The following is a 72,089-nucleotide window of genomic DNA, read 5'->3' on the forward strand; positions in this document are numbered from 1 at the left end:
GCCGACAACAGTAGTTTAGGTGCACATACTGTCGTCACAAGCAGAAGATGAGGGAATAGAGAAAGTGTATGAGTATATTGGATGGGTGGCTCAGAACGAAAATGCAGACGAAAGTTTAATAGTCATTGGGGATTGGAATCTAGTTACGAGGGTTGCAATTTAAATAGTGGCAACTGTTTATTCACAAGCGATGCAAAAGAGTTACATGTTTTCACCTGTTGTTGTCCTTCAAAGTAGTCACCAGCGTTGTGTAGAACCCGTTGCCAGCGATGTGGAAGGCGTAGTGTACCGTTAGCAGAGCCTGTTCTGTTGATGGTGCGAATGGAGCGATGTACTGCCTGCCGAATATCTGGATCAGTTCTGAAACGAATGCCACGAAGTGGTTCCTTCATCTTCGGAATCAAATCAAAGACTTGTAATGGGGATTCCACTGCTAAAAGCAGAGAACGGCTACGTGGAAAGAGTCCTCAATAAGGAGGAGGACCTGTCTGATGACGTGTTGGAGGAAGAAAGAGGGATCGACAGGGAAGAGACAGTTGACCTAATATTAGGATTAGATTTTAACAGAGCTTTGGACGACTTAACATCAAATAACGCTGACAGGATTCATAATATCGCATCGGAAATTCTAAAATCATTGGGGGAAGTAGCAACGAAATCACTCTTACTTTGGTGTGTAGAATGTGTGAGACTGGGGATGCACCATCAGAGTTTCGGAAAAGCATTATCTACACAATCCGAAGATTGCAAGAGCCATAAGTACGAGAATTACCGCACAATCAATTTAACAGCTCACGCATCCAAGTTGCTGACAAGAATTATACACAGGAGAATGGAAAAGAAAACTGAGGATCTGTAAGATACGATCAGTTTTGCTTTAGGAGGCAGTTGTGACACTGGGGTTGGTAATGGAAGCAAGACTGAAGAAAAAATAACGGCAAATTTTTACGATTTATCGACGTGGGAAAACCGTTTGACGATATAAAATGGCAAAATGATCGAATGTTTGAAAAAAATAGTGGTAAGCTGTAGGGAAAGACGGGAAATACAAAATATATACAAGAACCAAGAGGGATAGATAAGAGTGGAAGTCCAAGAACGAAGTGTTTGGATTAAAAAGGGTGTAGTCTTTCGCTAGTGGTACACAATCTATACATGGAAGAACCAATGTCGGAAACAAAGGAAAAGTGGGAGTGTGGGATTAAAATTCAAGGTGATGATATCAACGATAAGATTCCTTGATGATATTCATTTAGGATCCTAATGAGTACAGAATATGGATTCAGGACAAACTGAAGAAAGACGAAAGTTCTGACAAGTAGCAGAAATGGCAACAGTGAGAAACTTAACCTGACAATTGGTGTTCACCAAGCAAGCAGCACTTGAAGGACGGAGCAAGAATATAAGATGCAGACGAGCACTGGTCAAAAGGGCATTCCTGGCCACGAGAAGTCTACTAGTATCAAGCATATAAGAGATTTCTGAGAATGTACGTTTGGAGCGTAGCATTGCATGACATGAAACATGGGCTGTGAAAAATCGAAACACAAGAGTTTGGAGCATTTGAGATGTGATGCTACAAAAGAATATTGAATTAGGTGGACTGATGATATAAGGAATGATCAGGGTCCCCGCAGACTCGTCAAGAAAAGAAATATATTAAAAACTCTGACAAGGAGGGACAGGACGCTAGGACAACATTCAAAACATCAGGGAGTATCTCCCATGGTACTACATGGAGCTGTAGAGGGTAAAAACTGTAGAGGACGCCAGAGAAATAATTGAGGACGTAGGGTGCAAATTGCTACACACGGTCTCCGAAGCACAGTGGTGCAGTGAATGAGACATTTGATTCTTATTCACAGAGAGACAAGGTCATTTCTTTCCCTAGCAATGGGTGTTTGTTTTTTCTTGGCTTCCCGGAAGCACTGACGAGAAAGGGCATAATATCTCCTTTCGCAGGGATGTAGACAATTTTCTTCGTCAGTTTTGTACGATTCGAAGTTGTGTTCAGTTTCTTTATGACCTCAGCCTCTAGGGACCTTCAGACTATAACTTAATATCTTATATCCCTGTAATTGTATCTAACTAGAGCAGAATTTCTTGATGTCCACCGGCCAGATCACTACGTTGAGAGTTTGTTTTCCATGAAGCACCCTAGGGAGAAAACATTTCTAATGTCTACATCTACATCTACATCCATACTCCGCAAGCCACCTGACAGTGTGTGGTGGAGGGTACCTTGAGTACCTCTATCGGTTCTCCCTTCTATTCCAGTCTCGTATTGTTCGTGTAAAGAAGGATTGTCGGAATGCTTCTGTGTGGGCTCTAATCTCTCTGATTTTATCCTAATGGTCTCATCGCGAGATATACGTAGGAGGGAGCAATATACTGCTTGACTCTTCGGTGAAGGTATGTTCTCGAAACTTTAACAAAAGCCCGTACCAAGCTACTGAGCGTCTCTCCTGCAGAGTCTTCCACTGGAGTTTATCTATCATCTCCGTAACGCTTTCGCGATTACTAAATGATCCTGTAACGAAGCGCGCTGCTCTCCGCTGGATCTTCTCTATCTCTTCTATCAACCCTATCTGGTACGGATCCCACACTGCTGAGCAGTATTCAAGCAGTGGGCGAACAAGCGTACTGTAACTTACTTCCTTTGATTTCGGATTGCATTGCCTTAGGTTTCTTCCAATGAATCTCATTCTGGCATCTGCTTTACCGACGATCAACTTTATATGATCATTCCATTTTAAATCACTCCTAATGCGTACTCCCAGATAATTTATGGAATTAACTGCTTCCAGTTGCTGACCTGCTATTTTGTAGCTAAATGATAAGGGATCTATTTTTCTATGTATTCGCAGCACTTTACAATTGTCTACATTGAGATTGAATTGCCATTCCCTGCACCATGCTTCAATTCGCTGCAGATCCTCCTGCATTTCAGTACAATTTTCCATTGTTACAACCTCTCGATACACCACAGCATCATCTGCAAAAAGCCTCAGTGAACTTTCGATGTCATCCACAAGGTCATTTATGTATATTGTGAATAGCAACGGTCCTATGACACATACTACTCCCTCCTTTCAGCTTCTCCGTGTTTCAGAATTTAATTTTACAGCCTAATAACTGAAATACAAAAATTTCACATGGTAGTTCTACATGTAAACGTTGACAGTATATCTACTACACTGTCTTTGTTTTGCTGTCATAAATTTTGTCAGATCCTTGCTTTACACTGCAATAAATATTAAAAATACTTGAACAAACGTTAAAGATATATCTCAGCAAACCGCTGAACGAGACTTATTTAGACATACGTTCAAAACATTTATCGTTACACTGTCCTGCATTTGTAAGACATTTGTAAAACACCGAGACATTAGCATGCACGTCCAGCTATTGGGACAGTGTTATTAAGGAATCAGTGGAGATTAAATTAACGAGCAACCTCGTTAACAGGGATGGAGGTTTTTGTTTGAATTCTGTTTGGAATCCGGCTCTCTCCCCTGTCAAAAAACAGAGGGACAGAGTCAATGCTACCTCACATGCGGGTTCGTAGTCCCACTATCGATAGCTCTGACTTTGGTTATCTTTGGTGGCACTAGTGTTCAGTGTGTATGTTGTCTTTCCTACATCAGTCTGAGAACCGAGGTTTTAAATTTGCATGTACGTCGTCTGTCCATGGCAGTTTGCCTTGAAAATGGCGGTGTGTTCTCCTGCCGAAATACCGGTGGTCGCTGAAAGTGTTATCTGGCTAAATCACCCGACGTTATTTGAAAACAATGAAAGGGTACAGTACCGCCCGACATTGAAAATAGGTACAACATACTTCATTATTTTTGTCAGAACAACACATTTTTTTGTAAAATAACTCAATTTCAATTAATACAACGAAGCCGGATACCAGTGTGGGAAAGAATGACAATTTATTTGTTTAATTGATCACATGTGCACTCCCACGAAGTAAATCCCTACATCCAGTTTGGTGAGATCTGTGAAATGAATGAAAGTATGGTCGTCTGCTAACCGCAGATAGTGAATGTGAATATATGATCATCTTTGAGACGATCATTTGACCACTTTTGGTGGGACCAAAGAGATGAAACTTACCTGAGCTTTGAGCGCCTGAAATGTGGCTGACCAATACGGTAGCAAGGTGCTCCCCCACTTTGGCAGAGGTGCGAGAGGACCTTGAGAACGGCCATATTTCAGGACTCTGCCGCTGGATCTTGTGCTGTTAAGACCTTTTTTAGTTGTGCTCCATAATGACGAAAGAGTGGAGACATGGTATGCATGTGGAATATTTAAGAGTAGTTTGAAATAATAATTTCTCTATTTCTGGAACTTTTGTGGGGAGAATTAAATGTCAGGCAGGTAATATTAATGGGATTGTAGTAATCTTCGGAAGTGACCAACGGTCACAATGAAACCACGTGTAGCAATAAGTTGAAATACTTCCGTGTGCTTAAGTTAAGCTGAATTACTAGCGTCTGTACAATAAGTTGAAATACACTCCTGGAAATTGAAATAAGAACACCGTGAATTCATTGTCCCAGGAAGGGGAAACTTTATTGACACATTCCTGGGGTCAGATACATCACATGATCACACTGACAGAACCACAGGCACATAGACACAGGCAACAGAGCATGCACAATGTCGGCACTAGTACAGTGTATATCCACCTTTCGCAGCAATGCAGGCTGCTATTCTCCCATGGAGACGATCGTAGAGATGCTGGATGTAGTCCTGTGGAACGGCTTGCCATGCCATTTCCACCTGGCGCCTCAGTTGGACCAGCGTTCGTGCTGGACGTGCAGACCGCGTGAGACGACGCTTCATCCAGTCCCAAACATGCTTAATGGGGGACAGATCCGGAGATCTTGCTGGCCAGGGTAGTTGACTTACACCTTCTAGAGCACGTTGGGTGGCACGGGATACATGCGGACGTGCATTGTCCTGTTGGAACAGCAAGTTCCCTTGCCGGTCTAGGAATGGTAGAACGATGGGTTCGATGACGGTTTGGATGTACCGTGCACTATTCAGTGTCCCCTCGACGATCACCAGTGGTGTATGGCCAGTGTAGGAATCGCTCCCCACACCATGATGCCGGGTGTTGGCCCTGTGTGCCTCGGTCGTATGCAGGCCTGATTGTGGCGCTCACCTGCACGGCACCAAACACGCATACGACCATCATTGGCACCAAGGCAGAAGCGACTCTCATCGCTGAAGACGACACGTCTCCATTCGTCCCTCCATTCACGCCTGTCGCGACACCACTGGAGGTGGGCTGCACGATGTTGGGGCGTGAGCGGAAGACGGCCTAACGGTGTGCGGGACCGTAGCCCAGCTTCATGGAGACGGTTGCGAATGGTCCTCGCCGATACCCCAGGAGCAACAGTGTCCCTAATTTGCTGGGAAGTGGCGGTGCGGTCCCCTACGGCACTGCGTAGGATCCTACGGTCTTGGCGTGCATCCGTGCATCGCTGCGGTCCGGTCCCAGGTCGACGGGCACGTGCACCTTCCGCCGACCACTGGCGACAACATCGATGTACTGTGGAGACCTCACGCCCCACGTGTTGAGCAATTCGGTGGTACGTCCACCCGGCCTCCCGCGTGCCCACTATACGCCCTCGCTCAAAGTCCGTCAACTGCACATACGGTTCACGTACATGCTGTCGCGGCATGTTACCAGTGTTAAAGACTGCGATGGAGCTCCGTATGCCACGGCAAACTGGCTTACACTGACGGCGGCGGTGCACAAATGCTGCGCAGCTAGCGCCATTCGACGGCCAACACCACGGTTCCTGGTGTGTCCGCTGTGTCGTGCGTGTGATCATTGCTTGTACAGCCCTCTCGCAGTGTCCGGAGCAAGTATGGTGGGTCTGACACACCGGTGTCAATGTGTTCTTTTTTCCATTTCCAGGAGTATATTTAAGAAATAGCGTGTGTACCATAAGTTGAAATATTTAAGGAATGGCGTGTGCAGGACTTGAAATTACAGACGAGTACTTCCACGTGGTGAGTACTGTGTGAGTCCCAAACTGTGTATGAGACAAAAGATAAAGAGAAGTACTCGTCCATGGTATCAGTTGAGGACTCGCGTGTGTGATGAATACGTTCTTAATATTACTTTGCGTGATATGATTCCGTGTGACGCTAGATTCAAACTCTGAGAGAGAAGCAAGGTGAGTCGACCGTCTATCCAGCAACCCCACTTGGCTTGCATTGCACAGGAAGACGTGCAAATATCTCCAGGGTTCATAGTAGGAAAGTAGAATTACAAAGTGGGGCAGTGTCGTGTGAAACTGGGATAAATACTAATTGAAGTGGGAAAGCTGAAAGTGATAATGTAGTGACTATTTAGTGTTTTGTATTTCTTATTGCAGTGTGATGTATGTCATGTAAATTGGGTATGTGTGGTTTGCATGGGAGAGTAGCAAGGTAGTTTCAAAAGATTAGTGGGTTATGCTTGTTCCTTCTGTATCGCTCGATCTGGAGGAAAGTTTCGTGATGATGATTGTGAGAGTCGAAGTGTGAGATATAATAAAAGATCTTCTGTCCTATCCAGAAAGTGCACTGTAGTGTTAAATAATTACGAGACCATAATATAAAGATTCACCAATGTAAAGCCATGCCCACTGGGCGGAATTTCTCATGTGTTATTGTTGTAGGTTATAGAATTTGTGTGTTTAGGTTAGAGAATTTATCAGAATAAATAAGATAGTGAAAAGAAAAAGATTGGTGGACTTTTCCTTCGAATTGTATGTTGTCATAATGTCCCGAATTTATAATGTGTGCGCCATTCATATTCAGTGCGGTGGCCACGTGTTGACAAAAGCCGTTAAATAAAAATAGAAAGAAAATGTGGTATTGCCAGTGCGTAGTGTACAGTCAGAGTTCTGTAAATTACTGATAGTCAGATGCGTGTTTCCGTTGCGTATTAATCATATAGGAGGATAACTTGTAACTTAATTTTGAGTACGAGAGTTCATGTTACTCGATAAATAAGAATGAATCCACTCGCTTGGCAGACCACTCATCTTGCAGGCCTGACTGCTTGATGCCACAGTATGAGCAAGGCATGTGGGTGCCTCTCATAATTTCGACCCTGCCAGGATATTTTTTTGCCAGGATATTTTTTTGCCAGGATATATTCTGCCAGGAAATTTTGCTGTTAGGGTTTGCTGATAAGATTTTTTTTATTTTGATGGAATATTGTGATAGCGCTAAGAAGTAAAATTTTTTCTGTTTGGAATTTCTTTCTGGATTGGTGACGATCTTTTATTTTTTTTATGTAATTATTTGCTATATCGTCAAGGCTGGAAGATCGTTGTATAATTTTTTTTTTGCGTAATGTCGAAAAGTGTAGTCACCATGGAGAATAGTGATTCTGGCGTGAATGTAGCAGTGCAGCAAGAAGTAGCTGTTGACCACGGGCTAATGAGCGGGAATGGCAAACACTTGGAAGGGGCTGAATTGTTCTGTGTACCGCTGCTAGGTGATCCTTTGAGCGGCGGGCTTTGTTCACAATCGGGGGCTTTTCCCGACGACGCGGGCGAGCCGGGACTAGGTCAGGTATGCAGTGAAAGTGCAGCTACTCTTAGCGAAGCTACTGTTTCTCAGGCGAACGAGGTGAGCGCACCGAAAGTAGCAAATGACAGTGTGCTACTGCAGTTTTTACAGAGGATGGATAGAGATAATAAGGAGAGAGATAGGGAGAATAAGGAAAGATTTGAAGCAGATAAGGAAAGATTGGAAGCGATGAATAAAGATAATAAGGAAAGGTTAGAAGTGATGAATAAAGATAATAAGGAAAGATTAGAAGCGATGAATAGAGATAATAAGGAGAGAGATAGGGAGAATAAGGAAAGATTGGAAGTGATGGATAGAGATAATAAGGAGAGAGATAGGGAGACTAAGGAAAGATTGGAAGCAAATAAGGAAAGATTTGAGGCAATGGATAAGGGAAATAAAGAGGCAATGAGGAAGCTACACAGTTATCAATGAGCGTCTGTCCGCAGTTAATAATCGGTTAGATGAGGGGGAGAAGAATCTGGATGCGTTGAAGCAAGTATGTGATGCCGTGAAAGAAAGAGCCAATGATTTGGAGGTACGAATAAGTGCAATAGAGAGCGATATTACAGAACGTAGGGACATGTTGCCGGATGAGCGAATCAAAGAGATAGTGGAGGACTTACTTGCAGATAAACAAGGGGCATTAGACAGCGTGGAAGCTCAAGTCACCTGGCAGGAAGTGACGCTAAATAAACACAGGGATGAAGTTGCGGAGGTAGTGGTCAGAATGAATACGATTAGCGCAGATGTAGAAAAGATCAGTATGAGAGGTGGAACAGGCTCTAACAGTACGCAGCGAGAGGTTTATGCCGACCAAGAGGAGATACAATCACTATTACAGTTTAAAGAGGCACAATTAGAAACAAATAGGAAACATAGGGAAGAACTTGCACAGTTGCAATTAGCGTGCAGAAGTGAAGGTGAAACACCACCAGGTAGACTGCAGAGGGAGAGTGAGATAAATTCAAAAAACGAAAATAGGCAGAAAGAGGTAGACGATCTCAGAGAGTTAGAAGAACGGTTGTGTCGGATAAAACAGGTGGCAAACCCAACTGGGTATAGTCCAAGGTCGGAAAACATAAATGCGGAAGAAGAATGTAGGAGGCACTTCGTGTCGGTACAAACGTACACTTGTTTTCCGGATCCTGATAATTACCAACATCCATGCCTGTGGCTGTCTCAATTTCAAGATTCATTACCTTCATCGTGGGGACCGCTCCTCAAAATGAAGTTTGTGTGTAACCATTTGAGGGACGAGGCTAGAGCGAAAATGCAGGAAGTTATTAAAGACTGTAGTAGCTACAAGATATTTGGTGACAAGTTTTTAAATGAATTCTGGTCGAAAAGTAAGCAGGACCAGGTTAAGCAAAGCATATTGATGATTCCAAGTTGTAACGAAGGTGGTATAAGAGATCCAGTGTCGTGCTATCAGGAAATGCTGAGACGAAACAGGTATTTGGATGTGCCATACGAAACTGGGGAGCTCATTAGGATCTGTATTACGAAGTTGCCAGTGAGATTGCGCAGAGATATAGTGATAGCAGGCAGAGGCTTAGACGATTCTGCGTCATTTCAGCACTTCTTACAGGAACTGGGTAATGAGAGCAACATTGTGAACGGCGACATGGCTCATAGGTCAGACAGAGTTGAGGATAGGAACGGTAGAAACTATCAGAATGACAGGAGAGCATGGAATCAGAGGAATGACGGAAATGAAAGATGGCGAGGAAATAGGGGGCAGAATTCATGGGGATATCGACCAGCAAACCGGGAAAATAGAAGATGGGACAGAGATGGAAGAAGAAGGGAAAATGAAAATGATGGGCGAAGAGAGGATAGGCAGTCATTGGGTTCACGACAGGACAATCACTGTCACAATGACGGAAGGACAAGAAGGTGACTACATGATAGACGGGTACAAACCAGGACTATTAATGAGGTAAATATTAGGTATATTGATTACGGAAAACTAAGGGAGAATCTGTTAGAGGAGGTAGGAGATGTGGGGAGTGAAGTCCATCCAATAATTAGCGTAGAAATAAATAATATAATCGTACCTTGTGTCATCGACACAGGCAGTGTAATGAGTGTTTTGAGGGAAGATGTGTTTAAGTGTTGTAGTCTTACAAAACCATGGCCAACGTTGCCATTGCAAAGGACAACAGTGAGAGGGGCAATTACAGGAAAGGGAATTGAGATGAAGTTATAAGCGCAGGTAGACTTTGTGTGCCAGGCGAAGTGGTTTAGTACAGTGTTCATGATTGTGTCATCTCTAACTGTTGAAGGGATATTAGGCGTTAATTTTTTGAACCAATATAAAGCAGTCGTTAACATGAGAAATGGTTCGATGGAGTTGAAACGAGATTCGGAGGAAATTACATTAAGATTCGACGATTGCTTATATGGTAAAGATAACGCACACTTAGCATTATGTCTGGTGGTAAAGTCCGGTAGACAGGCACAGAATACGGGGTTCGAACAAGAGAAGAAGGAAATTCATAAATGTTTGGAGGAGGAGATCAGGGAGAAAAATCTGGCATTTACGAGGGACCACGGTCTACGGGGAATTGCAGAAAATTTTATACGAGAATAGAAAGGTATTTAAACATGCTGCGGGTACAATAAGAAATTTTGTGTATAGATTCAAGGTCAAGCCACATAAACAGTTTAGGGCCCAAGTGTACCCGATACCTGTTGTGTACAAAGAAAGAGTGGAAGCTGAGATCGAAAGCATGCTACAACAAGGGATTATCGAACCAGCATCCAGTCCGTACAACAGCCCTTAAGTTTGTGTTGAAAAAAAGGATGGGTCAATTACATTAGTTTTGGACGCAAGAAGGATTAATAAGATAATAGAGCCAGAGACAGATCGGCCGCTGACACTTGACGAATTGCTACAAAAGTTCCACGGGATCAGAGTTCTCAGCTCAGGTGATTTGAGAATGAGCTTCTGGCAGGTGGAGTTAGATAGGGGGTGTAGAAAATACACTGCTTTCTTGTGCTACGGAAATCGCATCAATTCCGGAAACTACCATTTGGGTTAAAAGTATCATCCGCGGCATTTATCAGAGCGCTAAATACTGTCATTCCTAATTAAATAAAAGATAAGGTAACACAGTACGTGGATGATGTCCTGATAGCCGAAAGAAACTGGGAAGACCACAATAGAACGTTAAGCATATTGCTCGGTGCACTGGAGAGACATGGGGTGACCGTGAATTTGGGGAAGTCAGAATTTGGACGAAAAGAAATCGAGTTTCTAGGTCACATTGTGACGCCAGAGGGAATAAGACCAAATCCAGACAAACTCGAAGCAATCAGAGATTTTCCGGTGCCGAGAACAAAACGTCAGCTACGGGGTTATTTACGATTAATCAATTTTTACAGGAGGTTCATTAAGATTGGGGGTGCAGCGACACCCCGACTATGTCAGCTGACTGGAAAGAAAACGGTATGGAATTGGGACCCTGTCGCACAGGAAGAGTACGAGGCGTTAAAGAAGGCACTGCTATCGGCACCTCTTCTCGGGCATCCAGACCTAGGGAAAGAGTTTTGTATGGCCACGGACAGTTCCCGTATTGGACTTGGGGTAACATTGTTCCAAGAGCAAGAGCAAGGAGGAGAAGTAATACAACAACCTATTGAATTTGCGAGCCGAGTGCTTAGCAAAGCTGAGAGAAATTACACGGTAACTGAGCTTGAAGCTTTGGCAATAGTATGGGGTTTTAGTAAGTTTAGATACTATTTGTATGGGAGGCATACTAAAATCTATACTGACCACAAGTCACTACAGTTTCTGATGTCGGCCAAACTTAACCATAGACGACTCGCTAGGTGGGCACTCTATTTACAGGAGTTTCAGTTTTCGGTCATGTATATTCCCGGGCCACAGAATATAGTGGCAGATGCGTTGTCAAGGAACCCCGTAGGTCATGGTCAATGCTTTGATGAGGAGGTAAACGAGAACAGATATGATATATTGTATATGCAGGGCGTGCCGTTCGAGAAATACATAGGGGCGGTACTCACAAATATCGCGAAAGAGCAGGATAAAGACGCGTCATGGAGAATGGTGAAGGACAGAGTTAGAGCGAACTTAGATGCCAATATAGCGCGCTTTTATATAATTCAGAACGGGGTCCTTTTCTACCGTAGAAATCCGAACACACAGGACTGGGTGTTGTGTATACCAAATGAAATAGTCAACAAGTTGATCTGGTACACGCACCTAGGTTACGGGCATTATGGGGCAAGGAAATGCTGTAAGAAGTTAAGGGAATCAGTTTATTTCATTAGTATGGAGAGGAGGATCAAGAACGTGCTTGGTAATTGCAAATTGTGCCAGAAGGCAAAATCGTTAACTATCTCATGCAAAGCACCGCTTTTTCCGATAGTGCCAGGCAGATTGAGGGAATTCGGAGCAACAGATTTGTTTGGCCCGCTACCTAAGTCAGTGCAAGGATATAGATATGTTTTAGTAGCAGTGGAATTGGTGTCAAAGTATGTGACTTTTACCGCATTGAAACGTGCGACGGGAAGGACAGTGGCAGCAGCGATCGTTAAAAACTTTTTGCGAGAAGTAGGAACTGTAGAAAAGTTCATAGCTGACAATGGACCACAATATAGTTCCAGACAATGGCTAACCACACTGAAGAGAAGAAGGATAAAACCGGTGTTCATATCCCGATACCATGCTGCAAGTAACCCCAGTGAAAGAGTGGTAAAAGAACTGGGAAAGTTGTGTAAGATCTATTGCCATAGGCAACATAGAAGTTGGAGTATTTTTCTCAAAGATTTTCAGGATATCCTCAATGAGCTACCACATGGAGCAACTGGTTTATCACCAATTACGGTACTAAAGAATGAACCACCACCAGATCGAGTGAGGGAGCTGGTAGATTTTCCGCGATCAGGAAAGCAGAGGCACACAGAAATTGTCAAGGTTGCGATAGAGCGTATTAAGAAAGCAGCTAAGGATAGGCAGGAGAAACAGAAAGGAAAGATCCGTAAGATCGAACTGGCAGTAGGACACAAGGTTCTAATAAAAACTCATCGATTATCAAGGAAGCACAGATTCCTAACTAGCAAATTTTTTACTGTGTATAGTGGACCATTCAGAGTGAGACGGATTGTCCATGAAAATACTGTACTGATTGAGACGATCAAGGGAAAACAATCTCGTGGGCTTCATCACATTTCTAATATCAAATTATGGAAAAGTTAAGGATAGATCGAAAGTAGGCAAGTTATGGTAGATAGTCAGCGTATTTATTTGCGGTGTGTAACGTTGTGCAGGGTCAAATCGAACATACGAATTTTCAGGCGGGATGTCAGGAAGTATGACGGAATAGACTGGTCGAATGAGTCATGAACAGGAGTCGACAGAGTGGTGTATGTACGTTTTTTTTGTCATATGAATAAGGATCAAGCAGAAACGACGTGATGATTAATGAGTGGATAAAGATGATAGATAGAGAAGCGACGTGATAAATAGTAGTGGATAAAGGTGATATTTAAGGAGAGAAGCGACGTGAAGCAGTGTGATTAATAAAGAGAGATTCGACGTGATGAAACAGTGGTAAATAAAGGTGAGTAGAATTAATAATGTGGAGATGTCTTAGATGTATGTTACAGAGAGGCCTGTGTATGCTGCAATAGAGATTGATGCCAATGGCGCAGGAAGACCAGGAAATGATGGAGTAATGGACGGACGGAGAGCCGAAATACGAATGAAGAGATGAGGACAACTGCACAATGTGAAAGGACGTAAAGGGAGTATGAGTTCCGGATGGTGAACGTTGTGGAATACTGACATAGGATGTAATATAAGTGTAAATCTAATTCTTACCATAAGATTTGCAATTTGGCAAAAATAATTTTGTTGTTGTTGTTGAAGCCTGGTACCAGTATAACTAATCAAATCGGTACCAAGAATGTGTACAGTTAGTTTGCAGGATGAATAATTTGTGTATTTTTTGTTCTTAGATGAAATGTCGCAATTCTAAGTTGATATTTAGCAGGATGAATAATCGGTAAAGTGAATGCAGAGGTAAGCCGATGGAGAGAGGTGCCAGAGTGAAAGGACGAAATCGGAGACTGGAATGCTATCTCCGAAACAGCTTCATGTATTATGTGGTTGAGTATAAGGGAGCAAAAGGTATGGTATGTTGTCGTGAGAGTGGTGGTGTTATGAGTATAAGGGAGCAAAGGTATGGTATGTTGTCATGAGTGTGGTGGTGTTATGAGTATAAGGGAGCAATGGTATGGTATGTTGTCGTGAGTGTGGTGGTGATAAGATTAGCTGACTTCTAGGCCTATTCTGTTAGTGTATTAGTGGATTGAATGAGAAGGAAAATGTGAAGTCTGGTGAGTGAGAGTCGTAGAGTAGTGTGATCAATGCGCACACTCCTGTAAAGGGGATGCTACCGATCCATAACTAAAACATTATTGTGTTATTGTTTGATTTGGATGAACCTCGATGGCAGGTCAGGATCTGACATCATGTGGGTAGTACATACATGTCCTAGAAATGTTGTTATTTATAATAAAAATGTAAAATATATAAAGAGATATTAATTTCAATCTGCCACAAGCACAAAGGTGCATTGTATGTTGTAGATTTAGAGTCATCAGTTTCTAAAATGTTTATTGTGTTAGGATGTTAAAGTAGTTTACTAGTTAATAACATGTGGTAGGTAGTTGTGAGCTGTGTAGATTATTTCTTATTTTTTTGTTAGAACACTTTCAAGGGGTATTAATTTCAGTCTGTCACAAGCACAAAGGTTCACTGTATATTGTAGTTTTAGAATAAACAGTTTCTAATATTTTCACTGTGATGGATGTTAGAGTAGCCTACTATTTGATATTGTAATTATGAGCAGTATAGATTGCTTATTATTCCTTTTTTTAACACTTTCATGTTTTGTATGAGGGACTACAGGTACAATCAATAGCACAAGTGTGGGCTGTATATAGAAAAGGGGTAAATGTTGATGTTGTATGTGTAGAAAACTAGGGTGTATAATTTTATGTTTTTTAGAACAAAGATTCTTTTATTACCAATATGTCTAATAGATCATACATGTAACCAATGAGTATTTAAATACTGTAAGAATATCCTTTTGTCTGTAATGTTGCGAGATGCATGGAAGGGTCTGACTGATTGGGTGTCGTAGCCCTGAGGGCTACACCGAACGCGCCCGTACCACATAAGCCAAGCAGACGTCGGCAACAGATCCGGTGCGCTCCCCACTCCACTGCTGGTCGGGGTACACTCCACGCGCCCGCTACAGCAGGTCAATGGCCTGGGGCGACACGCACGTACCACTGGCCATTCATAAGTTCCGCCACCCTTACGACGGGGGAAAGTATCCCGCGGAGGCAACAGCGGGTGGTTTCTGCGGCTCAACGGGTCGCGTGGCGGCGCCACGGCAGAATGAACTACGCGCGGCTGAACCCGGCGGGCATTTGTTACCAGCAACTATTAACTAGTACTGGACTGTGGAGCCGTGAAACAAGACGACTGCTCGTATGTCTCCATAAGGTGGAAAGTGAAGGACTGGTGTTCCCACGTTGTGAGAAGTGGAAAAGATTTTGTCTTTAGCAGACAGGACGATTGTATGTTTTGTCTTGACCACTGAACGGTGGGATCCATAAACTTTTGGCAGTGACTTGTTAAGTGTGCTTTGTGAATTGCATGCGGGACGCTTGGTATCCTTAAAGAGGACAGTTGACGTTTGGTGACTAATTATTGTATGAACGCAAGAAACTAAAGTGGGACATTGACATTTGCATTTGTAGTAGGAGACATTTCTTTAATTGGTGCGGGAATAAGTGCTGTTTGTTGGAACTTACGACTTTTAATTACACCATGAACTGAAAGGACAGAACCGTGGGTAATAGTAGTTGTAGGGCCATTTCTGGACGACTAGATTCGTGTGGATGGTACGCTGAGAGTGACTATGACATTTGTGTTTAATGTGAGATACAGTTTACTGTTCAGTGCATGTTCAAAATGCCGATTTGAGTGACTTAAAGACTTTCGTCCGGGTAACCATGGGAGAGCTTTGACACCGAGACAGTGTTTCTAGGGAACCTGTCAGCAACTTTTAGACCCCAAGAAAATTACAGAATGAAATGATTCCGTGTGACTCGCAAGATAGGGAATAATGTATTTGTACTTGTAATTGTGTAAATTTTTTATATGTTTCATTCCTGAAGGGACAGCAAGTGTAATTGTATTTCATTAACATTTGTGTTTAGAATAGTTAGTGTTTGTTTTTTGTTTGTTCTGGGTTATCAAGTTCATGTAGCATGTTTATTAGAATATTTGGTACAATGATGCTTTAATTATTAGCCAGTGGCGTAATACTAACGTAGCGGCTCTTGTAGCATTCATCAGTGAGGTTGCCACAGTGAACAAGAGTTTGCATTGCACAACAAATATCGGAATTAATTGATGCATTTAGATGTCGTGGACAGTAATGATCTTGTTGGTGTGTTGACTGAAGCCAATTATTTTTTTTATCACAGTGGTGATATTTCACATTAAAGTGTAACGAAGGCTAGTCGAAATGCAAGTTCTTGTCGTCTATATGTGTGACAACAGAGAAATGAGCAGTAGAGTAAGATACGAGAGCTACTGGTGGATTCAAGCACTTATTGCTAACTATTTATTGCGTGTATTGATATGGAGCCTGACATCTACGTGTAACTAGTGTACGCAATTTTTTTTCTTTTGTTGATTTTGTTTTGTATTTAGACATTGCCGTGTAAAGATTATTACAACGCAATTTATGAATGTCAGATTACTTGTTCTGTGTTTGGACGGTGAGCTATTTAAAATTTCACGAGTACAATTAGTATTTTCTTTTATTTGTCATAGAATTAGTGAAGTTTGGATTACTCCTAAAACTAACGGAGATCCCGGTAACTAAGCAAATTTTTATTTCACCATTATTTTTTGTTTGTATGATGTAATGTTTTATTTGTCATGTGGATTGTTGTAAATTTGTATGTGTACGTTACTCTGGATTGTGGAGAGTACAATAATGCAACAACTGTGTCAATAATTTAGTAAAGTAACAACATTGGGTCGTCAATTTGAGGTCACCAGGGGCTAAGGTCTCCTCCTGGTTATTTTGATGACTTGCTACGTTTGTTCTAATACAGTTTTCTTAAAAAAATGTTCGGAACTACCCTCACATTGCAAGGATAGTACCGTGCCATTTTTTTCTGCATGGGTAGCCGGTGGTGAAAGGGTACAGTACCGCCCGACATTGAAAATAGGTACAACATACTTCATTATTTTTGTCAGAACAACATATTTTGTTTGTAAAATAACTCAATTTCAATTAATACAACGAAGCCGGATACCAGTGTGGGAAAGAATGACAATTTATTTATTTAATTGATCACATGTGCACTCCCACAAAGTAAATCCCTACATCCAGTTTGGTGAGATCTGTGAAATGAATGAATGTATGGTCGTCTGCTAACCGCAGATAGGGAATGTGAATATATGATCATCTTTGAGTCGATCCTTTGACCACCTTTGGTGGTACCAAAGAGATGAAATTTACCTGAGCTTTGAGCGCCTGAAATGTGGCTGACCAATACGGTAGCAAGGTGCTCCCCCACTTTGGTAGAGGTGCGAGAGGACCTCTAGAACGGCCATATTTCAGGACTCTGCCGCTGGATCTTGTGCTGTTAAGACCTTTTTTAGTTGTGCTCCGTAATGACGAAAGAGTGGAGACATGGTATGCATGTGGAATATTTAAGAGTAGTTTGAAATAATAATTTCTCTACTTCAGGAACTTTTGTGGGGAGAATTAAATGTCAGGCAGGTAATATTAATGGGATTGTAGTAATCTTCGGAAGTGACCAACGGTCACAATGAAACGACGTGTAGCAATAAGTTGAAATACTTCTGTGTGCTTAAGTTAAGCTGAATTACTAGTGTGTGTACAATAAGTTGAAATATTTAAGAGATAGCTTATGTACCATAAGTTGAAATATTTAAGGAATGGCGTGTGCAGGACTTGAAATTACAGACGAGTACTTCCACGTGGTGAGTACTGTGTGAGTCTCAAACTGTGTATGAGACAAAAGATAAAGAGAAGTACTCGTCCATGGTATCAGTTGAGGACTCGCGTGTGTGATGAATACGTTCTTAATATTACTTTGCGTGATATGATTCCGTGTGACGCTAGATTCAAACTCTGAGAGAGAAGCAAGGTGAGTCGACCGTCTATCCAGCAACCCCACTTGGCTTGCATTGCACAGGAAGACGTGCAAATATCTCCAGGGTTCATAGTAGGAAAGTAGAATTACAAAGTGGGGCAGTGTCGTGTGAAACTGGGATAAATACTAATTGAAGTGGGAAAGCTGAAAGTGATAATGTAGTGACTATTTAGTGTTTTGTATTTCTTATTGCAGTGTGATGTATGTCATGTAAATTGGGTATGTGTGGTTTGCATGGGAGAGTAGCAAGGTAGTTTCAAAAGATTAGTGGGTTATGCTTGTTCCTTCTGTATCGCTCGATCTGGAGGAAAGTTTCGTGATGATGATTGTGAGAGTCGAAGTGTGAGATATAGTAAAAGATCCACAATCCTATCCAGAAAGTGCACTGTAGCGTTAAATAATTACGAGACCATAATATAAAGATTCACCAATGTAAAGCCATGCCCACTGGGCGGAATTTCTCATGTGTTATTGTTGTAGGTTATAGAATTTGTGTGTTCAGGTTAGAAAATTTATCGGAATAAATAAGATAGTGAAAAGAAAAAGATTGGTGGACTTTTCCTTCGAATTGTATGTTGTCATAATGTCCCGAATTTATAATGTGTGCGCCATTCATATTCAGTGCGGTGGCCACGTGTTGACAAAAGCCGTTAAATAAAAATAGAAAGAAAATGTGGTATTGCCAGTGCGTAGTGTACAGTCAGAGTTCTGTAAATTACTGATAGTCAGATGCGTGTTTCCGTTGCGTATTAATCATATAGGAGGATAACTTGTAACTTAATTTTGAGTACGAGAATTCATGTTACTCGATAAATAAGAATGAATCCACTCGCTTGGCAGACCACTCATCTTGCAGGCCTGACTGCTTGATGCCACAGTATGAGCAAGGCATGTGGGTGCCTCTCAACAAGAAACTGATGTTGTATCGTTGCATACATGATACAAAATATGTGTCACTGTCCACACTAAGACTAATTTAATGTATTAGTAATGGAGTTCCACCATATTTTAGTACACAAATATTTCATATTTACTTGCCCTTACTTTCCTTTCTAGTTAGGAAGATGTGAAGCAGTTCTGTGGTCTGAGAGTATGCCCGACTTCAGTCCTTTGGATGTTTTTTTTTTTATGGCGACATTTTACAGATACGGACCTATCATGAGTATAGATGCTTCATCAAACTATTTTTGTTACAACATGCGAAATCTCTCAGAGCGTTTGAGGTCCTTCAATTGGCGGGAATAGCCTGTGATTTATCATCTTCATGCTCATGTAAAAACAATGATTTCTGGAACTGGCGCTTTCTGTAGGTGTAATTTGCCAGAAGTGAGTTTTTGAATTTGACACAATTTATTTTTCCGTTACAACTGGTTTTCGTGTCATTGCAGGTTCATCATCAGACGGATGTGTTACGGCAGCATTATTTTCTTGACCATGGGAAACTAGACACTTACATCGTGGTACAGGAGGATACAACCGAAATTTAGGCGTGACTCACCGAAGTGTTTGTAGAAGGAAAAGGAATTTTAACTCATATAACTGAGCGCAGTAGTTATTCTTTTCACAGATACAGACTTAGAGAATATTACTGTCCGCCTATAAAATCTCGACTTTTATGTACAATTGCCTTCAGTATTGTTGACAACACAACGGGAGCTGCCTGTATTATGTGCATTTGAGTACGATTTTATCCCTTTCTATAGTTAATTACATTGGCAGATTTTATACACAATGACTCAGTGTATCCTCTTGGTATCTATTGTCAATCTGAAGATTACCACTGGATGATTGAATCAGATACCGGAATTGTTTAATGTTCATGTGATTTGGGAATAATTATTGTACATGGAAAGATTCCACGGTCGAAAATTGAAAAAAGTGGTAGTACGAGGTGGTCAGAAGACAGGAAGTAAAAACATGGTGAAAAGACGAAAGAGTACTCGAAGAATGGATGAGAACAAAGAATAAGGAACTGTAACTGGCATTTGGTCCTTGGTTGGCCCATCCGAGAAAAAAAAATTGGTTTATGACTTTAGCTCCAAGACGCATTAGTTTTCTGAAGTATGTATGTTGCAGCGTCGAAAGGAATGAAGATTTCTGCTCATCTGACGTTGTTAAACTGATTTTACTTCGGAAGAATATGTATGAGCTTCTTTTTTTCAGTGCAATATAAAAATCTTTGCTTCGAATTTACTTAACGCCTCTCTGATTGCTATCTCTTCAATTGTTGTAACTTTGTTCAGCTATCGTGTGTCAGTAATACGGCACAGCCTCGATTATCAGAATACCAGCCAACTAGAAACGTTACAGTTAGCAAGTTCGAATTTCCGTGGCAGCCACGTAGATCGTTCACTGGACCAGGTTGCCACTGAAAGCTTCAAACGTTATTAGAGAAAGACATTGCTGTATATGGTACCAGTCGGAGAAGAATATGAAATAAAAGAATTCAGAAACTAACAGTGAAACTGCTGTTTTCATGGCAGTAGAGCTTTGGGCTACTAGCAAAAGCTTGGAATGAACTTTTCCTGCAGATGAGTTTATCATTACACCTAAAAAGTCATCAAATATTCAGTCTGCAACCGAACTGGCGGAGCTGATTAAAGAATCGTCAGCATTTGATGAATGTTTTCAATAAAATATTAAAAACTGTCTCGAGTGTGAAGTTGATGACCCTGTTATCCAGTAGTGGAGCGATGAAATAATAGCCAGTGTCATCGATGAGCAATACCCATGTGAAAAGGCAGCTTTGAAGCCAAAACTGTAGGTCAGTTTAACGTTCATCTCGAATATTTCAGAGCTGGCAATGTAGTTAGTTCTTAAGATTATTTGTAAGACTTGCAATAAGAAAATAATTGTATGTTCAGCTTTTTGTTCAACTGAGTCTTTCTTTTGTTTCATACTCCTGTGCACAACGATACCAGAAGCTTTTAAAAGTTGAAGTAATAACAAACGAAAATATGTGACATTTTAAGCGTTTGTATAATGATCTGTTACATTCAAGACCGCTTGAATTACAACATATTACCGGTTTCAGCCCGTGATTGTCTTCCTTACGTGCAATTAATTATTTAGGAAAGTGATACCTAATTAATCACATCTGAAAATGGCAAACTGTTATATAGGTGCAATTGATACTATAAATAATTGCTTACAAAAATTTTTTTAAGAAACGTTCCCCGTCCCCAGTTACTATAAAACTAAACTCCAAAAACTAAACTCCACCCGAACAGGCCATGAAGGCCCAACGGGATCCACCGGCCGCCGTGTCATCCTGAGCCCACAGGCGTCGTCGATTGCGGATATGGAGGGTCATGTGCTCAGCATACCGCTCTCCGGGCCGTATGTCAGTTTACAAGACTGGAGCTGCTGCTTCTCAGTCAAGTAGCTCCTCAGTTTACCTCAGAAGAGCTGAGTGCACCCCGCTTGCCAACAGGACTCGGCAGACCGGATGGTCGTCCATCCGAGTGCTAGCCCAGCCCGACAGCGCTTATCTTCGTTGATCTGACGGGAACCGGTGTTACCGCTGTGGCAAGGCCGGCGGCACGGATATTATAAGGGGCAGTGAAATAAAAACGAGACATTTGAAAAAATAGTAATGTTTTTTACTTGAAAGGTAATCGCCATAACTCTCATGACGTTTAACCCATTTGAAGACAAGACGGTAAGTTCCTTCAAGGGAAAATGTTTTCGGCTGCTCACCGAACCCTGATTGTGCCCGTGTGTGCACTTCTTCGTCCGAAGCCAATCGACGGCCTCGAATGTCATTCTTCAGATCGATAAAAACATATGAATCGTATTGGGAGGGATCGGGACTGTATGCTATTACATTAGCTGATAAATAAACAATACATCGATCAGAGATAAGTGAGTCTCCTGGGAAAATGTCAGTTCCTCTTACAACCCTAACGTAAGGCTACAGACTGATCTAGAATTACACTGACGGGTCTAACACTGTGACCATCTTCTTAAAAGCGTTACTCCACCTCTAGGACGTAATTCAGAAGTGATTCTGCGTGCCATGAATTCGACAAGAACTTGATAAGTTTCCAGAAGCTTGTGGCACCAGACGCCTACGCGCGGCTCACACGCTTCCCGTAATTTACGGGCGAGTGGTTTGTGTGTGCGAAGCTGTGGCCTGATAGTGTCCCAATTGGGTTTTATAGGATTCAGGTAAGTCGTTAACTTGAGTTCACCACCATGCTCCTCAAACCGTCGCATCACGACTCTGGCATTATCACACGGACAGATATCCTGTTGGAAAATGCCGTCGCTGTTGCGGAAGACATCAAGGGTAAGGTGTTACAGGTAGTCCTTAATAATGCTTACGTAGTCTACAGCTGTAATGGTGCCTTCGATTACTATCGCGGGTCCCACGGAAGCCGAGGTGAATGTCCCCCATCACACAGCACTGCTCCCACCAGCAACGTGTTTGGAGCAGCCGTTCGCTTGAATGATTGCGTATCTGAACACAACCATCGAGCTGATTTAACGATAAACGGGATTCATCCGACCAAGTGATACGATTCAATTGATCCGCGGTACAGTCTGCTGTAATCATAAATGACGATGTTGTAGGGTCAACATTGCAACATGTAGGGGTCTTCTGCTGCGAAACACCTTGTTGAACACTGTGCACTGAACGGAGGGATCGAAAACACTTGTGCTTGCTTCAGCACTGTGCTCTGTCGTCCGATCTGCCTCAGAACGTCGCCTATCCTGATTTAAGGTACGGCAAGCCTCCAATCCCACCGTTTTGAGACGAAGTATGGACGTCCGGCTTCTTGTCGCCTACTCTTGGTTTCAGCATTCGCCAACCACTTACCATAGACGCTCACGACAGTAACAAACGAACACCCGTCCAGCTTCGCCGTTTCCAAGATACTCACTCGCAGGCACTGGACCGCAACAACCTAGATTTTGTCAAAGACGCTGAGGTTGTGAATTTCCGCATTTTCGCCACTTATCGTCGCTAGGCCGATTCCCCATTCGTCTCTGTTGCTTACATACACTTCTCTTACCACGTCACGTGCCCTCAGCGTCACCAGGCAGCATACAACGTTGCAGTGAGTAGTGATCATAATGTTTTGCCCATCAGTGTATATTATGTATGTACGTCGTATCACGACCAATAGACATGGATAGACATGGATAGTGGCATGTTGCTGTGTATGAACACTTTACAAATGGTTGAAATGGGTCTGAGCACTATGGGACTTAACTTCGGAGGTCATCAGTCCCCTAGAACGTAGAACTACTTCAACCTAACTAACCTAAGGACATCACACACATCCATGCCCGAGGCAGGATTCGAACCGGCGACCGTAGCGGTTGCGCGGTTCCCGACTGTAGCGTCTAGAACCACTCGGCCACACTGGCCGGCAACACTTTACACATTAACTTCCAAAATCGATGCGCATATAAGGTATAATTTGCATGAGACACTAATGCGTCGGTGTTTCCTGGGAGGAAAATGAGAAATGTGACATCACATGGTCACACAGAGTCCCTTATTTTTCCTGCACGAGTATGACCTTACTACGTATCCGACATAGCTCTGGCATGTCTGTTGTTTTTCTGTCTGATATTTTACGTATACACAAGGTACGAGTTTTTCCACCCCGACGTCTACAGGGCATCTGAGTTTGCAGGGATGCACTGTTGCTCTGTACTCTGTTCTGAGCACTGTTCTGTTTACAAAATGTACTATCTGGGGGCTAACCTTTCGGGAGGTCTCATATTTCAGCTTTGAGAAGCTCCAGTTTCTGTTAGCTCTCCAGTCATACTTCTTATGCGTATACAATATTAAAGGACAAAGTTTAGTTAGAAAACGTTGTGAATTTTCTGTTTTTAGCTACAAAATTACGTAGATCCAGCAGCAGAATCTGATTCAGTACATAAAAGACCTTTTTCGTTCCAAGAACACTGCGTTAACTATTGTTATACTGACGTCGTACTGAAATTACACAACAATTTTATGACAGGTCGCATTATTGCTTAGGACAATGAGCATATTTTTCGATTAGTTATGCTTCGACAACTCGAGAACTTACATATTTCTAGTATTCGGCGTGTAGGCTACAGACATGGAATGATAAAGACTGAATTCATGAGCTCCATGTTAAGACATGGATCTTTTCACTTTTCAAAATTACTTATTACTGCAATAATCACAAAGATTTGTATAGAAAATTACTGGTTACTGCCAACTTTGGCCATCTTCTAATCCGTATCTAAATATATTACAAACGAGTCGACTAGGTGTGATACCATCCTAAAAATCTGTGATACATTACAATGTTACATATACGTAACCACATTGCCATCTAACATAAACTACTTGCCAAATTTAAAGAGACGCCAAATCCCCAAGATTGGTGGTATTTTACAGAAGCTCGAAATTTTGCGCGGACTTCAATGCGAGATTCTTATGACAGTTCCCACAGCGAAACTTTGTTTCGAAACCTGGCAGAAAATCGAAAGAGATTCTGCTCGTATGTGAAGTATGTTAGCGTCAAAAAACAATCAATGCCTTCTCTACGCGATAGCAATGGAAATACTACCGAAAAATTCATCTGGGAGCGACGCACTAACGAACTGCTAAAGCGCTTAAACAAGTCTGTGTTTGCAAAGCTAATGATGTCAGAAGTAGGAGATATAAATATATAAGAAACTGCAACATTTTGCTTATTTTCACTCCATTATGTCATATGGTATCGAGTACAGAAGGGTATAATAAGAGTAATGTGTAGTGTAAATCCAAGAACATCACGTCAAAACCTATTCAGAGAATTGGGCGTACTAACCACAGCTTGTCAGTATATTTATTTCTTAACGAAGTTTGCTGTAAATAACACATCTCTTTTTCCAACTAACTACTTAGAACACAGTATCAATACTAGGAAAAGAACAATATACATGAAGATTTAAAATCACTTACTCTTGCCCAGAAAAGGAGTCCAATATTCAGCAGCGCATATTTTCCATAAGTTACCAGCAACCATTAAGAATTTAGTTTCAGACAAGACACAATTTGAACATAATTTCGAAGAATTTTTTGTGGCCAATTCCTTCTATTCCATCCATGAATTTCTCAACAAGTGCAGCAGATCATTTTAATGAAAATTTATTACACTTTAATTTTTGACAATACTTTTTATAACTCCCAAGTAACTAGCGACTGTGCGAATGACGGATTTAATGAAAGCAGATGTAAGTATTAAACCTGTAAATATTAGAAGTTCAATTTTAATTCATGTACATAATTTTACTGTTTATCGACTGAGGATCATTAAAATTAATGAAACTCAAGTTTATATAGTTACATTTTTGTAATGTGTTTATCTGACATGTTCCACACCCAGGAGGATCCCCTCGTTTTTGGGTCTATGAAATGATTAATCTAATCTAATTTAATCGAAAAACAGTGCTGCCAAAGCAGAGTTACTAAACACAGCCTTCCGAAAAGCCTTCACAAAAGAAGACAAAGAACCGCTGCCAACATGAGTAACGTAGTAGTAAATATCCTCGGAGTAGTGAAGCAACTTAAATCACTTAATAAAAGCAAGTCTTCTGGTCCAGGCTGTATACCAGTTCGGTTCCTTTCGGAGTATGCTTATGCATTAGCTGCATACTTAACAATCATGTACAACCGTTCGCTCGACGAAAGATCCGTACCCAAAGACTGGAAAGTCGCACATGTAACAAAAATATCCAAAAAAGGTAGTAGGAGTGATCCACAAAATTACACGCCCATAGCGCCGATATGCAGCAGGATTTTGGAACATATATTGTGTGGGAACATTATGAATTACCTCGAAGAAAACGGTTTATTGACACACAGTCAACATGGATTTAGAAAACATCGTTCTTGTGGAACACAACTAGCTCTTTATTCACATGAAGTGTTGCGTGCTATTGATAAGGGATTTCAGATCGATTCCGTATTTCTGGATTTCCGGAAGGCTTTGACACTGTACCAGACAAACGGCTCGTAGTGAAATTGTTTGCTTATGGAATATCGTCTCAGTTATGTGAATGGATTTGTGATTTCCTGTCAGAGAGGTCACAGTTCGTAGTAACTGACGGAAAGTCATCGAGTAAAACAGAAGTGACTCCTGGGGTTCCCCAAGGTAGTGTTATAGGCCCTTTGCTTTCCCTTATCTGTATAAACGGTTTGGGAGACAATCTGAGCAGCCGTCTTCGGTTGTTTGCAGATGACGCTGTCGTTTATCGACTAATAAAGTAATGAGAAGATCAAAGCAATCAGCAAAACGATTTACAAAAGGTGTCTGAATGGTGCGAAAAGTGGCAGTTGACCCTAAATAACGAAAAGTGTGAAGTCATCCACATGAGTGCTAAAAGGAACTCGTTAAAATTCGGTTACACGGTAAGTCAGTCAAATCTTTTAGAATACTGCTGCGCGGTGTGGGATCCTTACCAGATAGGCTTGACGGAGTTCATCGAAAAAGTTCAGAGAAAGGCAGCACGTTTTGTACTATCACGAAATATGGGAGAGAGTGTCACAGAAATGATACTGGATTTGGGCAGGATATCATTACAAGAGAGCGTTTTTAGTTGCGACGGAATGTTCTCACGAAATTCCAATCGCCAACTTTCTGCTCCGAATGCGAAAATATTTTGTTGACACCGATCTACATAGGGAAAAACGATCACCACGATAAAATAAGGGAAATCACAGCTCGTACGGGAAAGATGTAGGTGTTCATTCTTTCCGCGCGCTATACGAGATTGGAATAATAGAGAAATGAGAAAGTGGTTCGATGAACTCTCTGTCAGGGACTTGAAAGTGATTTGCAGAGTATCCATGTAGATGTAGACGTAGATGTATGAATATCTCCACATACAGAATCAAAGATTATATTGCTTAATTCTAGCGGACACAGCTTAAACCGCTTGTACGAATACTAAGTTTAGAATAAGAATGACATAAGAGAACTGTGTAATGGTACAGGAAATTACATAGTAAACAGTATTTTTGCTACAAGCTATGGGCTATGTATGCTGTACTCATTACCTCAGTGCTCAGGTATAACAATTTATAATAAATTAAATGTCTGACCGATACCAGGTTATAATGTAAAATACTTAAAATGGCACATAATGTGAACTACAATTTGTTTCTATGTGAGAGCAGAAAACGTGCTCCAAATCGTTTACCACTCCAGATCATAAATGCTTCAATCCAAGAAAAATTTAATTTTCCGTCTGTGTAGTACACTAGTATTAGTCATATTAAAGCATTTTATGTACGTTACATGTCCATCAAAACATGTTTAGAGTACAAGTATTTTCAAGGACAGAAAGAAGTGGTACATTAGGCATCAATTAAGTTATTTGTCCATACTGCCACAGTTCCTTTTCTGTCTACTTCTGATTTGATGACCACATTCTATGAGACACATTTCACTTATTTATCATAAAATTTTTGTAGATGGTATGCGCAACACAAAAAGGAAACCTTACATAACCGTGAGAAAAGAAACTGTTCTTTTAATGTGAGACCCATGGGATAATGTCTAAAAATTAAACAAAAAATTACAAGAAACAAACTTTAATTAAACTGAATGTTGTTATAATATTGTGCAGTGTAGAAATCATCTTGAAGACCCCGTATTTTGTTGACTGTTCTAGGCCCAATCCTGGTTGACAGCGCCCATGATGCTATTGTCATGTCTTGTTTATCCCAAGCCACGTACACGTTAATTGTTTATGAGGATTCTGAAACAGAAAATTTAATAGAAGTTACGCAATAATTATATTATGTGATCTTCCATACTAGAGGTTAATACTGCCAACACCAAAGGGGCTTGTAACTCCAAAAATTCATCTTCGATTAACGTTACGTGTAAAGTATATTATTAATACTGGAGCATAGCCCTTGATATATGTGAAGTAAAAAAAAAACTTAGTGACTATTCGTATATGCCTAGCTGTAGTAATGTTGACACAAACTGCTACGTTGCAAAGCTGTATCGGCAGCGAGATAAAAATAGCCTCACGGCTCACTGGTGAAACTAGCTACTGGGTCAGGGCGCTCTACAGGCATAACAATGAATTGGTAATTGATAAATTCATCATCAATATTCGTTCCTTTGTTTCTTAGGTATTGAGGGGGCATAAATTTCTAGCAGACGCACACAATACCACAGTTATCCCTAACACAATGCAGGGGGAAAAGATAAGTTTAACCACTGAGACGTTTTTGATACACGCATGATTTATTGCTGAAACAGTTCATACGGAGTAAATGAAATGATTATATTTACAAATCGATAACACAAGCGATTCAGAAGCAGAAGGTATCGACACATGCTGAAACACCCATATTGGTACGTGGGGTAGCCTCCATGGACGACAATGCAGTCACTGACTCTGGCATCCCGTCGACCGTATCATTCTTCTTCTGTGCGGATGGCTCCGCCGCTCGTGGTCGTGCGGTAGCGTTCTCGCTTCCCGCGCCCGGGTTCCCGGGTTCGATTCCCGGTGGGGTCAGGGATTTTATCTGCCTCGTGATGACTGGGTGTTGTGTGATGTCCTTAGGTTAGTTAGGTTTAAGTAGTTCTAAATTCTAGGGGACTGATGATCATTGATGTTAAGTCCCATAGTGCTCAGAGCCATTTGAACCATCTGTGCGGATGCACAAACAGTGCCCGAAATCTTACGGGAATCCGGCAAAAGCCGCGAGTAATGGTTATAATGGGCAGGGGCACTTGAATATGGTGCGGGACAATAAGTTTGGAATGTTGGTCTAACGGGAGGCGTGCCAGAGATAAGGCCCAGCAGTTGCACTATTATCTGTGTCCTCCGCGGCTCTGATGGATAGAGCATCCGCCATGTAAGCAGGTGATCCTGGGTTCGAATCCCGCCAGGGGCACACATTTTCAACTGTCCCCGTCGACGTATATCAATGCCTGTATGCAGCCAGGGGTACTCTTTTCATTGTAAAACCAATGAATGTAGTTGTTTTAGGCACTGAGACAGCAGTAAACGGATTTTTTTGAGATGGAACTGTTTGATAAGAACCAGAAACGAATAAAAATGTGAAAAGCTTAAATAACTGAAATCATTAAAACGGCTACTAATAGAGCAGTAAGATCACCATATAATAGGCTCCGAACATGGAGCCAATAATGCAGTCATTACATGCGTAATGCGAAAAAGGAAAGAGTAAAAGAGTACGCTATTAAGGGCAACACGAAATCAGTATTATTCTGTGCTGTAAAAATAAATAAATAAATAAAGTACATGAAGCCAAAGCGAACCGTTTCTCCCAGCGTAGGTTACTAAATGATAATGATGAAGTAATAGGAATTTATCAAGGCAATTAGCTAAGAGTGCAGTATAGCTATGACACAGAGAGAAAACTGATATGCAATTACTGGAACGTATTGTTTGTCGAAAGAACAAGCAAGAAGAAATGCTTCTTGAATTCAGCAATATGTTCCAGCCAACAGTAGCAGATATACATCCAAAATCACAAGAGAATGAGGTGTATTTGGAAAGCATGGGTATTTAGGCAAACACATTAACCGAATCCCTATGGTGAACAGTTCAGTAGAAAGTTTATAAGGACACTTGGGAAATTTGAAGTGCACAGGCCGGTTTAAGCACAATGGAAACGATACCAACAAGAGAACTTTTGGGAACTATTTGGTTACGAAATAGGTAAAAGGAAGCTTTCATCACAGACCTTAGAGGCTCCGAACATGGTGCCAGCAATGTAATCATTACATGCATAGTACCTCTGTGCACACTTGCGAAAAAGAAAAGAGTAAAAGAACAGGCCACCAAGGGCAATACGAAATCAGAATTATTCTGTGATGGAAAAAAAAATTAAATGAAGTCAAAGCGAACTGTTTCTCTCAGCGTATGTTACTAAATGATAATAGGAATTTATCCAGGAAATTAGCTAAAAGTGCAGTATAGCTATGACACAGAGAATAGAGAAGCTAAATAAAAATACCATAGTCATTCGAATAAAATAACGAAGTTCGTGTGTGTGTGTGTGTCAAATCTTATGGGACTTTACTGCTAAGGTCACCAGTCCCTAAGCTTACACACTACTTAACCAAAATTATCCTGTGGACAAACACACACACCCATGCCCGAGGGAGGACTCGAACCTCCGCCGGGATCAGCCGTACAGTCCATGACTGCAGCGCCTACACCGCTCGGCTAATAACGAAGTTTCGTTGGAAAAACTGACACTATATTCTCAAAGGCGACCAGCTGTTCTAGAAAAGCACAGGCTATGAGGACGCAAAGCGTTTCCACAACATATTATCTCGCAGTACCAAAACAGGAATTTAACGTAAAAAGCAGGTGATCATTATTGCAGTAAGCTTTAAATAGACTGAAATAATTACAAGTACAATAAATCTCAGAAACTCTACTAAAACTGAAAAAAGAACGGTAGATACGAAGCTGAAACTCATTACGAAATGTCCTACCTTCAGAACTTAATTGTTATTATTACACTCACGCTCATAAATTAAGGATCATTGCAGAATGTGGTGCCACACAACGTGGCACTACACAAAACTGGCGCTAATAGCATAGGCACATAGGGAACACGCACGACACAGATCTGTAAGTCCACGGTATTGGTGATAAGTTGAGGAAACCGTCCCGAAGCACATGTGCTACAAAACGCCACTGTTTACTGCGCATGTACCCCGACATCAATATGGGATATGATCACAATGCACACGTACACAGGCCGCACAACGGGTTGGAATACTCCAGATCAGGTGGTCGAGCAGCTGCTGGGGCATAGCCTCCCATTCTTGCACCAGTGCCTGTCGGAGCTCCTGAAGTATCGTATGGGTTTGAAGACGTGCAGCGATACGTCGACCGAGAGCATCCGAGACGTGCTCGATGGGGTTTAGGCCTGGAGAACAAGCAGGCCACTCCATTCGCCTGATATCTTCTCTTTCAAGGTACTCCTCCACGATGGTAGCTCGGTGGGGCCATGCGTTATCATCCATCAGGAGGAAGGTGGGACATGGGTCCCACCTTCCTCCTGATGGATGATAACGCATGCACCAATCATAATCCCACCCCACACCATCAAACCACGACCTCCATTCAGGTTCCTTTCGAGAACAGTAAAGGGATGGTATCTGGTTCCTGGTTCACGCCAGATGAAAACACGGCGAGAATCACTGTACAGACTATACCTGAACTCGTCCACGAACATAACCTGGGACCACTGTTCCAGTGACCATGAACTGTGTGCTTGACACCAAGTTTTACGGGCTCTCCTGTGACCAGGGGTCAGTGGAATGCACCTTGCAGGTCTCCGGGATCATAAAACATGTCTGTTCAGTCGTCTGTAGACTGTGTGTCTGCAGCCCTGAAAAGGCGGACATACTGGTGCAAAACGACGTCCTGAAACAACTGACCTGTTACAGTTCCTCTGTCAAAGACATGCAGGGGTGTACGTGCACCAATCATAACCCCACCCCACACCATCAAACCACGACCTCCATTCAGGTCCCTTTCGAGAACAGTAACGGGATGGTATCTGGTTCCTGGTTCACGCCAGATGAAAACACGGCGAGAATCACTGTACAGACTATACCTGAACTCGTCCACGAACATAACCTGGGACCACTGTTCCAGTGACCATGAACTGTGTTCTTGACACCAAGCTTTACGGGCTCTCCTGTGACCAGGGGTCAGTGGAATGCACCTTGCAGGTCTCCGGGCTCATAAAACATGTCTGTTCAGTCGTCTGTAGACTGTGTGTCTGGTGACAACTGTTCCAGTGGCTGCGGTAAGGTCCAGAGCAAGGCTACGTGCAATACTCCGTGGCAGTCTGCGGGCACTGATGGTGAGATATCGGTTTCCTTGTGGTTTTGTACACTGTGGACGTCCAGTACTGCAGCGCTTGGACTTGTTTCCTGTATGCTGGAATCGTTGCCATAATCGTGAGCTCACACTTTGGTGCACACGGAGAGCCCCTGCTACGACCTGCTGTGTTTGCGAGCCTCGAGTCGCCCTAGTATTCTGTCCCTCATTACGTCATCAATATGTGTTCTTTGAGCCATTTTAAACACACAGTCACCATTAGGATGTATGAAAACGTCTGCACACTTACTCGCTGAACCGTACTCTGACATGTACCAACAAACCTCTGCGTATGTGGACTGCTGCCAGCGTCACCGTGCGACGACCGCAGGTCACATGCACCGAATGGCCGAATCCCGAGGTGATTTAAACGCGCAAACCGCCCACCATGTATCAGCATTATCCTTACCTTATGAGCATGAGTGTAAATCGATGCTAGAACAACTATATAAATGTTAGAAGAGTCGATCAAATAGTCCTGTAACTCACACGTTCATGTAGAATTGAATATAGAGAACAAAAATTGAAAGATGAAGTGAAAAACCATTCATAACATGATAACAATGATAAGGTTTTAAACCAACATCATTTCTGCTCCAGAAGAGATTTAGGTAGAAGGGAATTATTTCTGACATTTCTGTCAATAATTCTGGGAAGAACCAAGAAATAGCAGATTATACTCTGGCAATTGTACGGAAACTAAGTTTCAGAAGTACAAGTGCGAAATGAAACGGTTGAAACTTGGAAACGAGTGAGGATGACTTGAAGTTACGGGCGGCTAGTTTATAAAATGATTTGGAATAATAAAACCTGGAAAACGTAAAACACAATTTAATTTACAAGGGAGCGTTAAGTAGATTCTTAATATAGTGTGTCCGTTGATTAAGTCTCTACGTCGTTCGCTACAAAGAATATGGTGAATAGAGGAGAAAACGGCGTTAGATAACGACGTAGATATAATTTTAACGGAAGAAATATCTCCTTCAACCGAATGTTACAACTTTGGCGTTTTGTTTAATGCGCGGTATACTTAGATCGTTATTTAATTTGACACTAACTACAACAAAGGATAAAATAATGAACAGTGACAGGACGGAGAATGGCACCTTGAAAAATACTCAAAGCTTCATAGGAACGTTGGAAACAGAGAGAGATTTCAGCTATTTTGAATATTAAATTATACAGTACCCCCAAAGAATTGAGGTATTTGAAGATACAGGATGAAGCGAAAATAAATTTCTCCAATGCACGTGCTCCATTTGTCGTAAATGTAGACATAATGTCGACTTACAACACCATCAAATATTAAGTGCTGGGAATGTAATCAGGAGATTTTCTTCAAGTGAAGCAAGCACATGAGGTGGTTCTTATATGTAATATCATTTATGTGTTATGAAAAGTTGGAGTTGGTGTTATTCTGGCTGCTTCGCAACTGGAAAATTATTTATGCCAATGACTCAGTTGTGGTACTTCTCACAGTTAGTTTAACCGACACGAGGTTTTTATATTAAAACACTGGTTTTAGATATTGGGAGATTGTAAAGATTTGTATTTCAAAGTCGGAAATGTAGAAGATTGAGGCAATAACTTTTCTACGAAGCCCAAAAATCTCAGAAATGAACCAATATCCCTTCCGCGAATGAGGGACTCCCGAAACTGCTTGGCTTTTGCGGATGATTTGTCAGTACTTTCTGAATACCTGACAGAAGCAGTTATTCAGAAAAACCCCCAGGAAAACATAGCAAACAGAACCGGTCTAAAAATTTCAGCTAATGAAACAAAATTCATAGAAACACAAATAGGTATAATTGAGCGAGTAAATAGATTTAAATATCTTGGAGAAACTATAAAATGGAATGGACTAGAAAAATCTACAATAGATGTAAGAATTAACAAAATGGAAACAGCATATGGTTTGACCAAAAATATTTATAACAAAAAATAGCGAGGGGCCGGGGCCAGCAGTGTATTTAACACTAGATTCTTCTAGGAAATGATGCTCTAAGCCCCCTACCCCTCCCTTTTCTAACTCCGACTTAAACTGTTGCACATGGATTAAGAAGAAACGCGAACTGTCTGTAATCGACGCTGTTAGTGGAGTAGAAAAGTGTTTGGCATCTGCAGTAATTTAATTTGATAGAAATTAATTTGATAAAGGAAAGTTTCATTAACGTAGTGAGAAATGAAAGCGTTGCTCTACTGATACAGAATGAAAGTTCTGTCCATAATAACAATTTGATTTAGTATTAGTAAACTCAAAATAATAAACAAAACACATGAAACATTCACAATACGTCAAATTTGATACTCAAATAAACACTGTGATGGTGAACTTGTCCATAAACTAGCTTGTGACATATATGACCAAGTGGTATGTGGAACCAATTCCTTGCAATTCAATGGCTCTGAGCACTATGGGACTCAACTGCTGTGGTCATAAGTCCCCTAGAACTTAGAACTACTTAAACCTAACTAACCTAAGGACAGCACACAACACCCAGCCATCACGAGGCAGAGAAAATCCCTGACCCCGCCGGGAATCGAACCCGGGAAGCCGGGCGTGGGAAGCGAGAACGCTACCGCACGACCACGAGATGCGGGCTCCTTGCAATTCAAATCTTAAGAGAAACACCCAGCCAACCCAACATTAATTGCTGCTACAGTAGTGAGAACTCAGACAATTAACACCTAAGATAGAACCACGTTAGAAAAGACGGGAACAGGCGCGCTCTGCTGAACTCTGCTTATCACATAGCATAATTCCCTAAACTGCCGGTGCTGCGGACATACACTACCAAGCTGTCTTCTTAACTGCAACGCACGATCTGGCGTACCGGAGGCGATGGCTGGTTGCTTCGACGTCCCGTCGTGGTGATGATAATGTCGCGAGTATAACCCGAAACAAAATATCCTGGTCTGGTTGTTCCGGACTAAAGACGCCTTTGCAATACAAATGCGCCTCTGAGGGAGACGAAGAAGGCTCGCCACACAATCACTGACGGTACAGTGATTGATTTTAACAAGCGAAGTCACACAACAGCTCCAATACAGTCAACTTTAGCCAAAACTGTTCAAGACTGACAATATAGGCCGCTTGTACACATAACGCTCTATTGTCAACTGTACTCGGAAAGTTACGTTCAAGTCGAAACTTCAGCAACTTCGTTCAAACACTTAGAATCAAATGAAAGGCACATTGTCCAGAGCAGCGAGAGCTGTCTTGTAACCTACTAAGACCGAGAGGCGAGACTCGACACTACCATGAGCCCCCGTACAAGCCGAACACAGAACATTATTGCCCCCACCACACTGGCCGTGGTTAAACGTGCCAATCAGCAACTCGAAAACAGGTGGAAAATTTCACTCTATTGCCGAAGCACTACTATTCCACCAATGGAGATACCTGGTGCCAATTTCTGCGCCGATTTTACTACGCCGCGGAGCTATCCCCTGATCAAGACAATCTCAGTTATTATTTTGCAGAAAACGCGGGAATTTGTCCGCCAAGACTGCCTGGGAACACAAGTCATTCCCACGCTTCGCCCGTCAGCTAGCGTTTCCTCTAAGTTTCTACGAAGTAACGGAATCTCTAACCCCAGGCTCTCCTTCAGGCCCCTGTGGGCGTGTCGCTCCCGCTCTTATGACAATGTCGGCGTCTGGACAGCATCCACTCGGCTCCCTCACACCCGTCGGCATAACCCTTTCGAGATCAGCAGAACCCGCCTGTCACCGGCCATCCACGTGGCGAGAGATGCTGCGTGGGAAGTCCGTGTGTGAAGGAACAGCAACTTTTCACTGCATGCAATTAGAGAGGAAAATATTCATATCTTTTGAGTTCTCACTACTAGCCTTGTAATGACCATACTCGGCTATACTTCCCCAAATCGAATTACTCAGAGTAAGATATAAATATGAGAGGGGACAAGTCACTGTGTGTTTCGTAAAGGCATGCCACCTCTCAAAATGTATATCTAGAAAAACAAAACCAAAATACTACACCACAGGGGTATGACCAGAATGCCTAACGATGAACTATAAAATGGACAAACTAGAGATACAGGAAAGAAGGATTATTAGAAAAATAATGATGTAATAAAAACTGCAAATGGTGGGAAATCAAGGAGTAATGAGATGATCTACAAAAATATAGAGAAAATGGCCAAACGAAGATTAACCCTCTTCGGACACCTCTATCAGATGGACGGAAATAGACTAACAACACAAATACTCCTATATTTCTGGAAGAAGAAACCGACAATAGCATGGATTACAGAAGTAAGGAAAGACATAGAAAGAAACAACATCAAAGGATCAGAAATAGCAGAAAGAAACCGTTTTTAAATAAAATAATAAATTTGGACAACTTTCAAAGCAGAAGAAATAAAAAATCTGGAACAACATGTACAGAACAAAAATGGCTCTGGGCACTATGGGACTTAACATCGTCCGCAGCTCGTGGTCGTGCGGTAGCGTTCTCGCTTCCCACGCCCGAGTTCGATTCCCGGCGGGGTCAGGGATTTTCTCTGCCTCGTGATGACTGGGTGTTGTGTGATGTCCTTAGGTTAGTTAGGTTTAAGTAGTTCTAAGTTCTAGGGGACTGATGACCATAGATGTTAAGTCCCATAGTGCTCAGAGCCATTTGAACCATTTGACTTAACATCTGAGGTCATCAGTCCCCTAGAACGTAGAACTACTTAAACCTAACTAACCTAAGGACATCACATACATGCCCGAGGCAGGATTTGAACCTTCGACCGTAGCGGCCAAGCGGTTCCTGACTGACGCGCCTAGAACCGCTCGGCCACATCGGCCGCCTTGTACAGAACAAAGGAAGAGATTTCATGCCGAGAAAATGTGGGAATACTGAAAAATAGGAAACAACAACAAAGGAAGGAGAGGAACTGAAGTTGTTAAAAAAAAAAAGCACCAATGCACAAAATACCAAATATGTTGCATGGGGGCTTAATTAATATATAATGAAAATAATTTTAATTTTTTGTTTTTAGTAGCTGTTTGTCCGATTACGAAGTCTCGTAACGGTTGGCCCTGACTAGTATTATTACGCAATCTGACTGCATAGCAACAACAAAGAATGAAATGGAAATTTTCATTAACACAATTAATTAATTAAGTCCCCAGCAACTATAAAACCTACGAAACCAAAGCACAAGTGTAACTGTTCTGCGTGTGGAAGTATAACTCAACGTACGCATCTGGCACGGTTCTTCTTCAATAACACAAGAAATTTTAAATATCATTTATACTGAATTAATTAAAGAAAATAAAAATACCATAATTACTCAAGAAAACCAGAATTACACTCTAATACAAGAACACAAGCCAGATGCTTTGTTGACTGAACCTGTAATGACGCATTATTTAAAACATGGAAATAATGAAAAATAAATCAAGTTTCGTTACCATCATATATTGACCAAAATCACTCTAATCATTACAATATATCTCCACACCGACTCGCTATTACCGCATCTCAACAAGAACTTTTCAGTATCACATTTCAGCAAGCACTCTCTACTAGCACATCTGAACACGAACTGACTACTACGAGTCCTGGACAAGCACTGCCCACTACGAGTTCTCAATAATCACTGCCAGTGGAGGCGGCGGAACAATGCTCTCTAGCGATCTCTGGCGCTGTGGCTCAGTGTAGCCACCTTTCATATGCCCTTCCTCCACGGCTAGAATTTGATGGTATTTTTGCCAGCATTGGTGGTGAAAATACCACCAAATTCGTAAAAAAAAATACAGACAAAAATAAAAGATAATATTAATACGTAAATATCATATAACTAGATAAAATTTTGGCTTTGCACTGACCTTTCAATAACCTATTATATAGAATACAGTAAGCAATACAAATTCTTTCATACATGTGACTTTACATAATAGTTTACACAAGTATTATGTGGTTAAACAATTCAATCAATAGCGTCAGCAATGACGAATATGTGCAGGTAAGAGTCTCATAACTTTTCACAACCAGTAATACACAAAAAATCAGTTTATACAGATATTCACATAAACGCTTTCCATAGCTCAAGAATAAGCAGTTGACAGTTCCAGCAGTAGCACCCAGCAATGGTCAACAGGTGCAAAACCAACAAATGTCATTTTTTTTTAGTAGAAACAGTCCATCAGTGGCACCCAGTAATGTTGAATAGGTGCAGACGCCAACAAGTAACACCATTTCAGTATAAGCAGTTCCATTAGTGGCACCAGCAATGTTGAGCAGGTGCACACAGCAACAGGTGACATCTTTTCAGTAGAAGCAGTCCATCAGTGGCACCCAGCAATGTTGAGCAGGTGCAGACACCAACAAGTAACACCATTTCAGTATAAGCAGTTCCATTAGTGGCACCAGCAATGTTGAGCAGATGCACACATCAACAGGTGACATCTTTTCAGTAGAAGCAGTCCATCAGTGGCACCCAGCAATGTTGAGCAGGTGCAGACACCAACAAGTAACACAATTTCAGTATAAGCAGTTCCATTAGTGGCACCAGCAATGTTGAGCAGATGCACACAGCTACAGGTGACATCTTTTCAGTAGAAGCAGTCCATCAGTGGCACCCAGCAATGTTGAGCAGGTGCAGACACCAACAAGTAACACTATTTCAGTATAAGCAGTTCCATTAGTGGCACCAGCAATGTTGAGCAGGTGCAGACATCAACAGGTGACATCTTTTCAGTAGAAGCAATCCATCAGTGGCACCCAGCAATGTTGAGCAGGTGCAGACATCAACAAGTAACACCATTTCAGTAGAAGCAGTCCATCAGTGGTACCCAGCAATGTTGAGCAGGTACACACAGCAACAAGTCACATTTCTCAGCAGAAACAGTTCCATAAAATTCACTATCACTGATCACACTGTTCATCAGTGTTTATAAGCAGAAATTAAACATGTCCTAGTGGCACCAATCATGTGGAAAAGGTACAAGTAACAGTCCATAATTTTTACAATCACTGATCACACAGTTCATCAGCAGAAATTAAACATGACTAAATGTCACACATCATGTTGAAAAGTGCAGCACTATCGCTAATCAGACAGTTCAGGCATGAACAATAGTTTGAATACACATACAATGCTTTTACACTAAACATACAAATCATAACAAACACACAAATGATATCAGATAATTGTCCTATTAACTATTACAATACACAAATACCAGTAAACCTATAACATTTATGGGTGTCAGTGCAAGCCACTACCAACAAATAAAATAATATTTAGGAGATAGGTGGGTAGGATTAGGAAAGGAAAACACACAAAACACACTCACTCATCTTTCATCCACATTAGTGCTACTGTGTAATTGAATAGTGTTAACTGTGTAAATGTAACTCTGTCCAAGATTTGATGTTCATCATGTGTACCAAGTAGTAGTGGCAGCAATGTATAACAGTCAATAATAGTTAAGTCAACGTCATAGTCATCATGTCTAGACCAATGTTTGCCAAGCCAGATCAAAATGTACGGTTGCTGAACAACTGTCAGTGAGCCAAGATATGCACATGCTTCCTCTCTCAAAAAAAAGTATATACTGCTTAGTGATTTGACAAAGTGTGTGTGTAGACAATCTTCCTTCTACTTGAGTGTTCTAGTCTGCCATCTTCATCCTCCTTGTTCCATATGGACCAACAAAAAAAAAAAAATATGCTCCTCACTTACTTTACCTCTTATCCACAAAAACTCCAATAATCATCAGCATAATCTCAATACTTCACTAATACCTCTTCAATACGTCGATACATATAAACCTTATCATCAATATCATTTACCTTACCTCTTGTCCACGAAAACTCCAATAATCATCACTTAATCTTAATACTTCAATAATACCTCTTCACTACGTCGATATATATAAACCTCAGCACCAATATCATTTCACTTCCATAACAACTCTTTCCTCTACTCAGTCTCCTCGAACAAGTACAGACAAAATCCTAGTGCAACTTCAATTCATCATCCCATACAATCCGAAGACACAGTGTCTACACACAACCTCTGTGTAATCCATCTGACCCAAATTTTCTACTCATTATAAATTATAAGATACATTTTGGTTCCTTGTCCATCATTAAATAAAAGAAATGCATACATGACCTCTAACAGACTTAGTTCGAATAACTCTCAGTAATTAAGTACGATTACGGAGTGTGAATGATCATAATATTTCACAGTGTGTACACCACTTCAAGAATCATAGCAGAAGCTAACATGTGGAGTATTTTTTGTGTCAAGTGTCACTTCCTATTTCAATTGCTCACGAAAAATGCAGTGTAATAACTGTCAATGGTCTAAACCTAGTTTTGGTATGTCATGTCGTTAGCTTCCTTCCTATTAGCATAAATTTATACAGCTTCCATAAAACCTCAGCTCATGTGACTTCTATGAAGTTTCTTGTACTCATGTCGTTCGTCGAATTATAGCAGTTCATTTTCTTATCTTAAAAATATAAGGCACTGAGCATAAGCAAAACATGCAATAGCGAGTAAATATACCAGTAGAGAACTGAATGTGAACAAGTGGATGCAGCACAATTCCTACAACGAGGCTCTGCCAAGCGAACAATCTATAATTAATACCACAGTGTAACCTAAACTCTACATTTGTACAAAGTATATCAGCATTTCTATATACTAAATTGAAGAGCAGTTATGACAACAAAACAGAAATGTGTAAATATGCAATCCATACGCACAGCAGCAAACATATATCTTACGTAATAAACAAGTCATTAGCATCATATCAGCATAAGCAAATAAATGTTTATATGTAATCTTAATAAGTAAACATGAAGGCGCAAGCAGAGAAATCACAAAGTGTAACCTACATACATAACCATATCAGCACAATTAATCAGGTGACAATTACAATTTAAATAAATAAGCACAGCAGGCACATATTTAAAAAATATGACATCAGTGAAAAAGCAGTGCAGCCAAGCAATGCATAATATATACAAATAACAACCCTGTTCATTAGTCAGTCATTGTCAAAATCAGTTAATGTGCGCAAGCACGTCGCTTCACTAGTAAATTCATAGAACATGAAATTTAGCACAAAGTATGAATCACGTAATCGCGAGCAGCAAATTACGTCTAAAGTACGTACCTAAGTGGAAATATGTTACCTGAAAAATAAACTCAATTAATCGTTACCTTTTTGGTTTTTTTTACTTCCTTTTTTTTTTTTTAATTACATTCTTCCTGAAATTTTCACCTTCGCAAGTCCTCTTAACGTTGGACACACATAGAATTTACCTGAAGGTCTTAAATATTTTATACAACCGTATCCTGAAAAATACTGAACGTTAATAACATAATTTATCAAGTCACTATAGCTTTATACTGAATTTAGTCGGAGAAATTAGACTGTGTATTTGTTTACGTCTGTCAGTGCATTCGCACTGAGCGCTCGATCAGCTGTAGGCGCGTGACGTAGGAAGCGATTGTTTGCGGTCAACGACTGCCTTGTGCGGTGCGCCGACTTGACTGTTGCTTTGAGTATGTGCCGCCGCCGGAACACGGCGCGGTATCCTTGTATTCTCTGCATGTTTACATGTAGCTGTTAGTTTCTCTAAAGTATGTCATTCCACAAAAATTTTAACGTTAGATATGTGATGTATTCCCTTAGAGCGTCGAGATTTAAGAGTTTCTACTTCAACAGTGTTATCATGTATAATTTTGCGAATTCTATATGGACCGTTATAAAGCAGAAAAAATTTGCGACACAAGCCTTTTCCTTTGTGAGACAAACGATGAGACTTAATTAACACCTTTTGGCCAACTGACAAGATTTTTAAACGATCAGGATGTTTAGCTGATTTCTCTCTTCTAGCAGCCGCAGATGCAATATTTTGTAGAGCCAGGTTGACAACTTCAGAATGCCGCAGTTTCCGTGAAGGCGGAAAAGGAACAATTTCAGAAATGCGATTTGTTGGTACTTTATTTTTTAATATCAATAGAGGCGGTAAAGAAGTTGAGTCATTAGGAAGTTCATTCAGAATGTTTTGAAAAATATGAAGATACTGATCCCAAGTTCTGTGATTCTGATGACAATAAAGACGGCACAATTTATTGATTTCCTTCATCCATCTTTCTGAAGCATTAGATTGAGGGTGAAAAAGTGAAATGAAGATAGGTTTAATTTTACGACGCCGTAGAGTACGAAGCCAAATTTTAGAGTGAAACTGTGATCCATTATCTGATATAACCTTATCAACATGACCCACTTCTTTAAGAAAATGTTTGATGAAAGCATTAGATACTGAACGAGCTGTTGCTTTGCGTAACGGTGTAAAACACACATATTTTGATGTCAATTCCACTGCTACAAAAATGTACGCAAAACCATTAGTAGATCGAACCACTGGACCGAACAAATCAACTGCAGCCATCTCCTTTAATTTCGCTGGAATGATAGGAAACAACGGTGCTCTGTGAGAAATTGTTGGCGGCTTAGCCTTTTGACATAATTTGCATTTGGCAAGAACAGATCGAATACGTTTTTCCATATTACTGAAGTAGCAATTTTCTCGTAATTTATGAAAGCATTTTCTGGGACCAAAGTGCGCATAACTAAAATGTGTGTACCAAATCAATTTATTGACCCACTCATCAGGAATACAAACTAACCAAACAGAGTTTTCGACCGATTTTCGTTTAAAAAGAATATCATTGCGAACTAAATAATACTGTCTGATCGCTACGCTTTCCTTTCTCCTCCACTTCTCCTTAATGTCCTTCCAGATTGGATCCTTATTTTGCTCCTTAGCGATGTCCTGGAGCGAAGATGAAATAAAGTTCTCAAACGCAACACCTTGAATGTACATCAAACGATAATGGTTTTCTTTGCAGTCCTCTTCAGCACTTTGTTTCAAACCCATAGGTGCACGTGATAAAGCATCAGCAACAATATTTGAAGATCCCTGTATGTAAACAATACTAAAATCAAATTCCTGTAGGTACAACGCCCATCGTGACAATCTGCCATGAGTTAATTTTGTCGACATAAGAAACTCCAGAGCTCGATGATCGGTGTAAACTTTAGTATGTCTGCCAAACAAAAATGTCCGAAATTTTGTGAAAGCCCAAACAACAGCCAAAGCTTCAAGTTCCGTAATCGAATAATTCTTTTCGGATTTAGAGAGAACACGACTTCCAAATGCAATAGTCTTCTGTACTACAACGCCGTTTTCTTCTATCTCTTGAAATAAATGTGCACCTAGGCCTTTGTACGACGAGTCCGTCGCCAAACAAAAATCTTTAGATAAATCCGGATGTGAAAGAAGTGGAGCAGCAACTAAAGCATCACGAAGTTGTTCAAATTCTGACTGAGCTTCCTCATCCCAACACCAATTAGAATTTTTTCCAGATAGTTCACATAAACGAGGTGTGGCCAAATTGTCCAATCTAACAAAGCGTCTAAGAAAATTACAGACACCAAGGTAACTACGAACATCACGTTTTGTGGTAGGAACAGCATAATTACGAATAGCGTCTAGTTTCTCTGGATCAGGAAGAATACCTTCTGTAGAAATAATGTGACCGAGAAATTTCACCTGAGAACGACCAAATTCAGATTTTTCCAAGTTCACTGTCATGCCAACTCGTGCAAAAATACGTAATAATGAATCCAAAATTTTGTTATGCTCACTCCAAGAACGTTTAGCAATAAGAATATCGTCAACATATGAAGTAATATTGTCACGAAGATAAACAGGTAAAATTTCATTTAAACTACGAATGAATGCTGCTGAAGATACAGTAAGTCCAAACGGTAATTTCCGAAGTCACTTTTGGGTAAAACAGTCAAATCCGGTTATTTTTTACCTACTGTCTAGATAGATGGATAGTAGAAGAGTTGTTTTTATAGATGCAAAGAATAGTGAAAGAGTAGGCAGCGGTGCAAAAAACTAAAAGGGAAATAGCACCACTACAGCTCGGGGCCCTGTGATCGCTACGGCACATATTCACTTAGAATAGTGAATCCCCTGAGGACTTAAATAGCTGCACATAATTTCCAGTTTGTGACACTGTGGCAAATCTGGCGGAAGTGCGCACGTAGATCGATCCAACCATGAACATGGACGTATGTCATTCCTAGAATTGCAAAAGATCTTAAATTTCCGAACAGTCAAGAAGTGTTTACAGTCAAAGCTTCCGCCTCGCGGCGACAAAGACCTACCGCGTCTGTCCCAGTCCCAATGTCGATTATTGTCAAGTTCCCGCGCCTGGCGCTCTCTTGTTACATCCCGTAAATGAAACAAATTACTTTCTTCAGAGGCCTCTGCTATCTGTGATACTAAATTTCTTTTGCCGTCTTTTCCTACGATTTCGCCTTCAGTTTGTTTGACTTGCTTTTTTAATGCCTCAAATTCCCTTTTAACGCGTTCATTAAATTTTCCCTGATTGTCAACATGTTTATTTATGTTCTGGTACTCTTCGGTTTCTGCAAATGGTAATGGAGCTGTATCATCCGAATCTCTGTCCCCATGTAAACTTAGATTTGTCAATTTATCTGAAATCTCCTCAACTCTTTCCGATAAGTCACCTATTTTTTCTTTCTGTTTACTTACGTCTTCCGTAAGTGTCGCGACTCGGGTTTCAGTATTGACACATTTGGTAGTTAACTGTCCATATTGTTGTGTTAGGTTATTTAATCTGTCATTTGGTACGGATTCCTCGATTCTCTCAAATATTTCTTCCTTATCGTGTGCACGTTGTAAATTTAACTCTGAAAATTTTTGTACTATCACGTGATCTCTTTCCTCCTGTTCTCTATCCTGTTCCCTTTGTCTAATCTCTACTGCAATTAATCTATTATTGTGAGCATTCAAAATCGGTTGTACTTCTTCTCTGATTTCTTTCTTTAATTCATCTTTCATATTTTTGAAACATGTCCCTATTCGTGAATCTAACCGTGTTTCCATTGTTCCCATCTCAGTTTTAATTGTTCCTATTTCTGTTTTAAATTCAGATCGAAACTGCTCCATTGTTCCCATACCAGTTGTAATTATTCCTATTTGTGATCCCTGTGAGTGTAACCGTGTTGCTAAAGTTCCTATCTCTGTTTTAATTGTTTCCATTCGTGCTCCCAAATTTAATATAGCACTCATCAACTGCTCCATAATAGCCGGTTCGAAATTCTTTTCGCCCCTAACATTTCCCGCGAAACCAACTTCTTTCGTCATGGCTGTAAAGCTATCTGTGTTCGATACTATTTCAGAATCTTCTGTCGTTAATCTCGGATTCTGTGAATTTTCTGATTGAGAAAAATTTTGAAATGGTTCCGGACTATTTTCCCGACTTATTACATTGTTTTCCACTCTATTATTCATCATACTGTTGTCCTGTGTTGGCGAGTTCGCCATGTCGACAATTTCGTCATTCTCACTATTCATCATTTTCGCCTTTTTCATTGATCGCGTAATCATTTACAAAACATACAAAACTCGTCACTGTACGGAAATTATACACAATGACTCTTTATCTCCAACAATACCATTCACTCGAAATGTTTCCCTCAAACACGATTAACGAACAATTGAAATAATTGCACTAAATCGTCAAACGCGTATACAAGACAACAAATCAAATTCAGAGAAAAAAAATACCATTAGAAGAATGACAATTACCAAATCTACACATGCAAAATAGACTACAATTACTAAACTACAAATTACTACAACAATACTACTGTCTACTATTTTTACAATCAGAAGAATTCCAAGGGACTATCCGAAGCAGCGGTCGCCACGTGCATGGGGGCTTAATTAATATATAATGAAAATAATTTAAATTTTTTGTTTTTAGTAGCTGTTTGTCCGATTACGAAGTCTCGTAACGGTTGGCCCTGACTAGTATTATTACGCAATCTGACTGCATAGCAACAACAAAGAATGAAATGGAAATTTTCATTAACACAATTAATTAATTAAGTCCCCAGCAACTATAAAACCTACGAAACCAAAGCACAAGTGTAACTGTTCTGCGTGTGGAAGTATAACTCAACGTACGCATCTGGCACGGTTCTTCTTCAATAACACAAGAAATTTTAAATATCATTTATACTGAATTAATTAAAGAAAATAAAAATACCATAATTACTCAAGAAAACCAGAATTACACTCTAATACAAGAACACAAGCCAGATGCTTTGTTGACTGAACCTGTAATGACGCATTATTTAAAACATGGAAATAATGAAAAATAAATCAAGTTTCGTTACCTTCATATATTGACCAAAATCACTCTAATCATTACAATATATCTCCACACCGACTCGCTATTACCACATCTCAACAAGAACTTTTCAGTATCACATCTCAGCAAGCACTCTCTACTAGCACATCTGAACACGAACTGACTACTACGAGTCCTGGACAAGCACTGCCCACTACGAGTTCTCAATAATCACTGCCAGTGGAGGCGGCGGAACAATGCTCTCTAGCGATCTCTGGCGCTGTGGCTCAGTGTAGCCACCTTTCAATGTAACTACAAATGTAATAGATTTTTGTAAATTACTTTTTACGTTTCTGTAAATGCAATGCTGAGGATATTCTCGCAATTTCCGTTAGGTTGGGATCGAAACAGTTTACTGAAGTCACTTTACTCAAATATGATTCAATACTAGAAGAACTGGTTACTTTTACTGTTTCAAAGGAAGAACCGCTAATCAAGAGAAGCCTCCTACATTTACATTAATTTTATTTGTCAAAATTATCAAATATTAAGATATTTATTACGACTCTGGGCCTTTATCATTTATAACAATGGCGTTGACCTCTGCACCAATGTTTCCCTATAAAATTTGCATAAAGCATTTCAGTCATTCTCCTCATGAACATAGGATCTGTTACAGAAAAAAATAGCGACACTGTTAAGTAATATTTCATTGTATTTAGGCTAAATATTACATGAAAGTTACACGTTTTCGTGCCTCGTCACAAAATGAGTTCTTACACTACGAAGAAACAAAAAGGAAGAGAGGGCGATCCTTCTGCTAAAGAACAGAGATTGCAATTACATTGGTAGATCATATTAACTGATTACTATCTTTTTTATTTTTCTCCGATAGTGTTTATTTCGTTATGACATCAGTTTTGGTGTATTTGCGAAGTTATTCAACATTATTTCTATCACGTCATGTGGCGCACCGCTACATACAGTGTGGTAAATGAAACTAGAAGTAGTGGAAATGCTGCAGAAATGTTTTTAAATGGGTCTCTGATGAACGAATGCAGATAGAAGCAATACGAGAGAAAAGGAACCAACCTCCTTCCAGGAAAACGTCGATGGGATATGTTTTATTGCACCCTCGGGTCAAATGATATTGTACAGTTCTGAAGATACTGAACACGCATCCGAGAGAGAGGCAAGTTTCACATCTCCGCTCCGTCTCCCCCATTTGTGGTTTCTTTACATCGGTTAACTCGAATTCTGTGATGGCTCTTTCCGAAAAGACCCTGTCGTCTCCTTCCCCATTCTTGTGCCCTCTGAGTCTTTGTTAATCTCTAACGGCCTCAAAACCCCAGGATACTTCCGGTCTTACATCACGAATCCATTGGATTCTGAATACGGCGGTAAAGGGTAAGTATTTAAGTAATAGACAAAATTTAATGTATCACTATCGCAGATGCTCATTTTAGCAGGTGTCTAGAGTTCGAAAGGTTGGTGAAAAATAGGGAGAGATTGTAGTTGGAGCTACACTAGAAACACTGATGACTGCAAAAGAATTAAAATTTCCATACCATCTCCATCTACTAGTAAATCTACACTCCTCTCTTGCAGCGTCTGCCGCTAGAGTTTGCTTGATATCTCCGTGAGTCTTTCATGCTTACTAAATAAACCTGTAACATCTACACATCTACATCTATACTCCGCGAGCCACCTTACGGTGTGTGGCGGAGGGTACTTATTGTACCACTATCTGATCCCCCCTTCCCTGTTCCATTCACGAATTGTGCGTGGGAAGAACGACTGCTTGTAAGTCTCCGTATTTGCTCTAATTTCTCGGATCTTTTCGTTGTGATCATTACGCGAGATATATGTGGGCGGTAGTAATATGTTGCCCATCTCTTCCCGGAATGTGCTCTCTCGTAATTTCGATAATAAACCTCTCCGTATTGCGTAACGCCTTTCTTGAAGTGTCCGCCACTGGAGCTTGTTCAGCATCTCCGTAACGCTCTCGCGCTGACTAAATGTCCCCATGACGAATCGCGCTGCTTTTCGCTGGATCATGTCTATCTCTTCTATTAATCCAACCTGGTAAGGGTCCCATACTGATGAGCAATACTCAAGAATCGGACGAACAAGCGTTTTGTAAGCTACTTCTTTCGTCGATGAGTCACATTTTCTTAGAATTCTTCCTATGAATCTCAACCTGGCGCCTGCTTTTCCCACTATTTGTTTTATGTGATCATTCCACTTCAGATCGCTCCGGATAGTAACTCCTAAGTATTTTACGGTCGTTACCGCTTCCAATGATTTACCACCTATGGCATAATCGTACTGGAATGGATTTCTGCCCCTATGTATGCGCATTATATTACATTTATCTACGTTTAGGGAAAGCTGCCAGCTGTCGCACCATTCATTAATCCTCTGCAGGTCTTCCTGGAGTACGTACGAGTCTTCTGATGTTGCTACTTTCTTGTAGACAACCGTGTCATCTGCAAATAGCCTCACGGAGCTACCGATGTTGTCAACTAAGTCATTTATGTATATTGTAAACAATAAAGGTCCTATCACGCTTCCTTGCGGTACTCCCGAAATTACCTCTACATCTGCAGATTTTGAACCGTTAAGAATGACATGTTGTGTTCTTTCTTCTAGGAAATCCTGAATCCAATCACAAACCTGGTCCGATATTCCGTAAGCTCGTATTTTTTTCACTAAACGTAAGTGCGGAACCGTATCAAATGCCTTCCTGAAGTCCAGGAATACGGCATCAATCTGCTCGCCAGTGTCTACGGCACTGTGAATTTCTTGGACAAATAGGGCGAGCTGAGTTTCACATGATCTCTGTTTGCGGAATCCATGTTGGTTATGATGAAGGAGATTTGTATTATCTAAGAACGTCATAATACGAGAACATAAAACATGTTCCATTATTCTACAACAGATTGACGTAAGCGAAATAGGCCTATAATTATTCGCATCTGATTTATGACCCTTCTTGAAAATGGGAACGACCTGCGCTTTCTTCCAGTCGCTAGGTACTTTACGTTCTTCCAGAGATCTACGATAAATTGCTGATAGAAAGGGGGCAAGTTCTTTAGCATAATCACTGTAGAATCTTACGGGTATCTCGTCTGGTCCGGATGCTTTTCCGCTACTAAGTGATAGCAGTTGTTTTTCAATTCCGATATCGTTTATTTCAATATTTTCCATTTTGGCGTCCGTGCGACGGCTGAAGTCAGGGACCGTGTTACGATTTTCCGCAGTGAAACAGTTTCGGAACACTGAATTCAGTATTTCTGCCTTTCTTCGGTCGTCCTCTGTTTCGGTGCCATCGTGGTCAACGAGTGACTGAATAGGGGATTTAGATCCGCTTACCGATTTTACATATGACCAAAACTTTTTAGGGTTCTTTTTTAGATTGTTTGCCAATGTTTTATGTTCGAATTCGTTGAATGCTTCTCTCATTGCTCTCTTTACGCTCTTTTTCGCTTCGTTCAGCTTTTCCTTATCAGCTATGATTCGACTACTCTTAAACCTATGATGAAGCTTTCTTTGTTTCCGTAGTACCTTTCGTACATGATTGTTATACCACGGTGGATCTTTCCCCTCGCTTTGGACCTTAGTCGGTACGAACTTATCTAAGGCGTACTGGACGATGTTTCTGAATTTTTTCCATTTTTGTTCCACATCCTCTTCCTCAGAAATGAACGTTTGATGGTGGTCACTCAGATATTCTGCGATTTGTGCCCTATCACTCTTGTTAAGCAAATATATTTTCCTTCCTTTCTTGGCATTTCTTATTACACTTGTAGTCATTGATGCAACCACTGACTTATGATCACTGATACCCTCTTCTACATTCACGGAGTCGAAAAGTTCCGGTCTATTTGTTGCTATGAGGTCTAAAACGTTAGCTTCACGAGTTGGTTCTCTAACTATCTGCTCGAAGTAATTCTCGGACAAGGCAGTCAGGATAATGTCACATGAGTCTCTGTCCCTGGCTCCAGTTCTGATTGTGTGACTATCCCATTCTATACCTGGTAGATTGAAGTCTCCCCCTATTACAATAGTATGATCACGAAACTTCTTCACGACGTTCTGCAGGTTCTCTCTGAGGCGCTCAACTACTACGGTTGCTGATGCAGGTGTTCTATAGAAGCATCCGACTATCATATCTGACCCACCTTTGATACTTAACTTAACCCAGATTATTTCACATTCGCATTCGCTAATAACTTCACTGGATATTATTGAATTCTTTACTGCTATAAATACTCCTCCACCATTGGCGTTTATCCTATCCTTGCGGTATATATTCCATTCTGTGTCTAGGATTTCGTTACTGTTCACTTCCGGTTTTAACCAACTTTCCGTTCCTAATACTATATGCGCACAACGAAACGCGTTGCACTTCTTCAGATATTCCTCGATTTTCTCTGTCAGATCTATCAGCTTGTGCTAGTCGAACGAGGTTTCATAAACTTCCTGATTTCTCGTTGGGCTACAGTTCCTGAGAATTTGTCCACTGTAGTAGCTCACTTTGGCACATACGATTAGTTTTTTGTATTCTTTCCACTTTAAATCGATCTGTATGCGTACATCATATTACATGGAAGAAATTGTTTCTAGTGATTGTTCTGCGATTTTGTAATCATACAATAAATGGTATTTACGTATACGCAATAGATTCTATCTTTTATTTTGGGAGTCACATGCCAATCCCTGCCACAAGAGTCAATCTTCTGTAAGTCTTCCTACATCTCGCTACAATTTTCAAACGTTGTGACTTCTCTGTATCTTTCAAAATCCCTCGCGAAATTTCCGACGTTGTCTACTTGTCCATTTATATTTGTTATGAAAATTAATTAATTAATTAATTAATAGTCGTAAAACTAGGGCACGCCCAGAGTTACTTTTACGTTTGAGGACTTCTCTCCGTTGAGAAGGACATGTTCTGTTCCCTTTCCTAGAAACTCTTCAGTCCAGTCATGCAGCTGGTTGATATTTCATGCCCTCGTATTTTATTCATTATGTGGCAGAGTCACGTGGCATCTGCCTGGAAGCCATGTGTTTATGGCTTTCTAGGTCTCTTCGACGAATAGATCGGTCTGGGTTTCACACGATCTTTGCTTTCGCAATCCATGTTTATTGCAACAGAGGAGATTAGCAAGCGTAAACATGTTGCAAAATTATACACAGGCCGAACGGGAATGAGCTGTGGTTTTTCTTCAGTCATTAGGAACGCTTAGAGCCCATAAAGATATACGGTACATTGCTTCTAGAAGAGGGGCAAGTTCTTTCGCATACACTGTGTAGAACCGACTGGTATTCCGTCAGGTTTAGTGGCATTTCCTCTGTAGAGAGTTGCGTTTGTATCCCTTGGTCACGTATTTTGCTATCTTCATTACTAGTTACTAACCACCTTCCACACGGAACACGTCCGTATCTCACCACTGACTTCTATTATCCGTCACTCGCAGTTGACGTCAACAAGTGTATGGGACTGAAGATGACGTTGTTACAACGTTGAAACGCGAAAATAAAATCGTCACCTTAAATACAGCTAGAGGAATTTCTTCATTTTTTAATATATATTTTGCTATCTGTCATTCTATTATCCTTGGGACGAACTGCAATGTCATCTTTCTCAGTAAAACAGTATTTCGCTCTTCTCTTTGCCACCCTTCGCTTCAGTGCCATTAGGATCACAGAGTGTCTTGATGGATGGCTTTAACACGTTTACTGATTTAACGTAATAACAAACCTGGCATGCCGGTAGAGTCCATTGAGTGCTTCACGTATGTCCCTCCTTCCGCTAAATTTGGGTTCATTTAGTCCTTGTTTGTCTTTGTGGCTTTGGTGACGTTTAATTTTGCAGTAAAACTCTCCTCCTTTCGTAGCAGCTTTCTAACAGGGTTGTCGAACCACGGCGGGTCTTTTCCATCCCTCTCAACTTTGCACTGCGCATACCTGTCCGAACCAAATTCTATAAAGTTCTTGAACTTTGTCCACTGATGCTCAACACTGTTAGTGCCAGAGATGAAATTTTCATATTAAAATGTCAGGCAACGTGAGATCTGTTGCTTTTCACTCTTGTTAAACGGCGACATCTGTCTACTTTTCTTTGTATTGCTATTTACAATCATATTCAGTGAAGGTGTAAAGACCTTATGATCACTGATTCCCTCAGTTATGACGTCAGCAGTGGTCTTAGCATGATCGCACTCGTAACTCCTTACGAGAAAGTAACGTGATTGTGAAGCTGTTATGAAGAACAGTGAGACTGACAGCTGACACCATCATAAATTACTCAAGAGTGGCTGAACGGATGAAATGGCTCGTATAGTCAAAATAAGTGTATCGTTGAAGATCGTATCGTAAACATTCTATCATATCTCTCTATCATATCTCAGAAAAAATCAACAATCATGTCATTTCTTCCAACGTACCTTTTGGCGCTAACACCTTAAAACGGCCAAAAATTGTGGTGGATTTTCTTTGCGACTAGTTTAAACCGTAGATCATCACGGGAACGACACAGCATTATAAGATGTCTATCGAAGGGCAGTTTGATGTTGACGGACTCAGACGTACAAACGCTGTATCCAGCATCATTTCACAATTTGAATCGTGTATTATATTTCAAGCAACTGAAGCATTTGTAGAGCCATAATGTTCAGTTGAGTGGGGTCTTAAATGCTGTTTCTATATTTTATGTCAACGACATGCATGATTTACCTGAAATTCAGATGGTACTATAATATTGACGACTTTAATTAATTCGATTCAAGCAAATGAATCAGAGCCCCAGTTTCGTAATAACTGACGGAAACTAAAATCTGGCTTTCACCCAATGAAGTATTATAGGCCCTCTGCTGTTCCTGCTTTACACAAACAATTTATGTGACAGTCTGAGCAGCCCTCTTAGACTGTGTGAAGATAATGCTTTCACTTAACAATTACAAAAAGATTTAGACAAGATATCTGTATGGCATTGAAAATGGCAGTTGCCTATAAATAATGAAAACTGCGAGGACAGCCACATGAGTTATAAAAGGAATCCGCCAACTCTAGGGTATATGGTAAATCACACAAAGTTAAAGGCCGTAAATTAAACTAAATTACGAATACCTTAAACTGGTACTATCACATAGACAATGTTCTGGCGAAAGGAAACCAAAGACTGTGACCTATTGGCAGAGCACTTAAAAGATGCAAAAGATCTGCTGAAGAGAATGCCTATACTATACATGTTTGTCGTCTTATGGAATGTTGCTGCTCGATGCGGGATCTGAATCAGATATGGTTGACAGAGGACATCGAAAGAGTTCAAAGAAGGACAGCTCGTTTTGTATTTTCGCGAAGTACGGAAGAGAGTATCACGGATATGATGCGCGAATTGGGGTGGTAATCACTAGAGCAAAGACGTTTTTCCATGCGGTTACATCTTCTCATCATATTTCAATCACAAACTTTCCCCTCAGAGACTGCAAATGTGTAGTTGTCCCTGCATAGGGGGAAATAATCATCACAATAAAATAAGGCATAGTTCGCGCGGAATGATTTAAGTATTAATTTTTCCCGCGCTGTTGTAAAGTCGTACGGTGGAGATATAGCTTGAAGATCGTTCGATGAACCCTCTGCCAGGCACTTAATTATGTACTGCACATTAATTACATCGGGATTTCACAGTAACGGTTACACAGTGATTATATCATATATGTGCTTAAACCTACCCCCATGAACCATGGACCTTGCCGTTCGTTGGTGGGGAGGCTTGCGTGCCTCAGCGATACAGATGGCCGGCCGTACCGTAGGTGCAACCGCAACGGCGGGGTATCTGTTGAGAGGCCAGACAAACGGGTGGTTCCTGAAGAGGGGCAGCAGCCTTTTCAGTAGTTGCAGGGGCAACAGTATGGATGATTGACTGATCTGGCCTTGCAACACTAACCAAAACGGCCTTGCTGTGCCGGTACTGCGAACAGCTGAAAGCAAGGGGAAACTACAGCCGTAATTTTTCCCGAGGGCACCCAGCTTTACTCTATGGTTAAATGGTGATGGCGTCCTCTTGGATAAAATATTCCGGAGGTAAAATAGTCCCCCATTCGGATCTCCGGGCGGGGAATACTCAGGAGAACGTCCTTATCAGGAGAAATAAAACTGGCGTTCTACGGATCGGAGCGTGGAATGTCAGATCCTTTAATCGGGCAGGTAGGTTAGAAAATTTAAAAAGGGGAATGAATAGGTTAAAGTTAGGTATAGTGGGAATTAGCGAAGTTCGGTGGCAGGAGGTTCAAATGGTTCAAATGGCTCTGAGCACTATGGGACTCAACTGCTGAGGTCATTAGTCCCCTAGAACTTAGAACTAGTTAAACCTAACTAACCTAAGGACATCACACACATCCATGCCCGAGGCAGGATTCGAACCTGCGACCGTAGCGGTCTCGCGGTTCCAGACTGCAGCGCCAGAACCGCGCGGCCACTTCGGCCGGCTGGTGGCAGGAGGAACAAGACTTTTGGTCAGGTGAATACAGGGTGTAAGAGGTATGTGCTGCCTGCGATATGTAAGCTATAAGAGAATCTGAGACCAAAGAGCAGTGTTGACTGCAGTACGAACTGTGTAGCAGTAGCAGTAAGTTGTTGCTAGCGAGCAGTCGCCTGTCTGCGCTTGTCAGTCGAGTCTGGTGTTATCATGTTGGCTGGGCTGGTCGCGGTGCAGGGATGTCGGAGCCTGAGTATTATTGTATAAAGTCAAAAAGCAGCCTCGCTCATATCTAGTAATATTATGTAAACTCACACGTAAATCTTTTAAAAATGTCCTAATAATAATCTTTGTCTAATTTCTAACAAGCATTCATTTCAATTTAACGAATTTAATTTTTTTTAATGCATGATCATTCCGATTGTTGCAAAAGAAAAATCATTTGCTTCCTTTCATAAATAACAAATGTATAGGCCAGCATTGCACAGAGCTGTGCCGGAAAAGAGCTATTGTAAGAGCAGATAGTTGCCGACTTTATCGAGGTGAGAATTTTCGCTTTTTATTCAGAAAGATCTTACAGGGCCATGACGCAGCACTGCTGTCGTCCAAATTTTACCAGGTTTCTGAATTTATTTTTTATTACGAGGTTTAGGAATTTTTCTGTTTCGAGCTTATATTAAATGAGAAAAGAATTTTGTGGGTATATTGAATGGGAACGAGGTACTGGCAGAAGTAAAGCTGTGAGTACCGGGCGTGAGTCGTGCTTCGGTAGCTCAGATAGTAGAGCACTTGCCCGCGAAAGGCAAACGTCCCGAGTTCGAGTCTCGGTCGGGCACACAGTTTTAATCTGCCAGGAAGTTTCATATCAGCGCACACTCCGCTGCAGAGTGAAAATCTCATTCTGAAAACCGAGTGTTTTCAACGCTGGGCATCAAAGGAAGGTGGGAAATTTGGGTAAGGTTGTGTGACGACCTTCCGATCGTGTGACAAGTCCTCGGTGGCGTTGGGAAGAGTTGTCGTAGATTTTGGTGCCAATGTGACATCAATGAACCACCTTACACGTCAAAGGAACTTCTGACCTGTGGCATACTTTTCGCACACGTCTACAACTTGCTGTTTGAAGCGTTGTCGAGCCCGAGGGTGACGTCGCATGGCGCCAGGTTTTTGCATGATTACAGTGAAAGGTGGAAAGCACCTGTGAGCCAAATGTCGAACTTTAGCGTCAAAATGGGTGCGATGTACGGGGCTTCGAATACGCAACCCTTTAATTCGGTTGAGCAACGTAGTATCCTTGTGTGATTGTTACTTACCCACGGAGAGGAGCAGAATCCGCGACAGAGCATGCAAGTCCTATTACGGAACCTTGCACTTTGGAGGCATATGTTCCCACCTGCTTTCAAATAATTTATGCAGGATATTGTGGTGAAAGAAGGGAAAGCAGAAAGGTGGAAGTAGTATATAGAGGGTCTATACAAGGGCGATGTACTTGAGGACAATATTATGGAAATGGAAGAGGATGTAGATGAAGATGAAATGGGAGATATTATTCTGCGTGAAGAGTTTGACAGAAAACTGAAAGACCTGAGTCGAAACAAGGCCCCGGGAGTAGACAACATTCCCTTAGAACTGCTGACAGCCTTGGGAGAGCCAGTCCTGACAAAACTCTAACATCTGGTGAGCAAGATCTATGAGACAGGTGAAATACCATCAGACGTCATGAAGAATGTAATAATTCCAATCCCAAAGAAAGCAGGTGTTGACAGATGTGAAATTACCGAACTATCAGTTTAATAAGACACGGCTGCAAATACTAACGCGAATTCTTTCCAGACGAATGGAAAAACTAGTAGAAGCCGACCTCGGGGAAGATCAGTTTGGATTCCATAAAAATATTGGAACACGTGAGGCAATACTGACCCTACGACTTATCTTAGAAGCTAGATTAAGGAAAGGCAAATCTACGTTTCTAGCATTTGTGGACTTAGAGAAAGCTTTTGACAATGTTGACTTGAATATTCTTTCAAATTCTAAAGGTGGCATGGGTAAAACACAGGGAGCGAAAGGCTGTTTATAATTTGTACAGAAAGGAGATGGCAGTTATAAGAGTCAAGGGGCATGAAAGGGAAGCAGTGGTTGGGAAGGGAGTGAGACAGGGTTGTAGCCTCTCCCCGATGTTATTCGATCTGTATATTGAGCAAGCAGTGAAGGAAACAAAAGAAAAATTCGGAGTAGCAATTAAAATCCACGGAGAAGAAATAAAAACTTTGAGGTTCTCCGATGACATTGTAATTCTGTCAGAGACAGCAAAGGACTTGGAAGAGCAGATGAACGGAATGGACAGTGTCTTGAACGGACGATATAAGATGAATATCAACAAAAGAAAAACGAGGATAATGGAATGTAGTCAAATTAAGTCGGGTGATGCTGAGGGACATAGATTAGGAAATGAGACGCTTAAAGTAGTAAAGTACGTTTGCTATTTGGGAAGCAAAATAACTGATGATGGTCGAAGTAGAGAGGATGTAAAATGTAGACTGGCAATGGCAAGGAAATCGTTTCTGAAGAAGAGAAATTTGTTGACATCGAGGATTGATTTAAGTGTCAGGAAGTCGTTTCTGAAAGTGTTTGTATGGAATGTAGCCATGTATGGAAGTGAAACATGGATTATAAATAGTTTAGACAAGAAGAGAATAGAAGCTTTCGAAATGTGGTGCTACAGAAGAATGCTGAAGATTAGATGGGTAGATCACATAACTAATGAGGAGGTATTGAATAGGATTGGGGAGAAGAGAAGTTTGTGGCACAATTTGACAAGAAGAAGGACCGGGTGGTATGACATGTTCTGAGGCATCAAGGGATCACCAATTTAGCACTGGAGGGCAGCGTGGAGGGTAAAAATCGTAGAGCGAGACCAAGAGATGAACACACTAAGCAGATTCAGAAGGATGTAGGTTGCAGTAAGTACTGGGAGATGAAGAAGCTTGCACAGGATAGAGCAGCATGGAGAGCTGCATCAAACCAGTCTCAGGACTGAAGACCAGAAAAACAACAACAACACTGTGGTGCGTGTTGACTGTAGTTAACATTGCTTCTGGGTGTCTCCTAAGGGAAAAGGTGCGATCCACATGATAGCTAGGTACTTAGGAAACGGACTATTTGAAGCACTTTATTGTTGATGCATACTTTACGGAGATTTTAAGTGTTCCCGGTTATTTCCGGTTAGCTTGTGCCGACAGACAGAGTGTCGTACTTGCGCAATCACGTTGTTTAATATGATATTATTACAAGAAAAAGTCGTATGTCGTCGGGTGTCTCTTCTCGGTCGGGGTGTGCACGAGGCTTGCCAGGTACGTGCTCCTGGGAAAATGAGAAGAGCGAGCGGTGCCGGCAGCTTCTCATAAAGGTCGGAGAGCTGAGGCAGCAGGTGCGGAATCAATATGGCGCGGAATCTGAGGGCTGCAGACCTCTTGCTCCACCGCTTGCAGAATCTGGAAGTATAGAAAAAAAAGTGTATTACAAGACAATGAGTTGCGCGAGGTGGGGCGGAAGCGATTACGGGACGAGCGGTGGAAGGGAAAGGAAGCAGCTACCGGGGTGCGGGTAGCGCTTGTGGAAGCAGCCGTTAATTGAACGGTGCGGGGGATGACGGGTGGTCGGGGCGCCGTCGCCGGGGCGGTGCTGGCGGCGCTGGAGAGGCGGCGAGCGGCTCCGGGAACCCCGAATCGAAATCAAATTTCGGGCGAGGGCGACCGACTCAGACCGAGGGTGGAACAAAAGCTGTTGCTCCGTTGTTAGTGGCAAGTAATTAAAAGTTGCCGGGCTGCCACCCTTAGCTCCCGATTAGGCTTTTGACTGCAGAGAAAGGGTAGTTTGTGCCGGAATTGCCATTCTTTAACGTTTCTTGTCTTCTAGGGCTGTTTAGGGCTCTTTGAGTCACTTATCCCCTTATAGTGATCTGATTTCCTCGAACCAGTGAGAATGCTGTCTCAGTGTTTCTGTTATTAGATGGTGTGTACTGAAAGAAGAAACGAAGTCTCTGAGAAGACACTGAATATCCCCTTTCGTTGGTTTTCAAGGACCACAATAAGATAACAATCACAGTGAGAGCTGTAAGTTTTTGTTTCTTTGTTTAAGCCAGATATTTTTCATCAGTGTCGACAGTAATTACTAGCGCCAGAAGCCATCGTGTTATTCTGTCAGTCACCCCCTTTGACCCGCACTGTTTTTGTTGGGAACAGTGTCACAGTCGTAGCACCTTGTTCTGAGGAAAGTCGGTCCACAGCTGTGGTAAATGGACTTTGATATCCTGATATTGGCACTGGGACGAAGTTGACGTACGGACGAGTCCCACACGTGTTCTGTAGTGGTCAGATCTGGAGCTCTTGGTGACCACAGGTGTACCTCAAAGTCTCGCAGACGAATGGTAGAGACACGTGTCGTGTACGGTAGAGCATTGTCCTGGTGAAAAATTGCACCATGAGACAGCCACATGCGGACGCAGGATGTCCGTGATGTAATGATTTGCCGCAGAGTGTCTGCGGTAACTAGCGGCCATGACGTCGAGTAATAGCAGATGACTAAGCGTAACACCGCTGTGCCTCTCCACAATGCTGGATAAATGCCACCTCTTCCAAAGTTCAGAATCGTTCAAATGGCTCTGAGCACTATGGGACTTAACTGCTGAGGTCATCAGTCCCCTAGAACGTAGATCTACTTAAACCTAGCTAACCTAAGGACATCACACACATCCATGCCCGAGGCAGGATTCGAACCTGCGACCATAGCGGTCACGCGGATCCAGACTAAAGCGCCTAGAACCGATCGGCCACTGCGGCCGGCTCTTCCCAAGTCACCGGTGCCATATCCATAGATGACGGTAACCTTACCTGGAGCAGAACCGTGATTCATCGCTGAGCACAATGCGATGCCATTCATCAGCAGTCTATGCTTCTCGATCACGGCACCACTAAATGTGCAGATGCTTGTTTTATGGTTGAGCCGTGCATGGCTCGTGTTCAATCCATTTATTGTTTGTCATCTCCTATTACGGTACTACCGCCTCGTTTTCTTATTCCATTTATTGGCGTCTCTAACTTCCTGCCTTACTTGCACGTGAGCAGCAGCAGCAGCGCGTATCGATAAGTGCACGGTCGTACCATCTCTGGAGTGACCGATAGTATTTCCGGGTCTTTGTGAGTCTGGCAGTCAGTTGGAGACGGACCAGCAGTGCAGTTGGGACGCAGCAGCAGTGAAGCCGGGGATGGGGAGCCGGTGAGGCGCGGACAGCCAGTGCTCGCCGGCCGCTGGGACACACATGAACTCACCGACAGAGGGAGACTGGAGCGGGTCGACCATTAGTTGGTCGTTTGGTTGGCCGTCTCATCGGCAGACGTATATTTGGTCCTTTCACCGTTTCCGGGCCTGTGGAGTCGGTCGGTTGACGTGGAGCAGCAAGAAAGTCTTCGTCGCTCGTACTCTGGCCATGGCCGCTGGCGACCTCTATGTGGTGTCCGAGTGTGAGGTGTTGCTTGTGGGTGATACGAAGTTCGTCGCCCACCGATCTTGGACATGAAAATTTAGTCCAACTGTTTTCATTTCTTCGTTTGATCCTGGTTGTCGCTTTGGGGACATTCCCGCGAGCAACTACATGTGTGTATTCAAGTCGGTTAAGATTCCAGCTGTCTTCCTGTGGAGTTTAACTTAATTTATTCCCTGTTATTGAAGTTGACCAGCGGTATCTTCTGTCTTGTGGCCGTTGGCGTTCCGGTTACCTGCCCTGGTCGTTGACGTAATTTTCGGCAGTGTATTTACCCCGTCGTGTTGTTGCTGTCTAGCGCGGCGTGTAGTTCCACAGCTGAGGTTATGTTGGTCGTTGTGGGCGCCAATATTCTGTGTGTCGTTGTATAGAAATGTTTTGGTCGTTTGCTGGTTGCATGGTGCGGAACTGATTTGGTTGACTGTTCGATCGGTAGTCTGTCGGTTGGGTTGCCTTCAGATTAAGAAATCGTTAGATAGGCTGTCTGTCTCACCTAAACGGGCATTAGTGTTACAATCGCAGGCCTACCCTTGGAAACTTCTGAGCGCCGTTCCTTGTGTGTTACACAGTAATATCCCTGTTTGGGTTATAGTTATTTGGTTGAGGTGTGGCCTTCAGCCGAGTATCAATATGTTTTACATTAAGGCATGAGATTGTGGTTCTTTATAGGGGGCATTCAGCCGAATTTTTTTTGAAAGGTTTTTTAGTTATGGCCTTCTCCCTTTCAAAATTGAAACACTTGGTTCCAGGGCTTAAGCCGTTAAATTATTTGCTTTTGTGCGGCCTTCAGCCGATTTTTAATATCTCGTAAATTAATGTTCATGTCTTCCCTTAAGGCATAAGATTGTTATGCTTTTGAATGGGCCTTCAGCGGAACTTTGCATGAAATGTTTTAAGATAAGGCCCTCTGCCTTTTGATTGAAACTCTTCCTGTTGCTTAATATGCGGCCTCCTGCCAAATTCGATTAAAATTAAATTGCCAAGGCCTTCAGCCTGTTTAGATTGAAGATTTAGAAAACATTTTTGAGTGAAACCCACAGAAGAACCTTGTACTTCAATTTCTTGTTTAGGCCTTTCGTCTTGTATTTTGAGTGTGGCCTTCAGCCAATCAAATCAGAGGAGGTCGATTAAAGTTTTGAGTGTTTTACATCCTTCTGTGTTGGTAAATAAAGTTTGTATGTTGAGTGCAACTGACAGCTACTTGATTGGGCCCCTTTCCACAACCTAATCCACTATGTCCTGCTAGCCCAAACATTTCAATGGTGTTAACGATAGCCTACTCACGTGACAGTAGTTCTCTAGTCCGCCCGCTGCTAATATATCTGACCACTGGCTCGCAATGACATATGATATTGCTCCGACTCCATTGGTTGTTTCCGGACGGTAGGTGCAGATATGAAAGGATTACGACATGGCTGGCGCACAATATGGCTATCCTCCTTTTTGGAGATTCGGTGTGGTCGGTCAGAACCTTAGCGAAGCGACCAGTAGGCCTGCCGTCACGTTCCCTCCCAGTCCAAAATCGAGCCACTGTCACAAACGAAAGTCCTAAATGATGGATATTGCACCATCCGACCAACCGACCAAACAGTGACCCACAATGAGGCCGCTTTCAGACTCTGTGACGTGTGGTAAGGCCTTCTCCGACCAGTATCCATCACCCCTGGGTCCTTCAATATCTGACTGTGTTCATGCTCCTAATATACCCTCCAACCCTCCAAGAACCTGTGATAGCACTAAAGATGCACGCTGGTGACCATTCTGTTACACAAAGTGCACGTCCAATTATTTACATGCTGATGGTGTGCACGTGTTTAAAGTCTTTTGGGTGCCTCACTTTTCTCATCTTTTTACCAGGCAGAGAGAGAGAGAACAATAGCCATTGAGACTACAGAGATATTGAGACAGAGGCATAGAAATAGAGATGCATAACGGTAGATAATTGGAGAGTGAAGGAACGGACGGAGCTGGTACATGGAGACAGGGACATATCTATATATAGGGGCATCGACGTAGATATTGACTCAATTTCAGGGAAAGAATAACTCATTGTAATTCTCATCAGTGCTGATATTTTATCAGTCTCACATCTCCCTGGTGTTATCTGGCTCTAAGGACGATGTGACTGGGGAGAACGTCGTACACTAAGGGTCACGTTGCAAGCTTCTCAGCGTTGCCATCACTATTGTTCCATACTGTAATGAGAAAAGTAAAGAAAAGTGCACCGCATATAAACTTTATGTTGAGAAATAAAACATTTATCATAAGATAAATGACGCAGCTTCTCAGACGGCGTATTCAACATAATGCAAAGAAATTAAAGCAACAGAAACGACCGACAATAAAGAATGCACTTCCGTTATGTTCAGTTCTCAACGGTGTCCCGGCCTATAACGCCGTATGATAGTTCCGTTTCCGTTAAAGCAAGGTGGAAGCGGGTATGCCTTGTATGACACTATTACAGGTGGGCTGTGTTAACTTGGCTCTAACCACGCCGGCAGGCAAAAATAATTTTATTAAAACATACGATTCCGAGAATAGATTTTTGTGTCCACTTATTGTTAATTAGTTTAGTGCCCGCTGCTTTGCTCGCGTATATTATATTGCCCGCAGACTTTTTTTGTTTTGTTTTTATTTAACCGAACTTTTATATTGTTCAAAATTGCAACACCTTCTAAGCTTTTCAGACTAATTGAGGCCATGTAAGCATGGCCTTTTCTGAATGTACTTCTGACCATAAAGCGCTCCGGTAGCTGGCGTCTAAAGTTTTTGTTAATCAAGCCTTTTGCGTTCTAGTGGAGATATTCCCACGGCAACTTTTCATCGCCTCAGAAATATTTCTTTATACCTAACCGAGAAGTGAAATATCAGTTTTCATAAATATAGTTTTAAATTTTTTCTATTGTAGGTAAATATTTTCTTAAAACTTTTCATCCGTTTTTGCAGTCCATTAGGGGATGAATTTACAGAAATTTAATTTCTAACCAAGAACGTAAATAGCCATGTTCATGGATGCCCCCTTAAAAATGCTTTAGTAGTTCCTTAATAACGATATTTTTTTTAAAAGAATTTCACACATTATTTCACCACCTTAGGGGTAATTTCGAAAAATACTGAGACACTTATTTTTCTAATTGTGACTGCGAAACAACAATTTTCGTAGGTCTAGTTTCAAAACTGCTTTTGTAGCCACGTTTTTCAATAAACACTTCATCACCTATCTCACCCCTTTAGGGTTGGAAGTTCGAATAATCCTATCTTAAACGATGCCTACGGCATATGATCCACATCTTCTCCGAATTTCAAGTTTCTATCCTTAGCGGCTTGGGCTGAGCGATGATGAATCAATCAGTCCAGTCAGTTAGGACAAAGCGTTTATATATATATATATATATATATATATATATATATATATATATATATATATATATATATATATATAAGGTGTTTCAGAAATGACCGGTATATTTGAAACGGCAATAAAAACTAAACGAGCAGCGATAGAAATACACCGTTTGTTGCAATATGCTTGGGACAACAGTACATTCTCAGGCAGACAAACTTTCGAAATTACAGTAGTTACAATTTTCAAGAACAGATGGCGCTGCAAGTGATGTGAAAGATATAGAAGACAACGCAGTCTGTGGGTGCGCCATTCTGTACGTCGTCTTTCTGCTGTAAGCGTGTGCTGTTCACAACGTGCAAGTGTGCTATAGACAACATGGTTTATTCCTTAGAACAGAGGATTTTTCTGGTGTTGGAATTCCACCGCCTAGAACACAGTGTTGTTGCAACAAGACGAAGTTTTCAACGGAGGTTTAATGTAACCAAAGGACCGAAAAGCGATACAATAAAGGATCTATTTGAAAAATTTCAACGGACTGGGAACGTGACGGATGAACGTGCTGGAAAGGTAGGGCGACCGCGTACGGCTACCACAGAGGGCAACGCGCAGCTAGTGCAGCAGGTGATCCAACAGCGGCCTCGAGTTTCCGTTCGCTGTGTTGCAGCTGTGGTCCAAATGACGCCAACGTCCACGTATCGTCTCATGCGCCAGAGTTTACACCTCTATCCATGCAAAATTCAAACGCGGCAACCCCTCAGCGCCGCTACCATTGCTGCACGAGAATCATTCGCTAACGATATAGTGCACAGGATTGATGACGGCGATATGCATGTGGGCAGCATTTGGTTTACTGACGAAGCTTATTTTTACCTGGACGGCTTCGTCAATAAACAGAACTGGCGCATATGGGGAACCGAAAAGCCCCATGTTGCAGTACCATCGTCCCTGCATCCTCAAAAAGTACTGGTCTGGGCCGCCATTTCTTCCAAAGGAATCATTGGCCCATTTTTCAGATCCGAAACGATTACTGCATCACGCTATCTGGACATTCTTCGTGAATTTGTGGCGGTACAAACTGCCTTAGACGACACTGCGAACACCTCGTGGTTTATGCAAGATAGTGCCCGGCCACATCGCACGGCCGACGTCTTTAATTTCCTGAATGAATATTTCGATGATCGTGTGATTGCTTTGGGCTATCCGAAACATACAGGAGGCGGCGTGGATTGGCCTCACTATTCGCCAGACATGAACCCCTGTGACTTCTTTCTGTGGGGACACTTGAAAGACCAGGGGTACCGCCAGAATCCAGAAACAATGGAACAGCTGAAGCAGTACATCTCATCTGCATGTGAAGCCATTCCGCCAGACACGTTGTCAAAGGTTTCGGGTAATTTCATTCAGAGAGTACGCCATATTATTGCTACGCATGGTGGATATGTGGAAAATATCGTACTATAGAGTTTCCCAGACCGCAGCGCCATCTGTTGTTGAAAATTGTAACTACTGTAATTTCGAAAGTTTGTCTGCCTGAAAATGTACTGTTGTCCCAAGCATATTGCAACAAACGGTGTATTTCTATCGCTGCTCGTTTAGTTTTTATTGCCGTTTCAAATTTACCGGTCATTTTAGAAACACCCTGTATATATATATATATATATATATATATATATATATATATATATATATATATATATATATATATATATATATATATTCCAGCGGATGTGGCGGGTACAGCTTGTGTATAATCAGCTGTGAATCTCTAAGCTGCGAATCTACACTGAAGAGACAAAGAAACTGGTACATCTGCCTAATAGTGTGTAGAGCCCCGCGAGGAAGCACAAGTGCCGCAAAACTACATTGTATGGATTTGACTATTGTCTGCAGTAGTGCTGGAGGGCATTGATACCATGAATCCTGAAAGGCTGTCCATAAATCCGTAAGAGTATGAGGTGGTGGAGATCTCCTCTGAAGAGCACGTTGCAAGGCATCCCAGATGTGCTCAATAATGTTCATATCTTGGGAGTTTTGTTGCCAGCGGAAGTGTTTAAGCCAATAAGAGAGTTCTAGGAGCCACTTTGGAGCAATCCTGGACGTCTGGGGTGTCACATTGTCCTGCCGAATTGGCCAAGTCCGTCCGATTCACAATGGACGTGAATGGATGCAGGTGATCAAGACATTTTTTCCTATGAGGAGTAATTAAACCGGTAGAGGAAGATTTCTCTGGCGGCTAATTAATTAAACCAACAAACACTTTTCCATTTTTTATGACCAAGAGACAACAACCAGGTAGCAGATACGGCCCAATTAAACAGTCTCCAACAACACCGACCCACACATTAACGAAGAACCTCACTTGATGAGCGCTAGTAACTGAGGCATGTGGGTTATCCTCACTCCAAACATGCGAGTTGTGCATGTTGAAGACTCCATCACGCCCGAACGTTGCTTCGTCGGTAAACAACACAGAGGATGGAAATGTGGGATGCATTTCACACTGTTCCAGGTACCATAGCGAAAACTGTGCTCTGGGTGGATAATCAACTGGTTCCAGGTTGTGGACACGCTGTAAATGGAATGGACGTAACAATTACTCTCGAAGGACTGTTCATACATTTGTCTGATTCGTCCCCATGTTACGTGCACTTGCACGAGTGATGATTGAAGGATCCCGCTCCACATGCTGCACGACAGCTTCCTCAAATTGTAGTGTTCTTACCGTGCGACGGCATCCCTGTCCAGGAAATCTGCTAAATGACCTAGTCTCACGCAGACGTTGGTACACAGCATTAAAGGTCGTATGATGCGGGATGCAGCGATTAGGATATTTTGTTGATAAACCCGCTGTGCAGCTCGTCCGTTGTGGTGCGCTATGTAGTACGCACCAAACATATCAGTGTAGTCACCTCAGGTGTATCGCTCCATTAGTAAACAAAGACAATACACTACTACACTGGTGGACAGCAGTTGTCTACAACTGAAGATCGTAATACTGCCTCTATCAACTGAAGAGCGTAATACGGCCTCCAACGGTTTAAACAATCCTCGTAGGAAAAAATGACATTAGGGAAAAGTATTTGTTTTGATGTCCCCTACAACCTCCAAGAGTTTGTCAGTTTAAATACTTTTCACCCTGTATGTTTGTATGTTGGCAGCGCTATAGACTGCATTAATAACACCGACAGCGCTCTGCGCCCTCGGTAAGAGACTCTGCGGTGAGACGGACTTGCAGTTGGCAGTTAGCGAGAGGACGGTTTGAACGTGTGTCCTTCAGGGAGACTCAGTGTCGGTAGGACTTGAATTATAAAATGATGATTGGTGTATTTGCTAATGTTTGGGTAGTGGAATCATTGACGATTATACAATTTTTGGAACCGGATGTCACATGATGAAGGTAAAATCTGCTGACTACATTGTTTGCTCTTCAACAAAATCTTTCTTTTTCTAACTATATGCCTACTAGTAGTTACAGCCTATAGTAGTTAGAATATTTTTATTCAGCTGGCTGTAGTTGCTGCTTGCTGTAATTGCTGTAGTCCGTGTTATGAAGATCTTCTGGAGGTAAGTGATTTATGAAAAAGTGTGGGTTATTGTTAGGATTTCTTCCAATTAAGGTCCATTCTTTTGTGTTAATTATTTGAAGTGAGGTTGTCATTTTAGAGCAGTCAGATTGCGTTGCGCTTGTATGTTGTGGGTAATAAATGAATAGGTTAAGTCTGAGTCCTCCTTGTCCGAGAAAATTCTGTAGGTCAATGTTGTAATAGGTTCAGTTGCAGGCTGTTATTTCAGTAAACGCAAACAGATTAAGAAGTTTCACCCATCTGACCCTTAGCCGAGGATACTTCACAGGATTCTTCTGATTTTCTTGTAGTTTGAATAATTAGTGCATGATTGGAAATTAGTTATTGTTTACTGCTAGCTCGTAATTGTTATATGGAATTTCCTTTATAGTTGTAGTTTATTATTGTTGTACCGTATTTTAATGAGCAAAGCAGAAGTGACATGCATGTGGATTTCCACATGTATCTCGCTATCACTTTTGCAACTAATTGGATATAGATTATTTTCAGTTCTGTTTAAGTGTATGTTCCTTCTTATACCCCAGATCACGTAAGAAACAGATTGCCCGATCGCTTGGTCTAACAGGCAACCCTTGTCAGCGTCACACCCTTACTTCTGGAATCAACCACTAGATGGCACTCCGTTCTGTGAAATATGTGACAACATCGGCCAAATGTGTGCAGCTTTCAACTATTTGGCGTCTGTGAAGTACAGCTGTTTCTGACATACCGGTGGTAGTCGTCATACTGAGGACCTACGAGTATATTAACTGTGGAAGGAGTAGACGAACAAATCCTCAACTAAAAGTGTTCAGATTTCCCGCCAAAGATAAAGACAGGTTTTTTTTTCCTTTATTGTATTTCAATTCCCCATCGGGGCGGGCTGGCAGCAGCATAGGCGCTGCTCTTCAGCCGAAAGACATAGAACAAAACAATAGAAGACATTTAAAAACAGCAAAGGAGAGAATAAGGTGAACATAGATATAAAAAAGGGGAACATCATGGAAGACAATAGACAAAAAACGGGGTGACAGTAAAATGGAGATAAAAAAAACTGTTTAAAAGTAGCACACACAAAAAGCCACACAATGCGACAGTTAAAAGAACACAAGGCACAATATGACTGGAGCATAAAGGTAGCGACGGATGGCATAGCACATAACGTAACACTGACGGCGAACCTCAAGGCAGGACACAATTAAAAGCACACCTCTTGACGCACACGAGAAACAGCACTAAACAACACTGATGTGGCACACTGAGGAAGAGCAATACAGAGGATCTGCCAGGCGCTAGGAGATGAGGGAGACCTGAAGAAGTGAGGGAGGGGAAGAGATAGGGGAGGTGAGCGGGAGGCGTGCGGAAGAGGGCCAGGTAGGGAGGGATGCAGGAAGGAGAGAGGCAAGTATGGGGTGCTGGGTCTCAGGGTAGGGGGGTGACGGAGGAAAATCCGCTCTGGGAGAAGGAGGAAAGAGGAAAAGGGGGCCCTGGGGTGAGGGGGGGGGGGGAACAAGGCCAGGTTATAGTTGGTAGGAAGGGTAGATGTCACGGCGAAGTTCGTCATCCGGGAGGGGGAGGCGTTGGAAATTGCCCTGATGAAGGAGATGGAGGGTGTGGAGATGGAGAGAGGTGGGGATACAGCGATAGAGGCGCGGCAACGGGCGGGGGGTGGAGAGGAAGGAGGAAACCAGAGGGTGGGGGGGATCAAGCCTGCGAACAAAGTAAAGGATGCGGAGATGTTGGAGGAACAGGAGGAGGTGGGGGAAGGGGATCAGTTCATACAGGAGCCGTGTGGGGGAAGGAAGGCGGATACGGAAGGCAAGGCGGAGCGCATGGCGTTCAAGGATTTGGAGGGCCTTGTAAAAGCGGGTGGGGGCGGAGATCCAGGCAACGCTGGCATAACAGAGGATAGGACGGATGAGGGATTTGTAGGTGTGAAGGATGGTAGAAGGATGCAATCCCCATGTCCGGCCAGACAAGAGTTTCAGAAGGCGGAGGCGGGAATGGGCTTTCTGCTGGATGGTCAGTAGATGAGGGGTCCAGGTGAGGTGTCGGTCAAGGGTGAGGCCAAGGTATTTCAGGGTGGGGTTGAGTTGGATAGGACGACCATAAAGGGTGAGGTAGAAATCATGGAGGCGAAAGGAGCGAGTGGTGCGGCCTATGATGATTGCCTGGGTTTTGGAGGGGTTGAGACAGAGGAACCACTGGTTACACCAAGTGGTGAACTGGTTAAGGTGGGTTTGTAGGGTACGTTGAGACCGTTGAAGGGTAGGATAGAGAGCCAGGAAGGCGGTGTCATCAGCATACTGGAGAAGGTGGACTGGTGGGGGTGGCTTGGGCATATCAGCTGTATACAAGAGATAAAGGAGAGGGGAGAGGACAGAACCTTGGGGGACGCCAGCCGTGGGATAAAAGATACGGGAGTTGGTGTTGTGGAGGGTGACATAGGAAGGACGGTGCGAGAGGAAGGAAGCGACCAGACGGACAAAATTGATAGGCAGGGCGTAGGTTTGGAGTTTAAAGAGGAGACCGGGATGCCATACACGGTCATAGGCATTTTGGAGGTCAAGGGAAACAAAAATGGCGGAGCGACGGGAGTTGAGCTGGAGGGACAGAGGGTGAACAAGGTTGAGGAGTTGGTCGTCAGCAGAGAAGGAGGGTCGGAAGCCACACTGGGTAAGGGGGAGGAGGTGGTGTTGAGCAAGGTGCTGATGGATGCGGCGGGAGAGGATGGATTCAAAGACCTTACTGAAGACGGAGGTGAGGCAGATGGGACGATAGGAAGAGGCGGCAGAAGGGGGGTTTGTTGGGTTTGAGGAATAAGAGGACGCGGGAGGTCTTCCACAGGTCAGGGTAGAAGCCAGTAGAGAGGACGACATTATAGAGATGGGCGAGGACAGTCAGGAAGGAATAGGGGCTTTCGCGAAGGTGACGGTAAGTGACACAGTCGTGACCAGTGGCCGTGTTGCGTTTGGACCGGAGGATAAGTTTAATGTCTTGTGCTGTGATGGGAGTGTTTACGTCGGAGGGGGGTAACTGCCCCAAGTACTGGAGACTAGGAGCAAGTGGAGCGACCGAGGTATCGGCACGTTCCATGACCGTGGGGAAAAGAGAATAATCAAAGTGGGGATCATCGGGGATGGAGAAGACCTCGGAAACCAGGGAAGCGAAGTGGTTGGCCTTACTGAGGTTGTCAGGAAGGGGGCGATCGTTAAGGAGAAGGGGGTAGTGGGGAGCAGAAAGAGAACCAGTAAGGCGATGGAAGGCGGACCAGTACTTGGAGGAGTGGATAGGGAGGGTGGCGTTGAGTCATGTGCAGGTCTGGCGCCAATCTCGGCGTTTCGTTGCTGTAATAGGGTTCCGTACATGTTGCTGTATTTGCCGGTGGCGTTGGAGTGTATCCCTGTCACGAGTGCGCAGGAAGGAGCGATATAGGCGGCGGGATTAACGGAGGAGGAGGACAGCCCGCGGAGGGAGAGTGGGACGGTGTGGGTGGATGGTTTTAGTAGGAACATGGGCCTCCATGGCGTCAGTAATTACCTGCTGAAGGAAGGACGAGGCGTGGTTGATGTCGTCACGATGGCGATAGGTAAGAGGGTGGCTTTCGACCTGGGTGGAGATGGAGTCTTGGTAGGCATCCCAGTTGGCACGGCGATAGTCATGGACGACCTTGGGAGGGGGTGCAGGGTGCGGAGCCGGAGGGGGGCGGTTTGCAGACGTTATGGTGAGAAGGTCAGGGAGGTGATCGCTACCTGTGGGGTCAAGGACGGCGACAGTGATACGCCCAAGGAGGTTGGCGGAGGCAATGACAACATTGGGGAGGTGTTACTTTCAGGTCGGGTGTGCTGGGGAAGAGGAACAAGGTAACCTTGGAGTGTGGAGAGGAACTGATGCCACTGCCGAAGGGCAGCAGGAGTGCGGCTATGGATATTGAGGTCGGCGGCAATCACATAGGTGGAGAAGGTGTGGTCAATGTGTGAGATGAAGTCATAAGGAAGAGGAGCAGTGGAGCGGACATAGATGGTGGCACAGGTAATGGTGATGGAGGGGAAGAAGACGCTAAGGATAAGGTGTTCAGTGGGGTCATTGAGGAGACGTTGTGGCTGGACAGGGATATGCTTAAGGTGGCCAATCGCGACTCCACCCTGTGCACGAGGACCAGGAGCGTCAGTGTGGTGGAGGATAGGGGGGGGGGAGGTGCGGATAGAATGGTGGGGCTGGAGAAAGGTTTCTTTCAAGAGGAAGGTGTCGACCTGGTGGTGGGAGAGGGTGTGCAGGAGGAGGTATTTGTTGGAGCGGAAGGAGCGAATGTTCTGGAAGAGGATGCGAGACTCGTGCTGCGCCATGATGGGAAGGAGGGGGGGGAAGAGAGGGAAGGGAAGAGACTTAAACTAGGGTGTCGAGGCGGGTGAAGGTGAAGTGGGCTTGGTTGTGGGAGTAAGTGGCGAAGGCGTTCAGGTGGAAAACAGAGCGAGCAGCAAGGGATATTTGTTGGAAGGTGTGGGGGTGCTGAAAAGGGTGAATTTTTTGGAGTACAACGGTAATGAACCGGATGATGTCCTCGGCCGTGGGGGGTGGGCGGAGGGAATTGTTGGGGTGGACAGGGGGATCGACGGGACGAACTGGGACTGTAAGTTCAGGGGTGGCTGGAGGGGGTTTAGCTTTACACTTGTGGGAGTATGTGGGATGGGGGCCATTGCAGGTATTACAGGAAGGAGGAGCAGCGAGGTTGGGGCAGTTCTTAAGAAAGTGGGAGGCCTTGCAATGGGGACAGGTGGGGGGGTTTTTGCAGTTGGGAGTCAGGTGGTCATTGTACATCAGGCACCGCTGGCAACGGTAGGATTGGGGAGGGGATTTGGAGGATTCAACAGGGTGGCGACGGTGGTATATCAGGGCACCCTGGGTGAGGAGATGGTCTATGGATGGGGCGGATTCAGAGAATACCCGCATGAGGTAGGTGGGACCAGAGGCATTGTGGATACGGCGGGCAGAGCGAATTTCCAAGTCCGGGTGGAAGTTCAGTTCTACCAACACTTCATCCTCTGTGACCACCGGGCTGAGCTTGGTGATCACAGCGGTGTAGGTGGGGGGGCGACGGGGAGGATGGGGCTGACGAGGAGTGGAAGCGGAAAGGAAGGGTGTCAGAGAGGCGTGGGGGCCAAACATAACTCGTGGGAGTTTTCGCAGGAGGTCTGTGTGAAAGGATGGGGACGGGGACTTGATAAGGACTGAGACCCTGCGGGGAA

This window comes from Schistocerca nitens, chromosome 6 (genome assembly GCF_023898315.1).
Source record: "Schistocerca nitens isolate TAMUIC-IGC-003100 chromosome 6, iqSchNite1.1, whole genome shotgun sequence".
Taxonomy (NCBI): Eukaryota; Metazoa; Arthropoda; class Insecta; order Orthoptera; family Acrididae; genus Schistocerca; species Schistocerca nitens.